Source organism: Bombina bombina, unplaced genomic scaffold (genome assembly GCF_027579735.1).
Source record: "Bombina bombina isolate aBomBom1 unplaced genomic scaffold, aBomBom1.pri scaffold_483, whole genome shotgun sequence".
Lineage (NCBI taxonomy): Eukaryota > Metazoa > Chordata > Amphibia > Anura > Bombinatoridae > Bombina > Bombina bombina.
This window is the reverse complement of record NW_026512625.1, coordinates 119,260-191,348: the sequence shown is the minus strand read 5'-3', so window position 1 is coordinate 191,348 and position 72,089 is coordinate 119,260.

The window sequence follows — 72,089 nt, the reverse complement described above, 5'->3', positions numbered from 1 at the left end:
CTTCATCCAACCCAAGCGGGGGTTGGCGATCCATCATCCGGTGCTGAAGAGGTCCAGAAGAGGCTCCAAAGTCTTCCTCCTATCCGGCAAGAAGAGGACATCCGGACCGGCAAACATCTTCTCCAAGCGGCATCTTCGATCTTCTTCCATCCGGTGCGGAGCGGGTCCATCTTGAAGCAGGCGACGCGGATCCATCCTCTTCTTCCGTTGTCTCCCGACTAATGACGATTCCTTTAAGGGACGTCATCCAAGATGGCGTCCCTCGAATTCCGATTGGCTGATAGGATTCTATCAGCCAATCGGAATTAAGGTAGGAATTTTCTGATTGGCTGATGGAATCAGCCAATCAGAATCAAGTTCAATCCGATTGGCTGATCCAATCAGCCAATCAGATTGAGCTCGCATTCTATTGGCTGTTCCGATCAGCCAATAGAATGCGAGCTCAATCTGATTGGCTGATTGGATCAGCCAATCGGATTGAACTTGATTCTGATTGGCTGATTCCATCAGCCAATCAGAAAATTCCTACCTTAATTCCGATTGGCTGATAGAATCCTATCAGCCAATCGGAATTCGAGGGACGCCATCTTGGATGACGTCCCTTAAAGGAACCGTCATTAGTCGGGAGACAACGGAAGAAGAGGATGGATCCGCGTTGCCTGCTTCAAGATGGACCCGCTCCGCACCGGATGGAAGAAGATCGAAGATGCCGCTTGGAGAAGATGTTTGCCGGTCCGGATGTCCTCTACTTGCCGGATAGGAGGAAGACTTTGGAGCCTCTTCTGGACCTCTTCAGCACCGGATGATGGATCGCCAACCCCCGCTTGGGTTGGATGAAGATGTTGGAGCCAGGACGGATCGGTGATACCTGGATGGTGAAGACAAGGTAGGAAGATCTTCAGGGGCTTAGTGTTAGGTTTATTTAAGGGGGGTTTGGGTTAGATTAGGGGTATGTGGGTGGTGGGTTGTAATGTTGGGGGGGGTATTGTATTTATTCTTTTACAGGCAAAAGAGCTGAAATTCTTGGGGCATGCCCCGCAAAGGGCCCTGTTCAGGGCTGGTAAGGTAAAAGAGCTTGTAACTTTTTTAATTTAGAATAGGGTAGGGAATTTTTTATTTTGGGGGGTTTGTTATTTTATTAGGGGGCTTAGAGTAGGTGTAATTAGTTTAAAATTGTTGTAATATTTTTCTTATGTTTGTAAATATTTTTTTATTTTTTGTAACTTAGTTCTTTTTTATTTTTTGTACTTTAGCTAGTTTATTTAATTGTATTTATTTGTAGGAATTGTGTTTAATTAATTTATTGATAGTGTAGAGTTAGGTTAATTGTAGGTAATTGTAGGTAGTTTATTTAATTATTTTATTGATAGGGTAGTGTTAGGTTTAATTATATCTTAGGTTAGGATTTATTTTACAGGTAAATTTGTTATTATTTTAACTAGGTAACTATTAAATAGTTCTTAACTATTTAATAGCTATTGTACCTAGTTAAAATAAATACCAAGTTGCCTGTAAAATAAATATTAATCCTAAAATAGCTATAATATAATTATAATTTATATTGTAGCTATATTAGGATTTATTTTACAGGTAAGTATTTAGCTTTAAATAGGAATCATTTATTTAATAAGAGTTAATTTATTTCGTTAGATGTAAATTATATTTAAGTTAGGGGGGGTGTTAGTGTTAGGGTTAGACTTAGCTTTAGGGGTTAATCAATTTATTAGAATAGCGGTGAGCTCCGGTCGTCAGATTAGGGGTTAATAATTGAAGTTAGGTGTCGGCGATGTTAGGGAGGGCAGATTAGGGGGTTAATACTATTTATTATAGGGTTAGTGAGGCGGGTTAGGGGTTAATAACTTTATTATAGTAGCGCTCAGGTCCGCTCGGCAGATTAGGGGTTAATAAGTGTAGGCAGGTGTCGGCGACGTTGAGGGGGGCAGATTAGGGGTTAATAAATATAATATAGGGGTCGGCGGTGTTAGGGGTAGCAGATTAGGGGTACATAGGGATAACGTAGGTGGCGGCGCTTTGCGGTCGGAAGATTAGGGGTTAATTATTTTAAGTAGCTGGCGGCGACGTTGTGGGGGGCAGGTTAGGGGTTAATAAATGTAATATAGGGGTCGGCGGGGTTAGGGGCAGCAGATTAGGGGTACATAAGTATAACGTAGGTGGCGGTCGGCAGATTAGGGGTTAAAAATTTTAATCGAGTGTCGGCGATGTGGGGGGAGCTCGGTTTAGGGGTACATAGGTAGTTTATGGGTGTTAGTGTACTTTAGGGTACAGTAGTTAAGAGCTTTATGAACCGGCGCTAGCCAGAAAGCTCTTAACTCCTGCTATTTTCAGGCGGCTGGAGTTTTGTCGTTAGAGCTCTAACGCTCACTTCAGAAACGACTCTAAATACCGGCGTTAGAAAGATCCCATTGAAAACATAGGATACGCAAATGGCGTAGGGGGATCTGCGGTTTGGAAAAGTCGCGGCTGAAAAGTGAGCGTTAGACCCTTTAATCACTGACTCCAAATACCAGCGGGCGGCCAAAACCAGCGTTAGGAGCCTCTAACGCTGGTTTTGACGGCTACCGCCGAACTCCAAATCTAGGCCTCTGTATTTAATAGGCTTCTATGGGACCGGGTCCATGGAGGCAGATTGTTTGCAGAGTGTGTTTTACAAGTGTGTTGAAACAACATCATCACATGCTTGTTGATTAGATTGATTTGTGTTTGTGATGTCCAAACGTGTTCTAATACAAACCAACGACCATTGCAATTATACATGATGGCATATCACTGTGTTGATGCAAACAACATAGCTTAAACAAGAACACACAAGAACATATGCTAACATATACTAATCCATATGGCTTATTGGTATATCTACATGTGCTTCTAAAGCAAATATTGTATTTTTTAAAAAAGCCTGTATGCCATTTTTCTTTCGATGTGTTGACAACATTGAATATGTAAAATAAAGTGTATTTTTGGAAAGCTAGCTTAAAGTGTTTTACTTATTTTGGAAATCTATTTCATTTAAAGGTGCATGAAAGCAGAAAATTCTCTTTCATGATTTTGACAGAGCATAACATTTTAAATAACTTTCAAATTTACTTATATTATTTAATATGCTTCATTATCTTGTTATCCTTTGCTGAAAGGTTTATCTAGGAAAGCTCAGGAGCAGCAAAGAACCTAGCTTCTATCTGCTGATTGGTGGCTGCATCTATATGCCGATTGTCATTGGCTCACCCATGTGTTCACTTAGAAACCAGTAGTGCATTGATGCCCATTCAACAAATTATACCAAAAGAATGAAGCACATTTTATAATAGAAGTAAATTGAAAAGTTGTTTAAATTTGTATGTTCTACATAACTAATGAAATATACTTTTGGGGTTTCATGTCCCTTTAAGAGTTACATTTGAATTTCATGCTCATAGTGCTATATTTGAATAACAACAATGTTGAATCAATATTGACACAATATTAAACATTGAAATAAATAATAAATATTTGGACATAATATCTCTAAAAAGTATACATGATGTATTATATGTTACACAATTAAATGATCCATTATATATCATATGATATAGGTGAATGCATATAAAAAAATGAATTCAAATACAAAATGCACATGTTTCGGAAATTACTATGTATACAATTAAACACAACACATAAATTATTTGTTAATGCGAAAATATTGTTGACAAACATATTAAACAAGATGGAGTATATTCATCGCAGAACATTCATGGATTATCACTTGACTCAAAATATATTCAGGATCAACAACATATTGACTTCATTTATTTCTTCCACGAGACATCCATCAGTCGAAATATTTTAGATCTTTTATCATTGATGTTTCAGCAATGTAAAAGATTGACACAATCTATAAACTCAGAAAATCATGGTTTTTAAACTTGTGTTCTCAGTCGCCAACATGGCGCATCCAATATCGCTGAAAAACGTGATCCAATCAAATTACGGAATTTACACCTTTGCATGTGTGGTCTTACGCAACATAGCGCACACAATATCGCGGAACAACGTGATCCAATCAAATAACAGAATTTATGTTTACCTGATAAATTACTTTCTCCAACGGTGTGTCCGGTCCACGGCGTCATCCTTACTTGTGGGATATTCTCTTCCCCAACAGGAAATGGCAAAGAGCCCAGCAAAGCTGGTCACATGATCCCTCCTAGGCTCCGCCTTCCCCAGTCATTCGACCGACGTAAAGGAGGAATATTTGCATAGGAGAAATCATATGATACCGTGGTGACTGTAGTTAAAGAAAATAAATTATCAGACCTGATTAAAAAACCAGGGCGGGCCGTGGACCGGACACACCGTTGGAGAAAGTAATTTATCAGGTAAACATAAATTCTGTTTTCTCCAACATAGGTGTGTCCGGTCCACGGCGTCATCCTTACTTGTGGGAACCAATACCAAAGCTTTAGGACACGGATGAAGGGAGGGAGCAAATCAGGTCACCTAGATGGAAGGCACCACGGCTTGCAAAACCTTTCTCCCAAAAATAGCCCCAGAAGAAGCAAAAGTATCAAATTTGTAAAATTTAGTAAAAGTGTGCAGTGAAGACCAAGTCGCTGCCTTACATATCTGATCAACAGAAGCCTCGTTCTTGAAGGCCCATGTGGAAGCCACAGCCCTAGTGGAATGAGCTGTGATTCTTTCAGGAGGCTGCCGTCCGGCAGTCTCGTAAGCCAATCTGATGATGCTTTTAAGCCAAAAAGAGAGAGAGGTAGAAGTTGCTTTTTGACCTCTCCTTTTACCAGAATAAACAACAAACAAGGAAGATGTTTGTCTAAAATCCTTTGTAGCATCTAAATAGAATTTTAGAGCACGAACTACATCCAAATTGTGCAACAAACGTTCCTTCTTTGAAACTGGATTCGGACACAAAGAAGGCACGACTATCTCCTGGTTAATGTTTTTGTTAGAAACAACTTTCGGAAGAAAACCAGGTTTAGTACGCAAAACCACCTTATCTGCATGGAACACCAGATAAGGAGGAGAACACTGCAGAGCAGATAATTCTGAAACTCTTCTAGCAGAAGAAATTGCAACCAAAAACAAAACTTTCCAAGATAATAACTTAATATCAACGGAATGTAAGGGTTCAAACGGAACCCCCTGAAGAACTGAAAGAACTAAATTGAGACTCCAAGGAGGAGTCAAAGGTTTGTAAACAGGCTTGATTCTAACCAGAGCCTGAACAAAGGCTTGAACATCTGGCACAGCTGCCAGCTTTTTGTGAAGTAACACAGACAAGGCAGAAATCTGTCCCTTCAGAGAACTTGCAGATAATCCTTTCTCCAAACCTTCTTGAAGAAAGGATAGAATCTTAGGAATTTTTATCTTGTCCCAAGGGAATCCTTTAGATTCACACCAACAGATATATTTTTTCCATATTTTGTGGTAGATTTTTCTAGTTACAGGCTTTCTGGCCTGAACAAGAGTATCAATGACAGAATCTGAGAACCCTCGCTTTGATAAGATCAAGCGTTCAATCTCCAAGCAGTCAGTTGGAGTGAGACCAGATTCGGATGTTCGAACGGACCTTGAACAAGAAGGTCTCGTCTCAAAGGTAGCTTCCATGGTGGAGCCGATGACATATTCACCAGGTCTGCATACCAAGTCCTGCGTGGCCACGCAGGAGCTATCAAGATCACCGATGCCCTCTCCTGATTGATCCTGGCTACCAGCCTGGGGATGAGAGGAAACGGCGGGAATACATAAGCTAGTTTGAAGGTCCAAGGTGCTACTAGTGCATCTACTAGAGTCGCCTTGGGATCCCTGGATCTGGACCCGTAGCAAGGAACCTTAAAAATCTGACGAGAGGCCATCAGATCCATGTCTGGAATGCCCCACAATTGAGTAATTTGGGCAAAGATTTCCGGATGGAGTTCCCACTCCCCCGGATGAAATGTCTGACGACTCAGAAAATCTGCTTCCCAATTTTCCACTCCTGGGATGTGGATTGCAGACAAGTGGCAGGAGTGAGCCTCCGCCCATTGAATGATTTTGGTCACTTCTTCCATCGCCAGGGAACTCCTTGTTCCCCCCTGATGGTTGATGTACGCAACAGTCGTCATGTTGTCTGATTGAAACCGTATGAATTTGGCCTTTGCTAGCTGAGGCCAAGCCTTGAGAGCATTGAATATTGCTCTCAATTCCAGAATATTTATCGGGAGAAGAGATTCTTCCCGAGACCAAAGACCCTGAGCTTTCAGGGGTCCCCAGACCGCGCCCCAGCCCACCAGACTGGCGTCGGTCGTGACAATGACCCACTCTGGTCTGCGGAAGCTCATCCCCTGTGACAGGTTGTCCAGGGACAGCCACCAACGGAGTGAATCTCTGGTCCTCTGATCTACTTGTATCGTCGGAGACAAGTCTGTATAATCCCCATTCCACTGACTGAGCATGCACAGTTGTAATGGTCTTAGATGAATTCGCGCAAAAGGAACTATGTCCATTGCCGCTACCATCAAACCTATTACTTCCATGCACTGCGCTATGGAAGGAAGAGGAACAGAATGAAGTATTTGACAAGAGTTTAGAAGTTTTGATTTTCTGGCCTCTGTCAGAAAGATCCTCATTTCTAAGGAGTCTATTACTGTTCCCAAGAAGGGAACCCTTGTTGATGGAGATAGAGAACTTTTTTCTACGTTCACTTTCCACCCGTGAGATCTGAGAAAGGCCAGGACAATGTCCGTGTGAGCCTTTGCTTGTGGAAGGGACGACGCTTGAATCAGTATGTCGTCCAAGTAAGGTACTACTGCAATGCCCCTTGGTCTTAGCACCGCTAGAAGGGACCCTAGTACCTTTGTGAAAATTCTTGGAGCAGTGGCTAATCCGAACGGAAGTGCCACAAACTGGTAATGCTTGTCCAGAAATGCGAACCTTAGGAACCGATGATGTTCCTTGTGGATAGGAATATGTAGATACGCATCCTTTAAATCCACCGTGGTCATGAATTGACCTTCCTGGATGGAAGGAAGAATTGTTCGAATGGTTTCCATTTTGAACGATGGAACCTTGAGAAACTTGTTTAGGATCTTGAGATCTAAGATTGGTCTGAATGTTCCCTCTTTTTTGGGAACTACGAACAGATTGGAGTAGAACCCCATCCCTTGTTCTCCTAATGGAACAGGATGAATCACTCCCATTTTTAACAGGTCTTCTACACAATGTAAGAATGCCTGTTTTTTTATGTGGTCTGAAGACAATTGAGACCTGTGGAACCTCCCCCTTGGGGGAAGCCCCTTGAATTCCAGAAGATAACCTTGGGAGACTATTTCTAGCGCCCAAGGATCCAGAACATCTCTTGCCCAAGCCTGAGCGAAGAGAGAGAGTCTGCCCCCCACCAGATCCGGTCCCGGATCGGGGGACAACATCTCATGCTGTCTTGGTAGCAGTGGCAGGTTTCTTGGCCTGCTTACCCTTGTTCCAGCCTTGCATCGGCCTCCAGGCTGGCTTGGCTTGAGAAGTATTACCCTCTTGCTTAGAGGACGTAGCACTTGGGGCTGGTTCGTTTCTGCGAAAGGGACGAAAATTAGGTTTATTTTTGGCCTTGAAAGACCTATCCTGAGGAAGGGCGTGGTCCTTGCCCCCAGTGATATCAGAAATAATCTCTTTCAAGTCAGGGCCAAACAGCGTTTTCCCCTTGAAAGGAATGTTAAGCAATTTGTTCTTGGAAGACGCATCCGCTGACCAAGATTTTAGCCAAAGCGCTCTGCGCGCCACAATAGCAAACCCAGAATTTTTCGCCGCTAATCTAGCCAATTGCAAAGTGGCGTCTAGGGTGAAAGAGTTAGCCAATTTGAGAGCATGAATTCTGTCCAAAATCTCCTCATAAGAAGAATCTTTATTGAGCGCCTTTTCTAGTTCATCGAACCAGAAACACGCTGCTGTAGTGACAGGAACAATGCATGAAATTGGTTGTAGAAGGTAACCTTGCTGAACAAACATCTTTTTAAGCAAACCCTCTAATTTTTTATCCATAGGATCTTTGAAAGCACAACTATCTTCTATGGGTATAGTGGTGCGTTTGTTTAGAGTAGAAACCGCCCCCTCGACCTTGGGGACTGTCTGCCATAAGTCCTTTCTGGGGTCGACCATAGGAAACAATTTCTTAAATATAGGGGGAGGGACGAAAGGTATGCCGGGCCTTTCCCATTCTTTATTTACAATGTCCGCCACCCGCTTGGGTATAGGAAAAGCTTCGGGGGGCCCCGGGACCTCTAGGAACTTGTCCATTTTACATAATTTCTCTGGAATGACCAAATTCTCACAATCATCCAGAGTAGATAACACCTCCTTAAGCAGGGCGCGGAGATGTTCCAATTTAAATTTAAATGTAATCACATCAGGTTCAGCTTGTTGAGAAATTTTCCCTGAATCTGAAATTTCTCCCTCAGACAAAACCTCCCTGGCCCCCTCAGACTGGTGTAGGGGCACTTCAGAACCAATATCATCAGCGTCCTCATGCTCTTCAGTATTTTCTAAAACAGAGCAGTCGCGCTTTCGCTGATAAGTGGGCATTTTGGCTAAAATGTTTTTGATAGAATTATCCATTACAGCCGTTAATTGTTGCATAGTAAGGAGTATTGGCGCACTAGATGTACTAGGGGCCTCCTGTGTGGGCAAGACTGGTGTAGACGAAGGAGGGGATGATGCAGTACCATGCTTACTCCCCTCACTTGAGGAATCATCTTGGGCATCATTTTCTCTAAATTTTGTGTCACATAAATCACATCTATTTAAATGAGAAGGAACCTTGGCTTCCCCACATACAGAACACAGTCTATCTGGTAGTTCAGACATGTTAAACAGGCATAAACTTGATAACAAAGTACAAAAAACGTTTTAAAATAAAACCGTTACTGTCACTTTAAATTTTAAACTGAACACACTTTATTACTGCAAATGTGAAAAAGTATGAAGGAATTGTTCAAAATTCACCAAAATTTCACCACAGTGTCTTAAAGCCTTAAAAGTATTGCACACCAAATTTGAAAGCTTTAACTCTTAAAATAACGGAACCGGAGCCGTTTTTATATTTAACCCCTTTACAGTCCCTGGTATCTGCTTTGCTGAGACCCAACCAAGCCCAAAGGGGAATACGATACCAAATGACGCCTTCAGAAAGTCTTTTCTATGTATCAGAGCTCCTCACACATGCATCTGCATGTCATGCTTCCCAAAAACAAGTGCGCAATAGAGGCGCGAAAATGAGGCTCTGCCTATGATTAGGGAAAGCCCCTAGAGAATAAGGTGTCCAATACAGTGCCTGCCGGTTATTTTACATAATTCCCAAGAATAAAATAATTCCTCAAAGCTATGAAGTATAAAATTTGCTTATATATCAATCGTTTCAGCCCAGAAAATGTCTACAGTCTTAAAAGCCCTTGTGAAGCCCTTTTTTTCTTATGTAATAAAAATGGCTTACCGGATCCCATAGGGAAAATGACAGCTTCCAGCATTACATCGTCTTGTTAGAAATGTGTCATACCTCAAGCAGCAAAAGTCTGCTCACTGTTTCCCCCAACTGAAGTTAATTCCTCTCAACAGTCCTGTGTGGAAACAGCCATCGATTTTAGTAACGGTTGCTAAAATCATTTTCCTCTTACAAACAGAAATCTTCATCTCTTTTCTGTTTCAGAGTAAATAGTACATACCAGCACTATTTTAAAATAACAAACTCTTGATTGAATAATAAAAACTACAGTTAAACACCAAAAAACTCTAAGCCATCTCTGTGGAGATGTTGCCTGTACAACGGCAAAGAGAATGACTGGGGAAGGCGGAGCCTAGGAGGGATCATGTGACCAGCTTTGCTGGGCTCTTTGCTATTTCCTGTTGGGGAAGAGAATATCCCACAAGTAAGGATGACGCCGTGGACCGGACACACCTATGTTGGAGAAAATGGAATTTACACCTTTGCATGTGTGATGTCTTATGCAAAATGGCACATCCAATATCGCAGAACAACGTGATGAATAAAATTACGGATTTGACACCTTTGCATGTGACGTCTTAGGCAACATGGAGCATCCAATATCGCGGAATCACGTGATCAATCAAATTACAGAATTTACACTTTTGCATGTGACATATTAGGCAACATGGCGTATCCAATATCGTGGAACAACGTGATCTAAGAAAATTACAGACTTTACACCTTTGCATGTTATGTTTTACGCAACAATGTGCATCCAATATTGCGGAACAAGGTGATCCAATAAAATTACGGAATTTACACCTTTGCATGTGAGCTCTTACGCAATATGGCGCATACAATATCGCAGAACAATGGGATCCAATCAAATTACATAAATGACACCTTTGCATGTCAATAACAATTGTATTTCTATTTCAAAAACTAGCATGTGCTATATTGTTAAATAGCAAGCGTGTTAGATCTATGTAATGCAAATTTTCACATAATGTAACGCTAGATTACATAATAAAGTGATATGTGAAATATAATCCATTGTTGTTAATAAATACATATTTCATTAGAATAGTAAGATTAGGAAATATTTAGGAAGCATCAAGGTTTAACAGAAATAATGCTACTATATACATCATGAAAATGTGTATTGTTTATACATTATATGTTACCTATAGCAATATATCGTTTGATAATTAAATATAATAAAACATTATAGAAAGAGATTATTCATCTAAAATATGTGTGCATTACACACAGTGATTTTGTATGTTCTACTACTACAATAAGATTTCATGAGAATTGGAATATATGTGCTGTCAACATTTAGATTATAGTCTGTTTTAAATATATTATATGTGTATGTTGAGTAAAACAAAAATAGATATTGAAAAGTACCTTATAAATGCATATCCATAAAGAAATAACTTGTCAGCATCACTTAAGAATTATTAGCATAAAATCACTTTTATTAGAAATGACATTAATAAATAAATATAACTTTTTTTTTAATTAAAAGATTAGTTTTATTATGATAAATATGATTTATGAAGGTCATAAAACATAATTAAATAATATAATAGGACAAATAAGTCAGAAGGATAACACAGTCCCCTTTGTAGCCATCTGACAAGGTGACATAGTGCATCACAGTCCTTTCAGGGAGTTGACAAGGGCAAACAAAGGCCAACACAGCCCCTTTGGAGCCATTTGACAAGGTGACATAGTGCATCACAGTCCTTGGAGGGAGTTGACAAGTGTAAACAAAGGCCAACACAGTTCCTTTGGAGCCATGTGACAAGGTGACATAGTGCATCACAGTCCTTTCAGGGAGTTGACAAAGGCAAACAAAGGCCAACACAGCCCCTTTGGAGCCATCTGACAAGGTGACATAGTGCATCACACTCCTTGGAGGGAGTTGACAAGGGTAAACAAAGGCCAACACAGCCCCTTTGGAGCCATCTGACAAGGTGACATAGTGCATCACAGTCCTTTCAGGGAGTTGTCAAGGGCAAACAAAGACCAACAAAGTCCTTTAGGAGCCCTATGACAAGGGCAAACAAAATGCAACAGGCATACAACATAACTAAATATATTAAAAGTAAACAACTAAGCCAACAGACAACAAATAAAACAAAGAATATGGATAGAGGAGTTACTCCTGCTTCCTTGGGTCATCTCCGGATGGTCCACTTACTGGGGCATCCTCCTCACGTTCCTCTGCTTGAGTTTCTGCAGCTTGCAGCCTTTCCTGTATACAGCTTATGTGCATTAGCATAATGCGATTAAGCCGCAGCTGCAGAAACATGGAATCCTGCATCGTTCCCAGCTGCTGATGGCAACTCAGCATGGTTCCCTCCAATCTAGCTAGAGCCTCTAGTGTCAACCATGCGTCACAACCAAAACAAAAAAAATAATTTAAAATTAATATTAATGACAGAACATAATTAAAATATAGCAAAGGGACATTGTACTAAATTTAAATACAAATCATGATTAGAATAAAATAAAATATACTATATAGAAGAAGAATTTCTCATTAAATATGTTCTAGATTATGTATCCAAAATCTAGACCATATAATTTTTTAAAAGAAACATGTTGATGACAATTTAAAAGAATGTGAATATGAAACATTTACATTCATACTGTATCAGAAATATAAGTTTTATAAATAAAGTTTTCAATTCAAAATAAATTTAGGTATAATTAGATCAGTATAATGTCACTTTAAAAATGTATGGTCTAATGTTGATTTATAATGACACTTACATCTGTGGCTGGGAAGGTGAACAGGATACCCAAGCCGAGGAAGGTGAGGATCAGGGAAAATGGGTTGGTGGAGAGGATGGACGGGGCAAGGTGGGGCACGCACAAGTGGGGAATGTGGGGCCTGGGCAGGTGGGGAAGGTGGGGCCTGGGCAGTTGGGACCTGGGCAGGTGGGGCAGGAGCAGGATGGGAAAGACAGGGAGACTGGCAAAGGGCAGGTAGGACAGCTTTGGAAGGGCCAGGACGGGAATGACGGGGAAAGTGGCGAGGGGCGGCCAGGGGGGGAGGTTGGGAAGGGGCAGGATGGGAATGATGGGAAGAGTGGTGAGGAGGGGGCAGGGGGTAGGTTCGGAAGGTGTGGTAGGGTGATGCCCAGAAGTGGAAGGCCCATCTGAAATATATTATAAATAGTTTCAATGCATATATTATATAAAAATATATTATTTACATTTCAAAATAATATTCATCATTATTTGAAATATGTAATTATTTATTTTGCTCACAAATTAGACAAAGTCACACTAATGAATATGTTTAAAGGTCTTAATTGATTTGAAGCAAGTCTAATTTTCAATCTTTTGAAATTGATCCTTGAAACTCTAATGTTTGCTCACTGGTACTTATTCTTGAACGTTTGATCCATACATTAAAAAGCATATGTTGCAAAGTCCCCATTATGTGTTATGATTTTACAATATTACATTTCTCTTTTTGATAATGTATATCAGTACACATGTATGCATTTGATATTGAAAAGCCATAGAGGTCCATCTCTTATGTAATGTACTTGTCATTGGATCACATCTAGTGTGCATTATTAAATGTGAACAACATAGAGTACTTTTACATACATGAACAAGAAAATGTGGATAAAGAAATATCCACAAAAAGTATGCATTTAGCACTCTTATGCCCAGACTAGGAAATAGGCAGTATTCCAGAAAGTTAAAACATGACTTTTATTCAAATCGTTAAAATGATTCCTGTGAATCTCCACAAAACTAACACATATAAATTAAAATCGAAACTCTGTGAGGCTAATAGTATAGTGTATGTGAGGTGGTGGTATATATCGGATAATAATGGGCCTTATCCTAATAGTTATTCACCACATCTTTATCAACCTAATAGTGTAGGTCTAGTTAGCTAATACATATTAATATCTATATTGAGCAACTAGTTGATCTAATTACACATGGGATACACACTGGTAGGATGTAATGTATTTGGATACTTTAGATTTGTAACCGTTTCCTAATCTTATAGACTGGGTATTTACTGTGAGGTTAGCTGTCACTTGTGACGTTTATAATGAGAATGTCAGTATCCAAATACGCGGAATAAAACTTGTATTGTGCAATAATCGCATATTATAAATGTCTACCCGGTATTGCACTTTATATAGGTCTGCGCATGTGTGTTCCGTTGAAGTCAAATCTACTTGCAAAGGGGGGGGGCAGTGTAAGTCCATCAATGTGAAAGTTACTAATTCGTTGATATCCTTATGTCTTTCTACTGGAACAGTGTAATAATTCTACTGGGATGTTTTCAGGGAGATAGAGGTATACTTTATTATCCTTTATTATTCTTTGCACACTGAGTGGGGGTATTCAATTGGGCACATCCGTGTCCCTTTAATGAAATAATCTTGTATTGTATGTTGTGTTGAGACTCGTGTTATTATCCATATCGTGACACATATAGGGTCATGATATACATCATCTTGTCACTTAGTAAAAGTCCAATAATCTATCGTGCTGCTATAATACAGTACGATAATCCTTAATAGAGCTGTTTGGCCGTGTGTTAGGCAGTCTTTCTATCTCAGATAGGGCTGCATGTGGACATAGCTGCTCAGTGTGATGATGTACATACATTATTAGGGACTCATAAAATGGACAGTAGAAAGACATAAGGATATCAACAAATTAGTAACTTTCATTAAAGAACATAAGCTTCACATTGATGGACTTACACTGCCCCCCCTTTGCAAGTAGATTTGATTTCAACGGAACACACATGCACAGACCTATATAAATATTCTCATTATAAACATCACAAGTGACAGCTAACCTCACAGTAGATACCCAGTCTATAAGATTAAGAAACGGTTACAAATCTAAAGTATCCAAATACATTAGATCCTACCAGTGTGTATCCCATGTGTAATTAGATCAACTAGTTGCTCGATATAGATATTAATATGTATTAGCTAACTAGACCTACACTATTAGGTTGATAAAGATGTGGTGAATAACTATTAGGATAAGGCCCATTACTATCCGATATATACCACCACCTCATATACACTATACTATTAGCCTCACAGAGTTTCGATTTTAATTTATGTGTGTTAGTTTTGTGTAGATTCACAGGAATCATTTTAACGATTTGAATAAAAGTCATGTTTTAACTTTCTGGAATACTGCCTATTTCCTAGTCTGGGCATAAGAGTGCTAAATGCATACTTTTTGTGGATATTTCTTTATCCAGATTTTCTTGTTCACGTTTAGCTTAATGCAGAGCACCAACCCACACACTAGATAACGTATGTAATATTGCACAAATCATACCGGATTGATATAATGCCAACATTTTCACCTAGTAACAAGTGGGGACTGCCATTTTTAGTGCCATTGTTGTTTCTTTGTTCTTTTACTTTTAGATACATGGCCATGGATTAATTTATGAGAGTCCACTAATTGGACAATATGGAAGTGTGTCATATGAGCAAATATAAATGACCACTCCACATAGGCTTCGAAACAAGGTAATCACTGATGGCAGAATATATTAAGATAATTGCCTTGATAATGTTATTTTTTTTTTTAAAACCTTGATTGTTCAATCAATTACTATTCTAAACATTTACACAGTAGACAGTACCTTTCCTATTAACTTTTAAGAATGGAATGCTATCTGACATTACATTTCCATAGTATGTTTTTTGAATATATCTTTTACATTATGATTAAATGTATGTCATCCCAATATTAATAGACACATTCAAACGAACATTTTTGGTTAGAGAAATATTAATGTTTGTCGTAGTGAAATGGACAGTCTACACATAAATCATGTAAAAATCAAAGCTTAGATGAATATGCCAACATACTCGTGCACCCTTTACAGATCATGCATCATTAAATTAAATCAAGGAATTTCCACATGATTATGTTTTATGTATACTTAGAAATGGCTGAGAAACTCAGAACACTAATGACACAACGAGCTGGTGTGCATCTAGGCACTCAGATGAATAGCAATGACAGTCTGTACAATTATAAGATTATTATTGTGGGATTGAATTAAATATGCATGTGACATCATGATGTCATTCATGTCAATTTATACCTAAATAAAAAACAAATTCTTAATTTCTATGTTCCTGCTGCATGATATAGAAAGGGGGGCAGTAGTGTATTTGAAAATTAATGTGATAATATTTTTTAACAGGACCAATGTGTAGACTTTATTTTTATCAAAAAATATAATTTCTACAAAATACACGCTATATACATGTTGTTATATACATATATATATTTGACATACCATCAGACACCAAGGGAACCACATTCTCCTCTGTCACACATACACCATCCATATCTGTAAAACAATGTGTACACGTTAAAATCCAATATTTCAAACGTGTCACTGGTGCTCAAGTACACACATCAAATGTTGCTTTAAAGAGATACTGAGCAAAATTAATGATTTTCATTATTTAGATGGAGCATGCAATTTTAAGTAAATATATAATTTTATCGGATTAATATTTAAATGTACTTATCTGTATTTTGTACATCAGGAACAAAAACACAGTACACGGAACATTTAATGTTTATCATGTGTGTATCACTTAATGATTGTTGTCTAAATTTGTGTTGTGCAATCCATGTTCTGAAGCACAAAAGTGTAGACTAAGAAGCTTTGATATTTTACAATTAAACTACTAAAATAAATATATATTATTAGAAGAGTACATTATAAGGTTTATTCAAATTGAATGCTCCGTCATAATCATGCTCATCAAATCTTTGAGTAATATACCTTTCTTTCATGTAATTGGCAAGAGTCCATGAGTTAGTGACGTATGGGATATACATTCCTACCAGGAGGGGCAAAGTTTCCCAAACCTCAAAATACCTATAAATACACCCCCCACCACACCCACAATTCAGTTTTACAAACTTTGCCTCCTATGAAGTTGGTGAAGTTTGTGCTAGATTTCTACGTTGATATGCGCTTTGCAGCATGCTGAAGCCTGGTTTTCCTCTCAGAGTGCAGTGAATTATAGAGGGATGTGAAGGGAGTATTGCCTATTGAATGCTATGGTCATCCTATCGGGGATCTATTTCATAGGTTCTCTGTTATCGGTCGTAGAGATCTCTTCTCCTACCTCCCTTTTCAGATCGACAATATACTCTTATATACCATTACCTCTACTGATTCTCGTTTCAGTACTGGTTTGGCTATCTACTATATGTAGATGAGTGTCTTTTGGTAAGTATGTCTTATTTTATTTCTGACACTCTCAGCTATGGTTTGGCACTTTATATGTAAAGTTCTAAATATATGTTTTATACTTATATTTGCCATGATTCAGGTTAATCAGTATATTTCCTTCATTCAGACTGTCAGTTTCATTTTTTGGGAAATGCATATGAATAAAAAAAAATTTTCTTACCTGAAAATTTGACTTTCAAATTGACTTTTCTTTCTAAATTGCGGGCTGTTAGGCTCGCGGGTGCAAAAAATGCTAGAATTTATTGCGTCATTTTTGGCGCGAGACTTTTTTGGCGCGAAAATTACGTTTGTTGACGTTTATGACGTCATTTCCGGCGTCGTAGTTGACACAGAGTTTTCACGCAGTTGCGTCATCTATGACGCTCATGTTTGTTGCAGACATTTTTGGCGCCAAAAAAATTGTCAATTGTGGGCGTCATACATGGCGCCGTTTTTTTTGACATTATTTAAGTCTCAGTTTCTTTTTGCTTCTGGTTCCTAGAGGCTTGTTCTGTTTACATTTTTTCCCATTCCTGAAACTGTCATTTAAGGAATTTGATAATTTTGCTTTATATGTTGTTTTTTTCTATTACATATTGCAAGATGTCGCAATCTGACCCTGTATCAGAATCTACTTCTGGAAAGCTGCTGCCTGATGTCGGTTCTACCAAAGCTAAGTGCATTTGTTGTAAACTTGTGGTAACTGTTCCTCCGGCTGTAGTTTGTGTTAGTTGTCATGATAAACTTTCAAAAGCTGATAATATTTCCATTAGTAGTAGTCCATTACCTGTTGTTGTTCCTTCAACATCTAATGTTCAAGATATTCCCGTTAATGTAAGAGAATTTGTTTCTAATTCTATTCAGAAGGCTCTGTCTGTTATACCACGTTCTAATAAACATAAAAGGTCTTTTAAAACTTCTCATAAATCAGATGAATTTTTAAATGACCGCCAACATTCTAATTTATCTATCTCTGATGAGGATCTATCTGTTCAGAAGATTCTGCCTCAGATATTGACACTGACAAATCTTCATATTTATTTAAGATGGAGTTTATTTGTTCTTTACTTAAAGAGGTGTTGATTGCATTAGATATGGAGGAGTCTAGTCCTCTTTATATTAAAAACAGTAAACATTTAAATTCGGTTTTTAAACCTCATGTAGTTATTCCAGAGGTTTTTCCAGTTCCTGATGCTATTTCAGATATAATTTCTAGGGAATGGAATAGTTTGGGTACTTCATTTACTCCTTCTTTAAGGTTTAAGAGACTGTACCCTTTGCCGGCTGATAGAGTTTTGGGAAAAAATCCCCAAAGTTGATGGGGCTATCTCTACTCTTGCTAAACGTACTACTATTCCTACGGCAGATAGTACTTCTTTTAGAGATCCTTTAGATAGGAAGCTTGAATCTTTTCTAAGGAAGGCTTATTTATGTTCAGGTAATCTTCTTAGGCCTGCTATTTCTTTGGCTGTTGTTGCTGCAGCGTCAACTTTTTGGTTGGAGGCGTTAGCGCAACAAGTACCAGATCATAATGTGTATAGCATTGTTAAGCTTCTTCAACATGCTAATAATTTCATTTGTGATGCCATTTTTGATGTTATTAGAATTGATGTCAGGTATATGTCTTTAGCTATTTTAGCTAGAAGAGCTTTATGGCTTAAATCTTGGAATGCTGATATGACTTCTAAGTCAACATTGCTATCTCTTTCTTTCCAAGGTAATAAATTATTTGGTTCTCAGTTGGATTCTATTATTTCAACTGTCACTGGGGGGAAGGGAGCTTTTTTGCCTCAGGATAAAAAATCTAAGGGTAAATTTAGGGCTTCTAACCATTTTCGTTCCTTTCGTCAGAATAAGGAACAGAAGCCTGACCCTTCCCCTAAAGGAACGGTTTCCAATTGGAAGCCTTCTGCAGTCTGGAATAAATCCAAGCCTTTTAGAAAATTAAAACCAGCCCCAAAGTCCGCATGAAGGTGCGGCCCTCATTCCAGCACAGCTGGTAGGGGGCAGATTACGATTTTTCAAAGATGTTTGGATCAGTTCAATTCAAAATCATTGGATTCAGAACATTGCTTCTCAAGGGTACAGAATAGGTTTCAAGGTAAGACCGCCTGTGAGCAGGTTCTTTCTCTCACGCATGCCAATAAACCCAGTAAAGGCTCAGGCTTTTCTGAAATGTGTTTCAGACCTGGAGTCATCTGGGGTAATTGTGCCAGTTCCATATCTGGAACGGGGTCTGGGGTTTTATTCAAATCTGTTCATTGTACCAAAGAAAGAGAATTCTTTCAGACCAGTTCTGGATCTAAAAATTTTGAATCGTTATGTAAGGATACCAACATTCAAATGGTGACTATAAGGACTATTCTGCCTTTTGTTCAGCAAGGGCATTATATGTCCACAATAGACTTACAGAATGCATATCTTCATATTCCAATTCATCCAGATCACTATCAGTTCCTGAGATTCTCTTTTCTAGACAAGCATTACCAGTTTGTTGCTCTTCCTTTTGGCCTAGCAACAGCTCCAAGGATCTTCTCAAAGGTTCTCGGTGCCCTTCTCTCTGTAATCAGAGAGTGTGGTATTGCAGTGTTTCCTTATTTGGACGATATCTTGGTACTTGCTCAGTCTTTACATTCTGCAGAATCTCACACAAATCAACTCGTGTTGTTTCTTCAAGAACATGGTTGGAGGATCAATTTACCAAAAAGTTCCTTGATTCCTCTGACAAGGGTAACCTTTTTGGGATTCCAAATAGATTCAGTATCAATGACTTTGTCTCTAACAGACAAAAGACGTCTGAAATTGGTTTCAGCTTGTCGGAACCTTCAGTCTCGGTCATTCCCTTCAGTAGCTATGTGCATGGAAGTTTTAGGTCTCATGACTGCAGCATCGGACGCGATCCCCTTTGCTCGTTTTCACATGAGACCTCTTCAGCTTTGTATGCTGAACCTTTGGTGGAGGGATTATACAAAGATATCACAATTGATATCCTTAACCTCTTAAGGACATATGACAGAATTTTTCCGTCATAAAACAATTGAGCAAACTGAAAGCTGTGTCCTTAAAGGGTTAAATCCCAATACTCGACTATCTCTGACTTGGTGGTTAAATTACCACCGTTTAGTTCAAGGGGCCTCTTTTGTTCGTCCAACCTGGACTGTGATTTCAACAGATGCGAGTCTTTCAGGTTGGGGAGCTGTCTGGGGATCTCTGACAGCGCAGAGGGTTTGGAAATCTCAATGGGCGAGATTACCAATCAATATTTTGGAACTCTGTGCGATTTTCAGAGCTCTTCAGTTCTGGCCTCTTCTGAAGAGAGAATCGTTTATTTGTTTTCAGACAGACAATGTCACAACCGTGGCATATGTCAATCATCAAGGCGGGACTCACAGTCCTCAGGCTATGAAAGAAGTATCTCGGGTACTTGCATGGGCGGAATCCAGCTCCTGTCTAATCTCTGCAGTTCATATCCCAGGTATAGACAATTGGGAAGCTGATGATCTCGGTCACCAGACTTTACATCCGGGAGAATGGTCTCTTCACCCAGAGGTGTTTCTTCAGATTGTTCAGATATGGGGGCTTCCAGAAATAGATCTGATGGCTTCTCATCTAAACAGGAAACTTCCCAGGTATCTGTCCAGATCCAGGGATCCTCAGGAAGAAGCAGTGGATGCGTTGTCACTTCCTTGGAATTATCAACCTGCTTATATCTTTCCGCCTCTAGTTCTTCTTCCAAGAGTGATTTCCAAAATCATAATGGAACGTTTGTTTGTTTTGCTGGTGGCTCCAGCATGGCCACACAGGTTTTGGTATGCGGATCTTGTTTGGATGTCCAGTTGCCAAACTTGGCCACTTCTGTTAAGGTCAGACCTTCTATCTCAAGGTCCGTTTTTCCATCATGATCTCAAATCATTAAATTTGAAGGTATGAAGATTGAACGCTTAGTGCTTAGTCATAGAGGTTTATCTGACTCAGTGATTAATACTATGTTGCAGGCTTGTAAATCTGTGTCTAGAAAGATTTATTACCGAGTTTGGAAGACTTACATTTAATTTTGTTCCTCTCATAAGTTCTCTTGCCATTCTTTTAGAATTCCTAGAATTTTACAATTTCTTCAGGATGGTTTGGATAAGGGTTTGTCCGCAGGTTCCTTGAAAGGACAAATCTCTGCTCTTTCTGTTCTGTTTTACAGAAAAATTGCTAATCTTTCTGACATTCGTTGTTTTGTACAGGCTTTGGTTCGTATCAAGCCTGTCATTAAGTCAATCTCTCCTCCTTGGAGTCTTAATTTGGTTTTGAGAGCTTTACAAGCTCCTCCGTTTGAGCCTATGCATTCTCTGGATATTAAGTTAATTTCTTGGAAAGTATTGTTTCTTTTGGCCATCTCTTCTGCTAGAAGAGTTTCTGAATTATCTGCTCTTTCTTGTGAATCTCCTTTTCTGATTTTTCATCAGGATAAGGCAGTTTTGCGGACTTCATTTAAATTTTTACCTAAGGTTGTGAATTTCAACAACATTAGTAGAGAAATTGTTGTCCCTTCGTTGTGTCCTAATCCTAAGAATTCTTTGGAAAGATCTTTGCATTCTTTGGATGTGGTAAGAGCTTTGAAATATTATGTTGAAGCTACTAAAGATTTCAGAAAGACTTCTAGTCTATGTGTTATCTTTTCTGGTCCTAAGAAAGGTCAGAAAGCTTCTGCTATTTCGTTGGCTTCTTGGTTAAAACTTTTCATTCATCATGCTTATGTGGAGTTGGGTAAATCCCCGCCTCAGAGGATTATGGCTCATTCTACTAGGTCAGTTTCTACTTCCTGGGCTTTTAAGAATGAAGCTTCTGTTGATCAGATTTGCAAAGCAGCAACTTGGTCTTCTTTGCATACTTTTACTAATTTCTACCATTTTGATGTTTTCTCTTCTTCAGAAGCAGTTTTTGGTAGAAAAGTTCTTCAGGCAGCAGTTTCAGTTTGATTCTTCTGCTTATAATTTCAGTTTTTTTCATTATAAGAATAAAACTTTTTAATTTGGGTTGTGGATTCTTTTTTCAGCGGAATTGGCTGTGTTTGTCCACATCTTGGGTATTTGCTATCCCATACGTCACTAGCTCATGGACTCTTGCCAATTACATGAAAGAAAACATAATTTATGTAAGAACTTACCTGATAAATTCATTTCTTTCATATTGGCAAGAGTCCATGAGGCCCACCCTTTTTATGGTGGTTATGATTTTTTTGTATAAAGCACAATTATTCCAATTCCTTGTTGATGCTTTCGCTCCTTTCTTATCACCCCACTTCTTGGCTATTCATTAAACTGAATTGTGGGTGTGGTGGGGGGTGTATTTATAGGCATTTTGAGGTTTGGGAAACTTTGCCCCTCCTGGTAGGAATGTATATCCCATACATCACTAGCTCATGGACTCTTGCCAATATGAAAGAAATGAATTTATCAGGTAAGTTCTTACATAAATTATGTTTTTAATGATGTATGAATGAGTAAATGGACATACAATCATCCTGTTCATGCAGGGCTGGAATGGTGCCGGATCCCTCAGGGATTGTCAAAGTGACTTCAACTATTAATGATATCAATATAAAATGATGTAACACAATTTATACGTATGGTTGAAAAATACATATTTTGCATGAATAAAAACTTATTGTAAACAAGTAAAAATAATATATAACGAAATGTGAAGACTAGACCACTAATATGAAAATTAAATTTATTAGTTCATTAAGGTTCATTAAAAGAAAATGATGTCTTTCACAGATGTACTATTTGTTCAAATATTAGACATCCGATTCTTATCATATTCATCTGTCGAACATTTCAAAATATAGATTTGTCCCTGTTTCCAAATCAATCTAGACAGACAATTAACACTTTGAATAACAACTAGTGACAACTATAGTATAATACATGTGGGACATATAGATAACTTGTTGATGACACAACACATATTGATCACAATGCAAGACATAAGATATATTTAAAACTATGTCATCATGGTGCTGTTAGAATATTCCTATATATAAAGGTAATACTAGAGGGAAATAGGTTATTTAAATCACAGTATTGTTTCAGCAAAACAGTGTAATGGCTAATAAAGATATTTTGTATCTTTATATAAATACAATATCAATATTTGAGACTGTCCCTCTAAATGAATAGTCTATTCCATATGTTAATGAATCAAATAAAGCATGCAATTTAAATCTAATATATAATTTACTCATATCATCATGAATATTTAATTTTCTTGCTATCTTAATTATAAGAATAAAGAATCTAAGCATATGAGATGTGTCTTTTTATATTCAGTATCTGTGTACCAATTTATTATTGTTGTCTAAATGTAGCCACCAGCTGTCAATTACTACCCAGGTTCTAAATCCAAAATGGCACAGCCCCTAAGATTACATTCAACTAAAGATAGCAAGATTATGAAGAATATCTTAGAATACTAATAAATTCTGATTTTGCTTACAATGGAATTTTATATCAGAATCATGATTTTTAATTTTCAATACACTTTACATTTAATTAGAGAATCCATGTTTATTTAGATCAATGTGAATGTATTAGGCAATGTTATGTACAAATTTGTAAGCCAACAGTGAAGTATAATGAGACATACCAGACTGGGACAAACCCGAGGTTGAGGGTCCAGGACCAACATCCATATCTGTAAAAAAATAAATCAAGATTTGATATCATTAGTAAAAATCATAACTTTTACACGAATAATCAGACATATTTTTTTATTTTGACAAGGTAAAACATATTCTTAAATATGCATGTGAGTTCATTGTTTTGTAAAATGTATGTATAAATGAGCAGAGATGATTTCCTAGTTTATATTTGCCATTAAGTGATAACTTAATCACAACTATTATGAAAATGGTATATATATTTATGAATGATTGATATTTACGATTTCATTCAATGTTTTAAATCTCTGTTTCAAGGCACTATCAAACTAGAAAATGGAATCAATGACCCCATGTGTTAAATTGACAGTGAATCAAATAAAACAATATTTTTATTAAAATCCTTAGTTTGATTTCTATATTTTACTTCAAATAGAATTTGATTACAAATATTTTTGTATTTATGTTGCTATCATAAATTTTATCATAATCCTAGGTAGTCTCACGTTATTTTTTAATAATTTAAAGTGTGCCTCTTATGTTAAAGGGACAGTTTATTCTGAATCAAACCTTTATTAATTACATAGGGAACGCAATTGCAACATATTTTTTAAGTTCACTTGTAACATCAAATTGTGTTTGATCTCTTGTTATTCTTTGTTGAAAGCGGAAACAAATTCTGATCATATGCTATTATCAATATCATTGAAATGGAAATATTATTTCAATGAATTTTGCACTTTTCAACAGCTAGAGGGCGTAAGTTAAGGTGTGCCATTCAGATAACATTGCGACCACGAATGTTGCAAACAAGAAACAGAGCCTTACTCTTGTTAATACATAATAGGGAAAATTCAGTATGGCATATTAATATGTGGTTCATACATACTAGATAACTTTATTAAGTAATTAATCAAAAGCAGGCAGACTATGTACACCCGCACACACAAGTTAAAATTAGCTTGAAGCCAGGATGGTCTGTATGAGGTTAATTTCCAAACTCAGATAACAATAATGTGACTGGTGTAATGGTTAGACATTGCTGGTGCTTACAAGTACCAAGATATCCAAAAGTTACTTTTGCAAAGCACGCTCAAACACACACACACCACTGTCTCTAAAACTCTACTTCTATAGCGGGAGTTTCAATTACTTTTAATCTGACTGTAACCATTCATGAGAATAATGCCATCCTTTAATCGCTTTCCAGGATGGCATTATTCTCATTATTCTCAGTCACATTATTATCTGATTTTGGAGATTAATCTCATACAGATCGTCCTGGCTTCAAGCTAATTTTAACTTGTGCGTGTGTACATAGTCTGCCTGGTTTTGATTAATTACTTAATATACGGCTAGATTACGAGTTTTGCGTTATGAGTAAAAAAGCAGCGTTATGGGTTATAACGCTGCTTTTTCACTACCGCTGCTATTACGAGTCTTGTAGGTACAGATGTCCCGCACACTTTTTTGGCCGTACTGCAAATTAACTTAGGCAATTTTCGTAAAGTCTTTTTTTAAATGGGACTTCCATTGCGCCGTTATTACAAGCTTTTTCTGGGAGGCCAAAAAGTGAGCGGTACAGCCTATCCCGCAAGATTCGTAACGCATTCTGAAGTCAGTAGTTATGAATTTTATGCTACAACGCCGTAGCATAAAACTCATAACTAAAGTGTTAAAAAGTACACTAACACCCATAAACTTCCTATTAACCCCTAAACCGAGGCCCTCCCGCATCGCAAACACTAAAATAAAATTATTAACCCCTAATCTACCGCTCCCGACATCGCTGCCACTAGAACATATTAACCCCTAAACCGCCGCACTCCCTCCTCACAAACACTAGTTAAATATTATTAAACCCTAATCTGCTGTCCCTAACATTGCCGCAACCTACATTACAGTTATTAACCCCTAATCTGCCGCCCCCAATGTCGCCGCCACTATACTAAAGTTATTAACCCCTAAACCTAAGTCTAATCCTAACCCTAACACCCCCTAACTTAAATATAATTAAAATAAATCTAAATAAAAATTCCTATCATTAACTAAATAATTCCTATTTAAACTAAATACTTACCTGTAAAATAAACCCTAAGCTAGCTACAATATAAATAATAGTTACATTGTATCTATCTTAGGGTTTATTTTTATTTTACAGGCTAGTTTGTATTTATTTTAACTAGGTAGAATAATTAGTAAATAGTTATTAACTATTTACTAACGACCTAGCTAAAATAAATACAAATTTACCTGTAAAATAAAACCTAACCTGAGTTACACTAACATCTAACCTTACACTACAATTGAATTAATTACATTAATTAAATACAATTACCTAAATTACAAAAAAAACAAACACTAAATTACACAAAATAAAAAAAGAAATTATCAGATATATAAACTAATTACACCTTATCTAATAGCCCTATCAAAATAAAAAAGCCCCCCCCAAATAAAAAAAACCCCTAGCCTAAACTAAACTACCAATAGCCCTTAAAAGGGCCTTTTGCGGGGCATTGCCCCAAAGAAATCAGCTCTTTTACCTGTAAAAAAAAATACAAACAACCCCCCAATAGTAAAACCCACCTCCCACACAACCAACCCCCCAAATAAAATCCTATATAAAAAAAACTAAGCTCCCCATTGCTCTGAAAAGGGCATTTGGATGGGCATTGTCCTTAAAAGGGCATTTAGCTCTATTGCTGCCCAAACCCTAACCTAAAAATAAAACCCACCCAATAAACCCTTAAAAAAGCCTAACACTAACCCCTGAAGACCCACTTACAGTTTTGAAGACCAGACATCCATCCTAAACTAAGCCGGGGGAAGTCCTCAGCGAAGCGGCAAAAAGTCCTCAACGAAGCCGGGAGAAGTCTTCAAGCCGGCAGAAGTGGTCCTCAAGACGGGAGGAAGTCTTCATCCAGACGGCATCTTCTATCTTCATTCGGCGCGGAGCGGGTCCATCTTCAAGATGAGAAGCATCCTCTTCAAACAAAGTCTTCTTCCCGAATAAATGTTCCTTTAAGTGACGTCATCCAAGATGGCGTCCCTTTAATTTCAATTGGCTGATAGAATTCTATCAGCCAATCGGAATTAAAGGTGAAAAAATCCTATTGGCTGATTTAATCAGCCAATAGGATTGAGCTTCAATCCTATTGGCTGATGCAATCAGCCAATAGGATTGAGCTTGCATTCTATTGGCTGATTGGAAAAGCCAATAGGATTTTTTCACCTTTAATTCCGATTGGCTGATAGAATTCTATCAGCCAATCGGAATTAAAGGGACGCCAGATATCCTCAGAGAAGGAGGGGCAGTCAGGTCAGGAAATACATTTAGCCCCTAGTTTGGATAATAAGGTTAAAATTTGTATTAACTTATCCAAACAGATACTGACTGAACATCAGGTACATGTCCTTTCACTGGGCCTTAATTTTGTTCCTACTGTACATATTGATCTGTTCAATACTATCATTGACCTGAACAGATTTGTTTGTACTTTAGTCTTAAAAAAACATTTTTTAGGTGCCAGTGATATGGGCACTGATCAACCTGTTGTTTCAGTGGTTATGGACATTCCTGCATCTGGAGATTTTAATGACAAATGTGCAGAACTTGATTTACAGTCTCTAGCTAATGATAATTTGCAAGAAGGAGATAGGGCTCAGGCTATTAAAGTTGACATTGGCAATTTGAAATCTAAATCTGATTTTTACCCTGTCAATACTAGGTCTAGTGCCATAGATATTTTTCAAAAGACAGTGGAACTTAAACTTAAAGATCTTCATGCCATTGTCAACTTTAATTTCCACAAGGGTGACAATTTGACTAAATATGAATACCAGGCCTTACACTCATTGCAGAAAATTGATGATATAGTCATTCGTGGATCGGATAAAGGAGGGAAGGTTGTTGTTTTGGATAAGAAGGATTATCTATTGGAAGCAGGTAGACAGCTTTCTGATGAAGAGGTATACATTAAATTGTCCCATAATCCCACCTGTCAATATCAAAGAGAATTGGATTCCATAATTGATTGGGCGACTTACAGTGGTGTGATAACCCCAAAAAAATGCAGAATTTTTGGCAGTTATCCCAGAGTGGCAATTTTCTATTACTTGCCAAAGATCCATAAAGATCTTTGCAATCCACCTGGGCGCCCTATAGTGGCAGGCATTGGCTCTTTAACCGAACCCTTATCTGAAATGATCGATGCCCATTTACAACCTCTAGTTATGAATTTAATGAGTTATGTAAAGGATACTACTGATGTGATTAAACAGATAGAGGCTCTGGAATGGAAAACAGGTTTTTCTTCTCTATCAGTAGATGTCGTTTCAATCTACACCTGTATCCCTCATGACAAGGGTATTAAGGCTGTAGAGTATTTTTCGGATAATTACTCAGGCTACAGTAATGAGCTAAAGGAGTTTATTTTGAAGTCAATTAATTTTCTTCTTACACATATTTTTTTTCTGTTTGAGGGGGAGTACTATCTCCAGAGACACGGAACAGCTATGGGGGCCAAATTTGCGCCCTCATATGCCAACTATACTAACCCGTTCAAGGAGTAAATTGCATACTTTGGTTGCTATATAGACGACCTGCTCTTTATTTGGAGGGGTCCTAAAGAGATGGTTACCCAATTTGTGATGTACTTACAAGACAATTATATGAATTAAAAATTTACATTTGAGAACAGCGAGGAGAAAATATTCTATCTTGACATTGAGCTTTATCCTAACTTTGAGAAACAAAAAATAGATACTCAGCTGTATCGTAAAGAAATCTCTGGTAATACTATATTGAATGCTAATTCTTGCCACCCCAGACACACCATCTCCGCAATACCCAAAGGTCAATATATGAGGGTTAAACCTAATTGTACTGAGCCTGAGAAATATGAGTTACATATTAAAGAGCTGACAGACCGTTTCTTAGAAAGGGGTTACAATACGAGGATGTTGCAAGATGCTAAAACAAAAGTGGATGATCTAGAAAGAGATTCTCTTTTTGTTCATAGGAGTAAGTCAAACACTTTTGAGAACAAGCCTAAGTTCATAACCACTTATAGCAAGGAGTACCACAAAATTTGTAACATTGTGAGGAGCTCATTACCCATTCTAGAAGCAGATGAGGCTTTTAGAGATTTTGTGCACGAGGGTGTAACTTTATTTCACGCAAAAATAAAACCTTGGGTAATATGTTATCACCATCTATGTTGCCTTCAAACAAGAACAAAAATTGTCTGTCATAAAAGTCCGTTTTTTTCAGATGTAGCAGCATTAGGTGTAAATCTTGTTCATTTGCCAATTTTGGCTTAGAGTTTACTTCTCAGTCAACTGGTAAGACATATCAGATTAGACAGCATTCAACATGTAATTCGTCATTTGTAATATATCTTCTGACCTGTAGGGGGTGCAATAAGCAATAGGTTCGGCTTACTACACGCCCCCTGAAGGATCGTTTTTTTACATCATGTCAGGTCAATTGAAGATCCTGAGTCCTCCACTCCTGTTTCGCTGCATTTTAAAAGGGAACATAATTCAGATGCTTCCCTCCTGACATTTCAATGTATCCAAGTTATTCCCAGCCACCCCAGAGGGGGCAATAGAGAAGAGATTCTCAGAAAAAGAGAAGTTTTCTTGATATTTCAGTTGGATACTAGAGTGCCAATAGGGTTAAACTCTGAATGGGATGTCAAATTGTTCACCAAATAAAAGGTTATGTCATAGCTTTTATGTTTTGACATTTCATATTTTGTTATTATGTGTTCTTATCTGTTTTTTTTAATTGACAAGTACTATGCGTAAAGGATATTCCCCCAATACATAAATAAATAATGATTCACATGTGTTTAAAATCAGTTTGATTAATAGAGGAGGAGTTTTCCCTTAGGTGTATATAAGGGCCATCATAGCCATGTTATAACTAATGGTCACTGAGGAAGTACTATATATGAATTATACGAAACGTGTTTGACCTGATCTTATGTGTGAATTGTTATATGAAGCCGATTTTTATGAAGAAATTATGTTTCAATAATTCATCATTAATCAGACTATTTTTGTTTTTATGCTGGAGAGTTAAGTTTTTTGGATTTCTTAGATTGCATAACTTTCAGGATAGCTAATATTAAGTGCTGTGTAGCTGTTTGAATTGATGTCTGGAGACCGGGTGCCTTATTTTTGTTGTTGAAGTGTATATATATATATATATATATATATATATATATATATATATATATATGTAGTATCTGATTTTAAAAGATGCATTTAAATAAATTAAAAAAATATATACGGCTAGATTTAGAGTTTTGTCGGTAAAGACCCGTGTAGCTAACGCTGCTTTTTTTTCCCAATGCACCCTTCCAACAACGTTGGTATTTAGAGTTGTCTGAGGGTCTGCGTTAGGCTCAAAAAAGGGTGCGTTGAGCCTAATGTAGCTCCACTTCAACCCTCAACACCAGCGTTGCTTACGGTAGCGGTAAGCTGGAAAAACGTGCTTGTGCACGATTTCCCCATAGGAAACAATGGGGATTTTGGGCTGAAAAAAACCCTAACACCTGCAAAAAAGCAGTGTCCAGCTCCTAACGCAGCCCCATTGTTTCCTATGGGGAAACACTCTCTAAGTCTGCACCTAACACCCTAACATGTACCCCGAGTCTAAACACCCCTAACCTTACACTTATTAACCCCTAATCTGATGTCCCCGCTATCGCTGACACCTGCATTATATTATTAACCCCTAATCTGCCGCTCCGGACACCGCCGCAACCTACATTATCCCTATGAACTCCTAATCTGCTGCCCCTATTACTGCCGACACCTATATTATATTTATTAACCCCTAATCTGCCCTCCCCCACGTTGCTGCCACCTTACCTACACTTATTAACCCCTAATCTGCCGATCGGACCTCTCCACCACTATAATAAATGTATTAACCTCTAGACCGCCGCACTCCCGCCTCGCAAACACTAGAATAAATTGTATTAACCCCTAATCTGCCCTCCCTAACATCGCCGCCACCTACCTACAATTATTAACCCCTAATCTCCCACCCGCACCGTCGCCGCTACTATAATAAAATTATTAACACCTAAACCTAACTCTAACCCTAACCCCCCCTAACATAAATATAATTTAAAAATAACTAAATTATTCCTTATTTAAAAAAAAATACTTACCTATAAAATAAACCCTAATATAGCTACAATATAACTAATAATTACATTGTAGCTATTTTAGGATTTATATTTATTTTACAGGCAACTTTGTATTTATTTTAACTAGGTACAATAGCTATTAAATAGTTAATAACTATTTAATAGCTACCTAGTTAAAATAATTACAAAATTACCTGTAAAATAAATCCTAACCTAAGTTACAAATACACCTAACACTACACTATCAATAAATTAATTAAATAAATTAACTACAATTACCTAAAATAAAATACAATAAAATAAACTATTCTATAATACAAAAAACCCCACTAAATTACAAAAAATAAAAAAGAATTACAAAAGTTTAAACTAATTACACCTAATCTATGCCCCCTAATAAAATAAAAAAGCCCCCCAAAATAAAAAAATCCCTACCCTATTCTAAACTACCAAAGTAATCAGCTCTTTTACCAGCCCTTAAAAGGGCTTTTTGAGGGGCATTGCCCCAAAGTAATCAGCTATTTTACCTGAAAATAAAAATACAATACTCCCCCCAAGATTATAACCCACCACCCACATAACCCTACTCTAACCCACCCAACCCCCCCTTAAAAAAACCTATCGCTAACCCCCTGAAGATCTCCCTAACTTGAGTCGTCTTCACCCAGCCGAGCCAAATTCTTCATCCAAGGTGCGCAGAGGAGGTCCTTGATCCGGTAGAAGTCGTCATCCAAGCGGCAAAGAAGAGGTCCTCCATCTGGTAGAAGTGTTCATCCAGGCGGTGTCTTCAATCTTTATCCATCCGGAGCGGAGCGGAGCCATCTTCAACGGAGCCGATGCGGAGCCATCCTCTTCAACCAATGACTTCCCGACGAATGAAGGTTCCTTTAAGGGACGTCATCCAAGATGGCGTCCCTTCAATTCCGATTGGCTGATAGATCAGCCAATCGGAATTAAGGTAGAAAAAATCTGATTGGCTGATGCAATCAGCCAATCAGATTGAAGTTCAATCCGATTGGCTGATCCAATCAGCCAATCGTATTGAACTCGCATTTTATTGGCTGTTCCGATCAGCCAATAGAATGCGAGTTCAATACGATTGGCTGATCACACAATCATTCTATGTATGGCAATGTAACGAACACCAATAGTTACAAGGTACATAAATAAGCCAAAGTCACACAAACATTCTATATATGGCAATGTAACAGATACTAGCAGTTACAAGATATAGAAAAAAGCTACAGACACACAATCATTTGTTATATATGGTAGTGTAACGAACATAAGTGTGCCAAGAATCACACACATACCCAGTGTACTAATCACAAAATTGCGCTAAAGGGGTAGTTAAGTAGTCTGACAATTGGTAGCATACTCTGTATAAACAATAATACAGCATATATTACTAAGAATCAAAATAATAATATAATAATATGATTTCTTGAGCGCTCGATAATATTCAAGTAAACAGACTACCCAAATACACTAGTAATTAATACTCATAACTACAATAGAGTGAAACCCCGATACAAACTCGAAATATTGTCAATCAGTGATTGGTTAAGAACTTATACTAATAATGTCATACACCTGGATTACATTTCCAGGCTACAAGTGCTAGGAGATATAGGTTTACATAACCATATAGTAATGATATAAAGGAGGCAACAGTATATACCCATTCTAGGAATAATTATATATTCCTGTTGATATCCACCAAAATAAAGGTACCGCTGGCATAGGAAAAAAACTATATTTTAATGCTATTCTAATCAATGAGACACACTAGTATAGAACAATAAAGGCATCTACCTAATATTAGTGTTCTCTATTAGTGATGTATCGAACCTAAAATTTTTGGTTCGCGAACGGCGGACTCAAACTTCCGGTATTGAATTCAATAGGCAGGCGAACTTTAAAACCTACAAGGACTCTTTCTGGCCACAATAGTGATGGAAAAGTTGTTTCAAGGGTACTAACACCTGGACTGTCGCATGCTGGAGGGGGATCCCTGGCAAAACTCCCATGGAAAATTACATAGTTTATGCAAAGTCTGCTTTTAAGCCATAATGGGCCTAATCAACTATCATTCCCAAAGTGGCTGTCTCAAAACATCCCGGACAGAAGATAGATTGATAGATATGATAGATAGATATACATAGATTGATAGTTAGATAGAATCGATAGAAGAGAAATAAATAGATTTGTTAGATATATAAAATAATTAAACATGCGTTCTTGGACCCAACTAGCTTGTGTTAATTAGTACTTTTCTTAGCACTTTAATCCCTGTTCCCCCCCCTATCGGGGGTGTTCTATATGGCCTGCCTGTTTACCCTGAAAAAATATAATAATAAGACATGCGGTCTGGTACCAATTTTAACTAGGTTGTGTTTTAAGTACTACCATTCTTAGCACTTTAATCTCTGTAACTCCCCCTATTTGGTGAGGTCTATACTGGATGATTACCCATACCAAATATAATAATAAGACATCTGCTCTTGGTCTGCGACCCATGGTAACTATGTTGTGTTAATTAGTAATGTCCTTCGCATTTTAATAGCTGTTACTCATACTCACCCTATCGGCGGAGGTCTATATGGCCTGCATGATTACCCTTACAAAATATAATAACCAAACATATGCTCTGGGACCCATGGTAAGTAGGTTGTGTTAAGTAGTACTGTTCTTTGTAGTTTAATACCTGTTAAAACACCAAATGGTGGCAGGTCTATCTGGCCTTCATGATTAGCTGCACCCAAACCCAAAAAAAAAGCCGAGTGGTCTTAGACTAACACCCATGGCTAAATCGGTTGTTTCAATTAGTACTATTCTTAGCACTTTCATCCCTGTTACGGGTGGTCTACATGGCCATCATGATTAGCCGAACAAAATACTACAATCCAACCTTTGCTCAGTCTTCATAGGCCCTTCATTGTCTATATTTTGATAGTACAGTTTTTATTATTTTTATAGCTGATACAACACCGAATGGTGGCAGCTCTATATGACCTGCATGATTAGCCGCACCCAAAACAAAAATAAATCTAAGCGGTCTTGGATTAACACCCATGGCTAACTCTGTTGTTTCAAGTAGTACTATTCTTAGCACTTTCATCTCATCATCCCTGTTACTTCCAGGACTCTCAGTGGTGGTGGTCTACATGGCCATCATGATTAGCCTAACCAAATACTACAATCCAACCTTGGCTCAGTCTTCCTAAGGCCCTTCATTGGCTGTATTTTGGTAGTACTGTTCTTATTAGTTTAATAGCTGATACGACACCGAATGGTGGCAGCTCTATATGGCCTGCATGAATAGCCGCACCCAAAGCCAAAAAAAAGCCAAGGGGTTTTGCACTAACACCCATGGCTAACTCTGTTGTTTCAAGTTCTACTATTCTTAGCTCTTTTATCTCATCCCTGTTACTTCCAGGACTCTCAGTGGTGGTGGTCTACATGGCCATCATGATTAGCCTAACCAAATACTACAATCCAACCTTGGCTCAGTCTTCCTAAGGCCCTTCATTGGCTGTATTTTGGTAGTACTTTTCTTATTAGTTTAATAGCTGATACGACACCGAATGGTGGCAGCTCTATATGGCCTGCATGAATAGCCGCACCCAAAGCCAAAAAAAAGCCAAGCGTTTTTGCACTAACACCCATGGCTAACTCTGTTGTTTCAAGTTCTACTATTCTTAGCTCTTTCATCTCATCCCTGTTACTTCCAGGACTCTCAGTGGTGGTGGTCTACATGGCCATCATGATTAGCCTAACCAAATACTACAATCCAACCTTGGCTCAGTCTTCCTAAGGCCCTTCATTGGCTGTATTTTGGTAGTACTGTTCTTATTAGTTTAATAGCTGATACGACACCGAATGGTGGCAGCTCTATATGGCCTGCATGAATAGCCACACCCAAAGCCAAGCGGTTTTGCACTAACACCCATGGCTAACTCTGTTGTTTCAAGTTCTACTATTCTTAGCTCTTTTATCTCATCCCTGTTACTTCCAGGACTCTCAGTGGTGGTGGTCTACATGGCCATCATGATTAGCCTAACCAAATACTACAATCCAACCTTGGCTCAGTCTTCCTAAGGCCCTTCATTGGCTGTTTTTTGGTAGTACTGTTCTTATTAGTTTAATAGCTGATACGACACCGAATGGTGGCAGCTCTATATGGCCTGCATGAATAGCCGCACCCAAAGCCAAAAAAAAGCCAAGTGGTTTTGCACTAACACTCATGGCTAACTCTGTTGTTTCAAGTTCTACTATTCTTAGCTCTTTCATCTCATCCCTGTTACTTCCAGGACTCTCAGTGGTGGTGGTCTACATGGCCATCATGATTACCCTCACGAAAATATAACAACAATACGTGCGTGCAGGGAACCATGGTAAGCTTACTTCCTTTCGCAAAATCGAGTATAACAGTTGCAGGCAGAGGTTCTTACCCTGCATTATGGCTGCACCTCTCCCTAAAAGAGGCATGCATTACAGAGTCTGTGGGCATGTATGCAAAGAACTGGCCTGCCTAAAAAGAGGAGCAAGGCTGTACAGGTTGTTCTCCTTCAGCCGTTTTATACGCTGTCCCACGGCCACGACCCTCAACAACCACAACAGAATGAAACACCACATATGCCATCCTTTTGAACCACCGAGTACAGGTATGGCATTGATTTTAGTTACACAGCGATATTTATTATGAACCGTGAAATTGAAAACAAAAACATGATTGGACACCCAGTACAGTACAGGTCATTCTCCTTCGGCCTTTTTAGAATAGTGTTCCAGACCCCCAACAAAAACAACAGCAGGAAAGAGGACATATGGCATCCTTTTGAACAATAGATGACAGGTAAGGCATAGATTTTACAAAGCCATAGATAATTTTTTTGCAACTGTGAAATAAAAAAAAACATTGATTGGACACCCAGAACACTTCTTTATCCTTAGGCCTTTTTATAAGAGGCTCCCGGAGCCTCAACTGAAACAACAGCATGAAAGAGGACATATGGCATCCTTGTGAACAATTGATTACAGTTAAGGCATTGATTTTAGAATCCCAGAGATCATTTATATGACCCGGGAAATAGAAAAAAACATTGATTAGACACCCGTTACACTTATTTATCCTCAGGCCTTTTTAATAAGAGGGTCCCGGAGCCTCAACCGAAACAACAGCATGAAAGAGGACATATGTCATCCTTTTGAATAATAGATTACAGGAAAGGCATTGATTTTAGAATCCCAGAGATCATTTATATGACCCGGGAAATAGAAAAAAACATTGATTAGACACCCAGTACACTTATTTATTCTTAGGCCTTTTTAATAAGAGGGTCCCGGAGCCTCAACCGAAACAACAGCATGAAAGAGGAGATATGTCATCCTTTTGAATAATAGATTACAGGAAAGGCATTGATTTTGGAATCCCAGAGATCATTTATATGACCCGGGAAATAGAAAAAAACATTGATTAGACACCCGTTACACTTATTTATCCTCAGGCCTCTTTAATAAGAGGGTCCCGGAGCCTCAACCGAAACAACAGCATGAAAGAGGAGATATGTCATCCTTTTGAATAATAGATTACAGGAAAGGCATTGATTTTAGAATCACAGAGATCATTTATATGACCCGGGAAATAGAAAAAATCATTGATTAGACACCCAGTACACTTATTTATTCTCAGGCCTTTTTAATAAGAGGGTCCCGGAGCCTCAACCGAAACAACAGCATGAAAGAGGACATATGTCATCCTTTTGAATAATAGATTACAGGAAAGGCATTGATTTTAGAAACCCACAGATCATTATTTGCAACCGGGAAATAGAAAAAAACATTGATTAGACACCCAGTACACTTATTTATCCTCAGGCCTTTTTAATAAAAGGGTCCCGGAGCCTCAACAGAAACAACAGCATGAAAGAGGAGATATGTCATCCTTTGGAATAATAGATTACAGGAAAGGCATTGATTTTAGAAACACAGAGATAATTAGTTGCAACCGGGAAATCTAAAAAAACATCGAACAGACACCCAGTACACTTCTTTATCCATAGGCCTTTTTAGCAGAGGCTCCAGGACCCTCAACAAAAACAAGAGCAGGGAGCTGGGCATAGGAGTACAATGGAGTGTGACAATAATAATGTGAAGATTGCGTAGTTGTGGCATTTTAATTTTGTTATCGTGGGAACTTAGTACTTGCAATGACCTTGCTCTGGTGAATCCATATCGCAAATGTGTCATTTAAGGCACTGTTTGTCTATTTTTTTGAATATCAGCATTTGGTAAATGAAGCTCAACTTAAGGCTGGTGAGAACCAACCTTTCTTTTGGCTGTTTGCAAATGTTGTGGCTCTGGACAAACATGTCAATAAGGGGCCATCAGCCATATTCTGCTTGCAACCCCTTTGATGATTGACGATAAACATGTGTCACCTGCAAGCAGAGCTCGTTATTTCTGTCTAAATCATCTTCCTGTTATGGACAGGCCACTGTTTCCCACAGCAAGTCGGAAGCTTGAACTACAAGATTGTCTTGAGTATGGTAGGAAACCAAAGTTTATATAATTCTGTACTATCACCACAAAAGCTGAACTTCTTGAAGCAACAAAAATGCCAGCAATTTCATGTGCTTATGGATGACAAGGACGTCCTGTCCTGTGGTGCACAGAGATGGAGAGGATTTTGGGCCTCCCTGTACACTACCCAGATGTCTCAAACATCACCAGAAACACAAGACAGCGACTCTTGTGAAGTTCCTGGAGTGTTCCGGTAGCCATCTCTTTGCGCCCCGAAAGGAATACTTTATCAGTGGGTTTTTTTATACATCCGACAACAGCTTCGGAGACTGTGGTGACGCACATGTTATTTACTGTTGTTCCAGCTGTGGCAATATCAATTGTCATTAAAAAGGTAAGATTTGTGGGTGGCGGAGCCTATAGCTGTTGCGGTAGGACGTGTGTTTGAGGAGCTCCAGGTCTTACAAGTTACTTTGGAGTTAGTTTTCAACCTTAATTTAATTTTCTTTTTGGGATTCATAGTCACACTTTCTGGGGCTATCCAAGAGGAGCCTGGAGATACCTTACTCATATCGGCTTACCTATGTTCCTAAGCTGACTGCGTTACAGCTAGCCGCGACACTGAGAGGCCTCTCTAGCCTGATAGTGCTGTCATTGTCAAAGCTGACGCCAATATACCCCCCCAGGACCCCGGGTTATCAAACCAGTTCTATAGTAACTGGACAACTCGTTAATCACAACTATTGACAAAGAGAAGGAAAAGCACTAGTCTCCCCTTATATCAACGGGTACGGCGACCTGTATTTTGCATTTCCAATATGGCGTTGGTCACCAAAATAATCCAGAATGAAAAAAAAAGGTAAGATTTGGAGAGTGACTAGTGACGCACATTTTAGGCACGCTGTGGCAATTGCAATTTGCATTAAAAAGAATCGGTTAACAACCACTACCTACGACCACACCTGACTCCTGAAGTCATGCTTCAGTTATTAAGTCAAGTAAAATTATTATTTTTTTTTTTATTATGCTCAGCAGAGGCTCCAGGACCCTCAACAAAACCAGCAGCAGGAAAGAGGACATATGGCATCCTTTTGAAAATTCGATTACAGGAAAGGCATTGATTTTAGAAACACAGAGATCATTAGTTGCAACCGTGAAATCTAAAAAAACATAGATTATACACCCAGTACACTTCTTTATCCTTAGGCCTTTTTAGCAGAGGCTCCAGGACCCTCCACAAAACCAGCAGCATGAAAGAGGACATATGGCATCCTTTTGAAAATTAGATTACATGAAAGGCATTGATTTTAGAAACACAGAGATCATTAGTTGCAACCGTGAAATCTAAAAAAACATAGATTATACACCCAGTACACTTCTTTATCCTTAGGCCTTTTTAGCAGAGGCTCCAGGACCCTCCACAAAACCAGCAGCATGAAAGAGGACATATGGCATCCTTTTGAAAATTAGATTACATGAAAGGCATTGATTTTAGAAACACAGAGATCATTAGTTGCAACCGTGAAATCTAAAAAAACATAGATTATACACCCAGTACAATTCTTTATCCTTAGGCCTTTTTATAAGAGGCTCCTGGAGCCTCAACAGAAACAACAGCATGAAAGAGGAGATATGGCATCCTTGTGACTAATAGATTACAGGAAAGGCATTGATTTTAGAAACCCTGGGATAATTTGTTGCAACCGTGAAATCTAAAAAATGATTGATTAGACACCCAGTACACTTCTTTATCCTTAGGCCTTTTTAGCAGAGGCTCCAGGACCCTCCAAAAAACCAGCAGCAGGAAAGAGGACATATGGCATCCTTTTGAAAATTAGATTACAGGAAAGGCATTGATTTTAGAAACACAGAGATCATTTATATGACCCGGGATATAGAAAAAAAATTGATTGGACACCCAGTACACTTCTTTATCCTTAGGCCTTTTTCTAAGAGGGTCCCGGAGCCTCAACAGAAACAACAGCATGAAAGAGGACATATGGCATCCTTTTGAAAAATAGATTACAGGAAAGGCATTGATTTTAGAAACACAGAGATAATTTGTTCCAACCGGGAAATCTAAAAAAACTTCGATTATACACCAAGTACACTTATTTATCCTTAGGCCTTTTTAGCAGAGGCTCCAGGACCCTCAACAAAACCAGCAGCAGGAAAGAGGACATATGGCATACTTTTCAAAATTAGATTACAGGAAAGGCATTGATTTTAGAAACACAGAGATCATTTATATGACCCGGGAAATAGAAAAAAAAATTGATTGGACACCCAGTACACTTCTTTATCCTTAGACCTTTTTATAAGAGGGTCCCGGAGCCTCAACAGAAACAACAGCATGAAAGAGGACATATGGCATCCTTTTGAAAAATAGATTACAGGAAAGGCATTGATTTTAGAAACACAGACAGAGATAATTGGTTACAACTGGGAAATCTAAAAAAAACATTGAATAGACACCCAGTACACTTATTTATCATTAAGCCTTTTTAGCAGAGGCTCCAGGACACTCAACAAAACCAGCTGAAGGAAAGAGGACATATGGCATACTTTTGAAAAAAAGATTATAGGAAAGGCATTGATTTTAGAAACACAGAGATAATTGTTTGCAACCGGGATTTTGAATTAAAAAAATGATTCGATGGACACCCAGTACAATTCTTTATCCTTAGGCTTTTTTATAAGAGGGTCCAGGACCCTCAAACAAAACACTAGCAGGAAAGAGGACATATGGCATCCTTTTGAACAATAGAGTACTGGAAAGGCATTGATTTTAGAAACCCTGAGATAATTTTTTGCAAATGGAAATTTGAATCAAAAAAATGATTCGATGGACACCCAGTGCACTTCTTTCTCCTTAGGCCTTTTTATAAGAGGCTCCTGGACCCTCAAAAAAAAAACACCAGCAGGAAAGAGGACGTATGGCATCCTTTTGAACAATAGATTACAGGTAAAGCTTTGATTTTACAAACCCAGAGATCATTTTGGTCAATTGTTAAATAGAAAAAATAATTGATTAGACACCCAGTACACTTATTTATCCTTAGGCCTTTTTAGCAGAGGCTCCAGGACCCTCAACAAAACCAGCAGCAGGAAAGAGGACATATGGCATCCTTTTGAAAATTAGATTACAGGAAAGGCATTGATTTTAGAAACCCGGAGATAATTTGTTGCAACCGGGAATTTGAATCAAGCAAATGATTAGATGGACACCCAGTACACTTCTTTCTCCTTAGGCCTTTTTATAAGAGGGTCCAGGACCCTCAAACAAAACACCAGCAGGAAAGAGGACATATGGCATCCTTTTGAACAATAGAGTACTGGAAAGGCATTGATTTTAGAAACCCAGAGATAATTTTTTGCAAATGGAAATTTGAATAAAAAAATGATTCGATGGACACCCAGTGCACTTCTTTCTCCTTAGGCCTTTTTATAAGAGGCTCCTGGACCCTCAAAAAAAACACCAGTAGGAAAGAGGACTATGGCATCCTTTTGAACAATAGAATACAGGTAAAGCATTGATTTTACAAACCCAGAGATCATTTTGGTCAATTGTTAAATAGAAAAAAAAATGAGTGGACACCCAGTACAGCTCTTTCTCCTTAGGCCTTTTTAGCAGAGGCTCCAGGACCCTCAACAAAACCAGCAGCAGGAAAGAGGACATATGGCATCCTTTTGAAATTTAGATTACAGGAAAGGCATTAATTTTAGAAACCCGGAGATAATTTGTTGCAACCGGGAATTTGAATCAAGTAAATGATTCGATGGACACCCAGTATACTTCTTTCTCCTTAGGCCTTTTTATAAGAGGGTCCAGGACCCTAAAAAAACACACCATCAGGAAAGAGGACGTATGGCATCCTTTTGAACAATAGAGTACAGGTACAGCATTAATTTTACAAACCCAGAGATAATTTTGGTCAAATGTGAAATAGAAAAAACAAATGAGTGGACACCCAGTACACCTCTTTCTCCTTAGGCCTTTTTATAAGAGGGTCCAGGACCCTCAAACAAAATACCAGCAGGAAAGAGAACATATGGCATACTTTTGAACAATAGAGTACTGGTACGGCATTGATTTTAGAAACCCACAGATAATTGTTTGGAAAAGTGAAATAGCCCCAAAAACCATGCTTGGACTCCCACTCCAGGTCATTCTCCTTCAGCTTTTTTATAAGAGGGTCCAGCACCCTCAACAGAAACAACTGCAGGAAACACCACTACATATGCCATCCTTTTGCACAAGCGAGTACAGGTATGGCATCGATAATTGAGAGGAACCAGGAACATTTTTCTAAAAATTTGATGGGGCACCCATTACAGGTCGTTCTCCTTCAGCCTTTTTATACCATGGGCCACGACCCACAACAGGCACAACAGCATGAAACACCACATATGCCACCCTTTTGCACAATAGAGTACAGGTATGGCATAGATGGAACATGGAGATAATTTAGAGCAACCAAGAGACGGATAAAGATGCTTGGTCGGTCCTACTCTTTCAAATTTGTGGCATTTTGCGTTCAATTTAATGGTCCACCAGATATGAGTGGTGTGCTAAGTTGTACAATTCGTAACAGTTTAATCACTAGTGTTATGTGCCTTATTTTTTTTATTTGAGTTTTGTACCCACAGAGCTGCAGCAGAGGCCAGAAAAATTCGGAATGTACAAATGACTGAAAAATTGGGGTATTGTTGTAGCAACTGCTGTAGCAGCGGCCAGAAAAATTGATGTTTGTAAAACATTTATAAAGTCCCCTAAAAGCTTGTGGCTTGAACACTAGTTGTTGGCAGATAAGTCAAGCAAGTCCTCCGGATTTATAAAAAAAAAAAAAAGGCCAGCCTGTCTACCAGTTGTAGCCCAAGCCAGCTCATCTTGTCATCAGGCCTTTTTTATTCAAATGTATCGCCCAATGTCAGTCCCTTCGGGATCCAGCCCTCATTCATTTTTATAAAAGTGAGATAGTCAAGGCTTTTTTGACCTAGGCGACTTCTCTTCTCAGTGACAAAACCTCCTGCTGCACTGAAAGTCCTTTCGGACAGGACACTTGAAGCGGGGCAGGCCAGAAGTTCCATTGCAAATTGGGATAGCTCAGGCCACAAGTCCAGCCTGCACACCCAGTAGTCAAGGGGTCCATCGCTCCTGAGAGTGTCGAGATCCGCAGTTAAAGCTAGGTAGTCTGCTACCTGTCGGTTGAGTCTTTCTCTGAGGCTGGATCCCGAAAGGCTCTTATGGTGCATGGGAGTTAAAAAGGTACGCATGTCCTCCATCAACAAGACGTCAGGAAGGCGTCCAGTCCTTGCCGCCGTGGTCGTGGGAGGAGGATTCATTTCATCTCTTCCCCTGTTACAATCCCGTGGTGCTGTGACATCACCCTTATACGCTGTGTAAAGCATATTTTTTAATTTATTATGAAAATGCTCCATCCTTTCCGACTTGCGGGAATTTGGTAACATTTCAGGCACTTTATGCTTATACCGGGGGTCGAGGAGCGTGGACACCCAGTACAGGTCGTTCTCCTTCAGCTTTTTTATACGAGGGTCCCTCAACAGGCACAACAGCATGAAAGAACCCATTTGAACAAGGTTGGATGCCGAGCTAATCATGTCCCGTTCCTCCTCCTCACTGATCTCACTGATGGTATCTTCTTCCCCCCAGCCACGTACAACACCACGGGTACCAGAGAGGTGACAACAACGAGCACCCTGGGATGCCTGTTGTGCTTGGTCTTCCTCCTCCTCCTCCTCCTCCTCAAAGCCACATTCCTCCTCTGACTCCTCTTCCTCACAATCCTCTTCCTGCGTTGCCGCAGGTCCAGCAAGCGATGCTGATTCGGCTGTTTGTGGGGGTGATGGACACCACAACTCTCCCGCTTCCTCCTCACGCTCATCTACTGCCTGATCCAGCACTCTTCGCAGGGCACGCTCCAGGAAGAAAACAAATGGTATGATGTCGCTGATGGTGCCTTCGGTGCGACTGACAAGGTTTGTCACCTCCTCAAAAGGACGCATGAGCCTACAGGCATTGCGCATGAGCGTCCAGTAATTTGGCAAAAATATCCCCAGCTCCCCAGAGGCTGTCCTAGCACCCCGGTCATACAAATATTCATTAACAGCTTTTTCTTGTTGGAGCAGGCGGTCAAACATTAGGAGTGTTGAATTCCACTGTGTCGGGCTGTCGCAAATCAAGCGCCTCACTGGCAGGTTGTTTTGACGCTGGATATCGGACAAGTGCGCCATGGCCGTGTAGGAACGCCTGAAATGGCCACACACCTTCCTGGTCTGCTTCAGGACGTCCTGTAAGCCTGGGTACTTATGGACAAATCGTTGTACAATTAGATTACACACATGTGCCATGCACGGCACATGGGTCAACTTGCCCAATTTCAATGCCGCCACCAAATTACTTCCATTGTCAGAAACAACCTTGCCAATCTCCAGTTGGTGCGGAGTCAGCCACTGATCCACCTGTGCGTTCAGGGCGGTCAGGAGTGCTGGTGCGGTGTGACTCTCCGCTTTCAGGCAAGTCAACCCCAAGACGGCATGACACTGCCGTACCCGGGATGTAGCATAGTACCTGGGGAGCTGGGGGGGGTGCCATAGATGTGGAGCAAGACGCAGAAGTTGAAGAGGACTCAGCTGAGGAAGAGGTTATGGAAGAGGATGGAGTAGGAGGAGTAGAGGAAGTAGCAGCAGGCCTGCCTGCAAGTCGTGGCGGTGTCACCAACTCTTCTGCAGAGCCACGCATTCCATGCTTGTCAGAAGTCAGCAGGTTTACCTAATGCGCAGTGTAGGTGATATACCTGCCCTGACCATGCTTTGCAGACCAGCTATCCGTGGTCATATGGACCCTTTCCCCAACGCTGTGTGCCAGACATGCCATAACTTCCTTTCGAACAACAGAGTACAGGTTTGGGATTGCCTTTTGTGAAAAGAAATTTCTGCCAGGTACCTTCCACTGCGGTGTCCCAATAGATACAAATTTTTTGAAAGCATCAGACTCCACCAGCTTGTATGGTAAAAGCTGGCGGGCTAAGAGTTCAGACAAGCCAGCTGTCAGACGCCGGGCAAAGGGGTGACTTTGAGAAATTGGCTTCTTACACTCAAACATGTCCTTGACAGACACCTGACTGTGGGCAGATGACCAGGAACTGCTACGTAAGAGAGACTGAGTGGAGGATGGTTTAGAGGGGGCAAGGAGGACAGCACTGGTTGACGTGGCTGAAGATGATGGAGCTGGAGGAGGAGGGCGGCTTTCACTTTGTGTGCTGCTTCTACTCATGTGTTCTTCCCATCGGCCTTTGTGATGGGAGACCATGTGCCTTCGCAAAGCAGTTGTACCTATGTGGCTGTTGGACTTCCCATGACTCAGTTTCTTTTGGCACAGGTTGCAAATGGCATCGCTGTTGTCAGAGGCAGACACACAAAAAAATGCCACACTGCTGAGCTCTGCGATGACGGCATTTTGGTGGTGGCAACAGCATGCGTTGATGGGCGTCGGCGTGCTGTCTGGCTGACCCCTGGTGACGATGCATGCTGTCTGACTGTGCCACTAGCTCCTTGAGACGACTTCCCCGTGCTTCCAAATCGTCTCCTCCTCCTCCTCCTCTCTGTCTCCCCATCTGAACTTTCCCCCTCTTCTTCTCTTCTAGCAGGCACCCACGTGACATCCACCGACACATCATCATCAACCGCTTCACTTGTATCTGAAACATTAAGAAAGGAAGCAGCAGCAGGTACAACATCATCATCATCATCATCATCATCACACCGTACCTCCATGTCGGTAATGCTGCCTGACTGAGACTGATCACTATTATCTACATCCTCTGTCAATGATGGTTGCGCATCATTCATTTCTTCAAAATGATGTGTCAATAACTCCTGTGACAGATCAAGTGAAGCGGCTGTGGTGCTAGTGTTGGTGGTGGCGACAGGCGGGGGAGTGGCACTGGTCACTTGAGACCTGCCCAAAGCACAGCTGGATGTAGATGGTGCGTCAAGGTTAGGAGGACTAGCAGCGGAAGCTGAAGAAGATTGGGTGTCCTGTGTTAGCCATTCAACTAGGTCCTCCTCAGAAGTTTTTGCGTCCCCCCTGGCACCCGGCATCTGAACAATGTGCATATTTGTAGGGTCTAAAGGAATCACAGCACCACGACCACGGAACCTGCGGGTGGCCTGCCTCTGCCTGTCATTTTTTTTAAAATGGACACTAACAATACTATTACACCAATTGAGTGGTGGCACTGTGAAAGTGGGCACAGTATACACTGTGAGACTGACAAAAACAAAAAAGACAGATGTTTTAAAAATCACAAATATTACAAGTACTGTGGCAACAAATATGATTGTTTGGCACTAGTTGGCAAATGGGCCTGTCTGGCACACACGCTGGGAGAAAGGAAACTGCAATTCAATGGCACTAGGAGACTGAAGAATCACAGTCAAAACAGTTATGATTAACAAAAATTCAAATCCTGTTACAATAAATATGAGTGGTGGCACTAATTGGCTAGTTGGGACTGGCACACAGGCAGACTGGCAGGAGGAAAATGCAATTCAAGGGCACTAGTAGACTGCAGATTGACAGTCAAAACAGTGATGATTGACAAATTTTGCAATACTGTTAAAAGAAATATGATTGCTGGCACTAATTGGATAGTTGGGCCTGGCACACAGGCTGGCAGGCAGTAGAAAAGTGCAATTCAATGGCACGAGCAAACTGAGGATTAAGATCAACAATCACATTTTTTTTAATTTTAATTAGTAACTATACTGTAGACAACAATTATGATTGGTGTAAATAGTTGGCAAGATGGCCTGGCTGGCTGGCAGGAGGTAAATGCAATTCAAGGACACTAGGAGACTGATTACTGACAGTCAAAACAGTGATGATTGACAATTTTTGCAATACTGTTAAAAGAAATATGATTGCTGGCAATAATTGGCTAGGTGGGCCGGGCACACAGCAGGCTGCAAGGCAGGAGGAAAGTGCTATTCACTGGCACCAGCAAACTGAGGATTCACAACAACTATTAACAAAAATTTTAATTTTTAATTACTAAGAATACTGTCACAACAAATATGATTGGTGTAAATATTTTTCAAGTAGGCCTGGCACACAGGCTTGGAATGCAGTAGAAAAGTACAATTCTAGGGCACGAGCAAACTGAGGATTAAGATCATCAACAATCAAGAATTTTTTAATTTTAATTAGTAACTATACTGTGACCAAAAATTATGATTGGTGTAAATAGTTGGCAAGACGGCCTGGCACAAAAGGATGGCAGGCAGGAGGTAGATGCAATTCAAGGACACTAGGAGACTGATTACTGACAGTCAAAACAGTGATGATTTACAATTTTTGCAATACTGTTAAAAGAAATATGATTGCTGGCAACAATTGGCTAGGTGGGCCGGGCACACAGCAGGCTGCAAGGCAGGAGGAAAGTGCTATTCACTGGCACGAGCAAACTGAGGATTAAGATCATCAACAATCAAGAATTTTTTAATTTTAATTAGTAACTATACTGTGACCAAAAATTATGATTGGTGTAAATAGTTGGCAAGACGGCCTGGCACAAAAGGATGGCAGGCAGGAGGTAGATGCAATTCAAGGACACTAGGAGACTGATTACTGACAGTCAAAACAGTGATGATTTACAATTTTTGCAATACTTTTAAAAGAAATATGATTGCTGGCAACAATTGGCTAGGTGGGCCTGGCTCACAGCAGTCTGCAAGGCAGGAGGAAAGTGCTATTCAATGGCACCAGCAAACTGAGGATTCACAACAACTATTAACAAAAATTGTAATTTTTAATTATTAAGAATACTGTCACAACAAATATGATTGGTGTAAATATTTTTTAAGTAGGCCTGGCACACAGGCTTGGAAGGCAGTAGAAAAGTGCAATTCTAGGGCACGAGCAAACTGAGGATTAAGATCATCAACAATCAAGATTTTTTAAATTTTAAATAGTAACTATACTGTGACCAATAATTATGATTGGTGTAAATAGTTGGCAAGACGGCCTGGCACAAAAGGCTGGCAGGCAGGAGGAATATGCAATTCAAGGACACTAGGAGACTGATTACTGACAGTCAAAACAGTGATGATTGACAATTTTTGCAATACTGTTAAAAGAAATATGATTGCTGGCAACAAATGGCTAGGTGGGCCTGGCTCACAGTAGGCTGCAAGGCAGGAGGAAAATGCTATTCAATGGCACCAGCAAACTGAGGATTCACAACAACTATTAACAAAAATTTTAATTTTTAATTATTAAGAATACTGTCACAACAAATATGATTGGTGTAAATATTTTTCAAGTAGGCCTGGCACACAGGCTTGGAAGGCTGTAGAAAAGTGCAATTCTAGGGCACGAGCAAACTGAGGATTAAGATCATCAACAATCAAGAATTTTTTAATTTTAATTAGTAACTATACTGTGACCAAAAATTATGATTGGTGTAAATAGTTGGCAAGACGGCCTGGCACAAAAGGATGGCAGGCAGGAGGTAGATGCAATTCAAGGACACTAGGAGACTGATTACTGACAGTCAAAACAGTGATGATTGACAATTTTTGCAATACTGTTAAAAGAAATATGATTGCTGGCAACAAATGGCTAGGTGGGCCTGGCTCACAGCAGGCTGCAAGGCAGGAGGAAAGTGCTATTCAATGGCACCAGCAAACTGAGGATTCACAACAACTATTAACAAAAATTTTAATTTTTAATTATTAAGAATACTGTCACAACAAATATGATTGGTGTAAATATTTTTCAAGTAGGCCTGGCACACAGTCTTGCAAGGAAGTAAAAAAGTGCAATTCTAGGGCACGAGCAAACTGAGGATTAAGATCATCAACAATCAAGAATTTTTTTATTTTAATTAGTAACTATACTGTGACAACAATTATGATTGGTGTAAATAGTTGGCAAGACGGCCTGGCACAAAAGGCTGGCAGGCAGGAGGTAAATGCAATTCAAGGACACTAGGAGACTGATTACTGACAGTCAAAACAGTGATGATTGACAATTTTTGCAATACTGTTAAAAGAAATATGATTGCTGGCAATAACTGGCTAGGTGGGCCGGGCACACAGCAGGCTGCAAGGCAGGAGGAAAGTGCTATTCACTGGCACCAGCAAACTGAGGATTCACAACTATTAACAAAAATTTTAATTTTTAACTACTAAGAATACTGTCACAACAAATATGATTGGTGTAAATATTTTTCAAGTAGGCCTGGCACACAGGCTTGGAAGGCAGTAGAAAAGTGCAATTCTAGGGCACGAGCAAACTGAGGATTAAGATCATCAACAATCAAGATTTTTTTAATTTTAATTAGTAACTATACTGTGACAACAATTATGATTGGTGTAAATAGTTGGCAAGACGGCCTGGCACAAAAGGCTGGCAGGCAGGAGGTAAATGCAATTCAAGGACACTAGGAGACTGATTACTGACAGTCAAAACAGTGATGATTGACAATTTTTGCAATACTGTTAAAAGAAATATGATTGCTGGCAACAATTGGCTAGGTGGGCCTGGCTCACAGCAGGCTGCAAGGCAGCAGGAAAGTGCTATTCAATGGCACCAGCAAACTGAGGATTCTCAACTATTAACAACAATTTTAATTTTTAATTATTAAGAATACTGTCACAACAAATATGATTGGTGTAAATATTTTTTAAGTAGGCCTGGCACACAGGCTTGGAAGGCTGTAGAAAAGTGCAATTCTAGGGCACGAGCAAACTGAGGATTAAGATCATCAACAATCAAGATTTTTTAAATTTTAATTAGTAACTATACTGTGACCAATAATTATGATTGGTGTAAATAGTTGGCAAGACGGCCTGGCACAAAAGGCTGGCAGGCAGGAGGTATATGCAATTCAAGGACACTAGGAGACTGATTACTGACAGTCAAAACAGTGATGATTGACAATTTTTGCAATACTGTTAAAAGAAATATGATTGCTGGCAACAAATGGCTAGGTGGGCCTGGCTCACAGCAGGCTGCAAGGCAGGAGGAAAATGCTATTCAATGGCACCAGCAAACTGAGGATTCACAACAACTATTAACAAAAATTTTAATTTTTAATTATTAAGAATACTGTCACAACAAATATGATTGGTGTAAATATTTTTCAAGTAGGCCTGGCACACAGGCTTGGAAGGCTGTAGAAAAGTGCAATTCTAGGGCACGAGCAAACTGAGGATTAAGATCATCAACAATCAAGAATTTTTTAATTTTAATTAGTAACTATACTGTGACAACAATTATGATTGGTGTAAATAGTTGGCAAGACGGCCTGGCACAAAAGGCTGGCAGGCAGGAGGTAAATGCAATTCAAGGACACTAGGAGACTGATTACTGACAGTCAAAACAGTGATGATTGACAATTTTTGCAATACTGTTAAAAGAAATATGATTGCTGGCAATAACTGGCTAGGTGGGCCGGGCACACAGCAGGCTGCAAGGCAGGAGGAAAGGGCTATTCACTGGCACCAGCAAACTGAGGATTCACAACTATTAAGAAAAATTTTAATTTTTAATTATTAAGAATACTGTCACAACAAATATGATTGGTGTAAATATTTTTCAAGTAGGCCTGGCACACAGGCTTGGAAGGCTGTAGAAAAGTGCAATTCTAGGGCACGAGCAAACTGAGGATTAAGATCATCAACAATCAAGAATTTTTTAATTTTAATTAGTAACTATACTGTGACCAAAAATTATGATTGGTGTAAATAGTTGGCAAGACGGCCTGGCACAAAAGGATGGCAGGCAGGAGGTAGATGCAATTCAAGGACACTAGGAGACTGATTACTGACAGTCAAAACAGTGATGATTGACAATTTTTGCAATACTGTTAAAAGAAATATGATTGCTGGCAACAAATGGCTAGGTGGGCCTGGCTCACAGCAGGCTGCAAGGCAGGAGGAAAGTGCTATTCAATGGCACCAGCAAACTGAGGATTCACAACAACTATTAACAAAAATTTTAATTTTTAATTATTAAGAATACTGTCACAACAAATATGATTGGTGTAAATATTTTTCAAGTAGGCCTGGCACACAGTCTTGCAAGGAAGTAAAAAAGTGCAATTCTAGGGCACGAGCAAACTGAGGATTAAGATCATCAACAATCAAGAATTTTTTAATTTTAATTAGTAACTATACTGTGACAACAATTATGATTGGTGTAAATAGTTGGCAAGACGGCCTGGCACAAAAGGCTGGCAGGCAGGAGGTAAATGCAATTCAAGGACACTAGGAGACTGATTACTGACAGTCAAAACAGTGATGATTGACAATTTTTGCAATACTGTTAAAAGAAATATGATTGCTGGCAATAACTGGCTAGGTGGGCCGGGCACACAGCAGGCTGCAAGGCAGGAGGAAAGTGCTATTCACTGGCACCAGCAAACTGAGGATTCACAACTATTAACAAAAATTTTAATTTTTAACTACTAAGAATACTGTCACAACAAATATGATTGGTGTAAATATTTTTCAAGTAGGCCTGTCACACAGGCTTGGAAGGCAGTAGAAAAGTGCAATTCTAGGGCACGAGCAAACTGAGGATTAAGATCATCAACAATCAAGATTTTTTTAATTTTAATTAGTAACTATACTGTAACAACAATTATGATTGGTGTAAATAGTTGGCAAGATGGCCTGGCACAAAAGGCTGGCAGGCAGGAGGTAAATGCAATTCAAGGACAATAGGAGACTGATTACTGACAGTCAAAACAGTGATGATTGACAATTTTTGCAATACTGTTAAAAGAAATATGATTGCTGGCAACAAATGGCTAGGTGGGCCTGGCTCACAGCAGGCTGCAAGGCAGCAGGAAAGTGCTATTCAATGGCACCAGCAAACTGAGGATTCTCAACTATTAACAACAATTTTAATTTTTAATTATTAAGAATACTGTCACAACAAATATGATTGGTGTAAATATTTTTTAAGTAGGCCTGGCACACAGGCTTGGAAGGCTGTAGAAAAGTGCAATTCTAGGGCACGAGCAAACTGAGGATTAAGATCATCAACAATCAAGATTTTTTAAATTTTAATTAGTAACTATACTGTGACCAACAATTATGATTGGTGTAAATAGTTGGCAAGACGGCCTGGCACAAAAGGCTGGCAGGCAGGAGGAATATGCAATTCAAGGACACTAGGAGACTGATTACTGACAGTCAAAACAGTGATGATTGACAATTTTTGCAATACTGTTAAAAGAAATATGATTGCTGGCAACAAATGGCTAGGTGGGCCTGGCTCACAGCAGGCTGCAAGGCAGGAGGAAAATGCTATTCAATGGCACCAGCAAACTGAGGATTCACAACAACTATTAACAAAAATTTTAATTTTTAATTATTAAGAATACTGTCACAACAAATATGATTGGTGTAAATATTTTTCAAGTAGGCCTGGCACACAGTCTTGCAAGGAAGTAAAAAAGTGCAATTCTAGGGCACGAGCAAACTGAGGATTAAGATCATCAACAATCAAGAATTTTTTAATTTTAATTAGTAACTATACTGTGACAACAATTATGATTGGTGTAAATAGTTGGCAAGACGGCCTGGCACAAAAGGCTGGCAGGCAGGAGGTAAATGCAATTCAAGGACACTAGGAGACTGATTACTGACAGTCAAAACAGTGATGATTGACAATTTTTGCAATACTGTTAAAAGAAATATGATTGCTGGCAATAACTGGCTAGGTGGGCCGGGCACACAGCAGGCTGGAAGGCAGGAGGAAAGTGCTATTCACTGGCACCAGCAAACTGAGGATTCACAACTATTAACAAAAATTTTAATTTTTAACTACTAAGAATACTGTCACAACAAATATGATTGGTGTAAATATTTTTCAAGTAGACCTGGCACACAGGCTTGGAAGGCAGTAGAAAAGTGCAATTCTAGGGCACGAGCAAACTGAGGATTAAGATCATCAACAATCAAGATTTTTTTAATTTTAATTAGTAACTATACTGTGACAACAATTATGATTGGTGTAAATAGTTGGCAAGACGGCCTGGCACAAAAGGCTGGCAGGCAGGAGGTAAATGCAATTCAAGGACACTAGGAGACTGATTACTGACAGTCAAAACAGTGATGATTGACAATTTTTGCAATACTGTTAAAAGAAATATGATTGCTGGCAACAATTGGCTAGGTGGGCCTGGCTCACAGCAGGCTGCAAGGCAGCAGGAAAGTGCTATTCAATGGCACCAGCAAACTGAGGATTCTCAACTATTAACAACAATTTTAATTTTTAATTATTAAGAATACTGTCACAACAAATATGATTGGTGTAAATATTTTTTAAGTAGGCCTGGCACACAGGCTTGGAAGGCTGTAGAAAAGTGCAATTCTAGGGCACGAGCAAACTGAGGATTAAGATCATCAACAATCAAGATTTTTTAAATTTTAATTAGTAACTATACTGTGACCAATAATTATGATTGGTGTAAATAGTTGGCAAGACGGCCTGGCACAAAAGGCTGGCAGGCAGGAGGAATATGCAATTCAAGGACACTAGGAGACTGATTACTGACAGTCAAAACAGTGATGATTGACAATTTTTGCAATACTGTTAAAAGAAATATGATTGCTGGCAACAAATGGCTAGGTGGGCCTGGCTCACAGTAGGCTGCAAGGCAGGAGGAAAATGCTATTCAATGGCACCAGCAAACTGAGGATTCACAACAACTATTAACAAAAATTTTAATTTTTAATTATTAAGAATACTGTCACAACAAATATGATTGGTGTAAATATTTTTCAAGTAGGCCTGGCACACAGGCTTGGAAGGCTGTAGAAAAGTGCAATTCTAGGGCACGAGCAAACTGAGGATTAAGATCATCAACAATCAAGAATTTTTTAATTTTAATTAGTAACTATACTGTGACCAAAAATTATGATTGGTGTAAATAGTTGGCAAGACGGCCTGGCACAAAAGGATGGCAGGCAGGAGGTAGAAGCAATTCAAGGACACTAGGAGACTGATTACTGACAGTCAAAACAGTGATGATTGACAATTTTTGCAATACTGTTAAAAGAAATATGATTGCTGGCAACAAATGGCTAGGTGGGCCTGGCTCACAGCAGGCTGCAAGGCAGGAGGAAAGTGCTATTCAATGGCACCAGCAAACTGAGGATTCACAACAACTATTAACAAAAATTTTAATTTTTAATTATTAAGAATACTGTCACAACAAATATGATTGGTGTAAATATTTTTCAAGTAGGCCTGGCACACAGTCTTGCAAGGAAGTAAAAAAGTGCAATTCTAGGGCACGAGCAAACTGAGGATTAAGATCATCAACAATCAAGATTTTTTAATTTTAATTAGTAACTATACTGTGACAACAATTATGATTGGTGTAAATAGTTGGCAAGACGGCCTGGCACAAAAGGCTGGCAGGCAGGAGGTAAATGCAATTCAAGGACACTAGGAGACTGATTACTGACAGTCAAAACAGTGATGATTGACAATTTTTGCAATACTGTTAAAAGAAATATGATTGCTGGCAATAACTGGCTAGGTGGGCCGGGCACACAGCAGGCTGCAAGGCAGGAGGAAAGTGCTATTCACTGGCACCAGCAAACTGAGGATTCACAACTATTAACAAAAATTTTATTTTTTAACTACTAAGAATACTGTCACAACAAATATGATTGGTGTAAATATTTTTCAAGTAGGCCTGGCACACAGGCTTGGAAGGCAGTAGAAAAGTGCAATTCTAGGGCACGAGCAAACTGAGGATTAAGATCATCAACAATCAAGATTTTTTTAATTTTAATTAGTAACTATACTGTGACAACAATTATGATTGGTGTAAATAGTTGGCAAGACGGCCTGGCACAAAAGGCTGGCAGGCAGGAGGTAAATGCAATTCAAGGACACTAGGAGACTGATTACTGACAGTCAAAACAGTGATGATTGACAATTTTTGCAATACTGTTAAAAGAAATATGATTGCTGGCAACAATTGGCTAGGTGGGCCTGGCTCACAGCAGGCTGCAAGGCAGCAGGAAAGTGCTATTCAATGGCACCAGCAAACGGAGGATTCTCAACTATTAACAACAATTTTAATTTTTAATTATTAAGAATACTGTCACAACAAATATGATTGGTGTAAATATTTTTCAAGTAGGCCTGGCACACAGGCTTGGAAGGCAGTAGAAAAGTGCAATTCTAGGGCACGAGCAAACTGAGGATTAAGATCATCAACAATCAAGAATTTTTTAATTTTAATTAGTAACTATACTGTGACCAAAAATTATGATTGGTGTAAATAGTTGGCAAGACGGCCTGGCACAAAAGGCTGGCAGGCAGGAGGTAGATGCAATTCAAGGACACTAGGAGACTGATTACTGACAGTCAAAACAGTGATGATTGACAATTTTTGCAATACTGTTAAAAGAAATATGATTGCTGGCAACAATTGGCTAGGTGGGCCTGGCTCACAGCAGGCTGCAAGGCAGCAGGAAAGTGCTATTCAATGGCAACAGCAAACTGAGGATTCTCAACAACTATTAACAACAATTTTAATTTTTAATTATTAAGAATACTGTCACAACAAATATGATTGGTGTAAATATTTTTCAAGTAGGCCTGGCACACAGGCTTGGAAGGCAGTAGAAAAGTGCAATTCTAGGGCACGAGCAAACTGAGGATTAAGATCAACAATCAAATTTTTTTTAATTTTAATTAGTAACTATACTGTCTGTGACAACAATTATGATTGGTGTAAATAGTTGGCTAGACGGCCTGGCACAAAAGGCTGGCAGTGGCAGGCAGGAGGTAAATGCAATTCAATGGCACTAGGAGACTGAATATTTGCAGTCCAAAAAATGATGATTTTTATTTTTTTATATACTGTTACAAGAATTGTGATTGGTGCCACTAATTGGCTAGTTGGGCCTGGCACACAGGCTGGCAGATATGAGTCGTGGATGGTAGGGCAGCGATTTAACACAGTATGCTGTGTAAGTGACAAAAACACAGGCCTGATAGAAAATTAAGTTAGATTACACTAGCAAAATATTTTAAAATTTTAGATTTTAATATTAAAATTATGTTAAGAAGTGCAATGCACATATGACTCTATGAGTGGTCGCACTGGCAGGCTGCTACGTAGGGCAGCAATTAACAACAGTATGCTGTGTAAGTCAGATAGACAGTTAGACACAGGCCTGATAGAAAATACAATTACATTACACTAGCATAATGATTTAAAGACTTTTTTTTGGAAATTTAAAGAAAAAGGTTAAGCACATACATATGAGTCGTGGCTGATAGCCTTGGAAGGGCAGCTATTAAAAACAGTAGGCTCTGTAAGTCGGATACACACACGCCTGATAGAAAATACTATTAGATTACACTAGAAAAATGATTGAAATTATTTTTTTGGGGGGGAAATTAAAAATAGGTTAAACACATATGAGTCGTGGCTCATAGACTAGGGAGGGCAGCAAGTAAACACAGTAGGCTCTGTATGTCAGCAAAACACACAGGCCGGATAGAAAATTATATTAGATTACACTAGCAAACACATTTAAACTTTTTTTTTTTATATTAAAATTAAGGTGAAGAAGAATAGATATGAGTGCTGGGTGGCTGCCTGACACAGACCAATTAACCAAAAGACTGAAAAAAATGAGGTACATTAATGCTGAGTGAGCCTGACAGACACAGGCCTGATAGTAAATGTAATTGGATTACACTAGAAAAATATATATATATATATATATATATATATTTTTTTTTTTAAATTAAAAATAATGTTATAAACGGATATTAACACTGGTGGCTGCTGGCTGGCACAGAGCAATGAACCAGAGTATATGCTGTGTGACACTGGCCTGATAGAAAATTAAAAAAAATTACACTAGAAAAATAATTACATTTTTTGGTTAGTTAAATTTAAACTAATGTTGTTAGGGAGATATCAGTGGTGGCAGTAATCACAGCATATGCTGTGAGCCTTAAACACACAGACTGAAAGCCAGGCTAATGCTAATAAAAAAAACAACAAAAACAACAAAAAAAACGACACGAAATATAGCCCTAAAAAGGGCTTTTTGGGGTGCTGTGCTTGCAGCAGAGATGAGTGGAGTCCTTCTGGACTGTAAATACACTAGCCTAGCTATGTTTTTCCTATTAATGTCAGGAGCAAAAACACAACACGTCCTCTCATTAAGAAAGCAAGGTCGTTATGAGTCTAAAATGGCGGATTCCGAGTAGCTGGGAGGGTCTGTGAGGGAATGTCTGATGTTGATTGGCTCTAATGTGTCAGGCGGCTGTGACATAAAGGGTCAAAGTTTCCACAATGATGACACATAGGGGCGGATCGAACATCGCCATGTGTTCGCCCACAAACGCGAACGCGAACAAGCTATGTTCGCTGTGAACCGTTCGCGGGCGAACAGTTCGGGACATCACTATTCTCTATATTTAGCATTTAATAAACACAGCTTACTTTAAGGTTTTTAATACCTTATGTGTTGTATGTAATGTGTCCACAGTTTTTAATCAATTAGAATAAAAGTTATATTTTAATTACTTTCTCATACCTAGTACCACTCCCAAGTCGGGGCGTAGAGTGCTAGAAGTGCATACTGTATCGTGGTAAGTATATATACTGCCACAACTCTAGTCTGAATTCTATTTTATGCACAGCACCAATCCACTTAAAATACTTCCATTCTAGAAGTATAAACAACTATAGAATACACTTAGGAAAAATTATCACTGTGGGGATCGCCTAAATAGTGCCATAGTTTTAAATTGTCTTGTAGTCTTCATTTCATCTGGTTATACCAGATTTTCCAAGCAACAGAGGACACAGACTTAATTATAATCATGGACTCAATATGGGACAAAGATAGACAAGCTAGACAGCTGAAAAGAACAGCTGATCTAAATGAAATATTTGAGGGTAGTTACACTGCAAGCACCAATACTACGCCAACTTCAATGGAGGGACTATTAAGGGATGCTCACAAAACCATGTTCAAACAGGATAAAAGCTGGTGGAATCGTCACTTTTTTGAAAAGTATATTAAAAAAAAGCTGATACCAAGAGGCTTACGAATTCAATTATTTCCGGCATTCGAATTTAAAGATGAGTCACTCACTATGGAATGGGAAGATGCCTTAACAGAATGTTCAAACAAACTAATGAAAATATTAATGAAACACGATCAAGCGGAATACAATCTATTAGAGAATAAAATTAGGGAATAAAATGAAGCCCTAAAAAAATTTGAAAGTAACAGTGAATTTGAACAACTATATAAGACATTCCAGAAAGAGTTAGAGAAATATGAAGACGAATTAAAAACTACAAAACAAAACAAACTGAGCAGAGACATCCAAGATTTTAGGGACAACAAAGTTTACAAATGGAGAAATAGAGGTTTCTTCAAGAACCCAACCAAAAATCCCAAAGTAACGTTGGTACAAAGTGATGTCTCGGACACAGATGGCGAAGAAGGTAACACCAGTGAAGCATCCAACTCAGTTAGAACCCCAGTAACATTAGCCCCGAGATCCTCTAGTCGCAATAAGAGGAAAGATTTTTTTAGACTCAGGCGACAAAGAAGAGGGACCAGAAGAGGAAAGGGGAAGAAACAAAAAACCAGCAAGAGGTTGTGGACGGACACAAACAGCACATCAAGGGAATTGGAGACAAATGAGAAGACCCCCGAGCCCGTTCTCCCAGATAAGACTGAACAACTAAATGTTATTAACCTATCAGAAACAACAACATTAACAGATGATCATATCTCAGTGCTTTCAAAAGGTTTATCTTTCTGTCCTACAAATAAGATTGATAAATTTGAAATAGTAAAAGTCATCCAATTGTATTTAAGAAAATTGGCTCATCAAAAACTTTTTTGCAACTAAAAAGAAAAATGAGGAATGAGTACAGAAGAATTAGAAAGTATTCAGGCCTTAGATACTTTATTAGAAGAATCTAATCCTAAAACCAACTACAATTGGAGAAACAATATTAAGAACAAGTCCACTTTCATTCCAAGTAACATCAATTTACCTCAACTAGAAGTCTTCAATAAACTTGTTTGTGAAGAGATCATGGATCTACAAATAACAGCTACTCAAAATAATCTAACTTTCAGGGAACGCAAGGCACTAGAGGAACTACAATAAAAGGACAAAATTATCATACGCAATGCTGATAAAGGAGGGAATATAGTTATTTGGCCCATGGATATGTACCTCAAAGAAGTCAATAAACAACTAAGAAACACGACTTGTTATACCAAACTACTATGCAACCCAACGGTGGGATATAAGAAAATTTATGACCACATAATAAATCAAGCATTCGGCCAGGGGATAATTTCAGACAAAGAAAAGAAATAATTATCGGTGTCTGACCCTAAAATAACAACTTTTTATCTGATACCGAAGATCCATAAAGATAAAAAAACCCTCCCGGAAGACCCATAGTATCTGGCATCGGATGCCTCACTGAAAAAGCAAGTCAGTATATAGACTTCCATTTGAGAGAATATGTATGGGAATTACCCTCATACATACAGGATACGATGCAATTACTTCAAAAACTGGAAAACATCAATCTCAATGAAAATACTTGGCTGGTAACCACAGATGTGGAGTCACTATATACTTCAATAAATCACAAGGATGGAATGGCAGCAGTCCAATACTTCCTAGATCAAAAATCAGAGGAAGATGAAGAACATAATGAATTAATAATCAAACTGTTGAAGTATATATTAAATTACAACTTCTTCATATTCGATGGAAAATTTTACCTTCAAACCAGGGGAACCGCTATGGGGACAGCATGCGCCCCCACGTATGCAAACCTATTCTTAGGGTGGTGGGAGGCTGAGTGTGTATTCATAGATACGAACACAGAATATACTAATATGATTCCTCTATTGCTCCGCTTCATAGATGACATCTTTTTCATCTGGGAAGGCAATTATGGAGATCTACTCAAATTTTTAAAAATACTTAACACAAACAACCTAAACATCAAATTAACACATGAAGCAAACCAGAGGAAAATAAACTTCCTAGACGTCACCATCTATAAAGACCAACAGGGCAATATTGAAACAGATTTATATAGAAAGAAAACCGCTACAAACAGCCTACTTTATAGTACCAGCTCTCATGCACCAGGAACTATTAAAAGCCTACCGGTAAGCAAATTTTTAAGAATTAGACGAAATTGTTCAAACGATGAGATCTTCAAGATAAGAGCCAAAGAATTATCAGAGAGATTGATAAACTGAGGTTACAGTAAAACCAGTATCAAAAAAGCAAGATATAGAGCCTTACATACCAATAGGAGAGAATTACTATATAAGAAACCTAAAAAAGACACGCAAGTTCCAAGACTCATTCTCACATATAATCATCAAACATCAGAAGTGGTTAAAATCATAAACAAACATTGGAACATACTCATGTCAGATGCTAATTTAAAACAACAAATAGGAGACAGGCCAATGATTGGATATAGAAGAACCAAGAACTTAAAATACCGGGTGAGTAGTAGTCACTTTCAAACCAAAAAGACTACAATGGCTTTTAGACCAGGATCTCATAGATGTGAAAATTGTAGCACTTGTAAATACATGATTCCAACTACAGAAATAACCGACAGATTTGGAACAAAATATATGATCAAGAGATATATCAGCTGTAATACGGAGGGAGTAATCTACGCTCTAAGATGCAGTTGTAATCTACTATATATAGGTATGACCTCACGTAAACTCCACACACGACTAATGGAACATCTAAGGAATATAAAAAATGTGGCAACAGACAGAGAAAAAGGTAAAACACTTACAAGTGTAGCAGCCCATTTTTTAAATTACCATCAATCCAACAAACAAGATCTCTGTTGCTGGGGGATTGAGAAAATAAGTTTGGGAATTAGAGGAGGTGACCTGGAAACGGCACTCCTTAAGGCTGAAACTAAATGGATATATCGGTTAAATACAGTGGTCCCGAAGGGAATGAATGAACAGAACAACTACTACATATTCTTATAAAATACCTACGTAGTAATAAGAGTTGTGCAATTACTTAACGCTTGCATGCATTCCACAATAAAGTCGATGAAAACTTCTAGTCGTGGAAGATATGTATCTCCCAACATTACCATTAAATATTCTAAAGTATGCACGTCTTAAATCACTAAGACACTGGTCTAAGAAATGGACCAACTCACCAATTTATAAGTAATGTAAAAATCACCCTACACATATTCATTTTTATAATAAAAAATTCCTTGTCTACTTAAAAATATATTTTTGTAAAAACACTGTTTGTTTTTTTTGTTTGTTTTTTTGTTCACTCAAATAACACATAATATAATTAATACACAATATAATTTGTCACACTTAATTTTAGCTTATTCAAAATAAAACCTTGTCACCAGCAATAACACAGGTGACATCATCAAGCACCAAAATACATAAGTATGCCCAGAGAGATGCTATCACTAGTTATTATAATTCACACTGTAGTCTGTTCACTAGTCATTGTAATTCACATTATAATCGGTTCTTTAGATTATTTTAAGCACGGTTAGGGGAGAAAAAAACACAGCAACACATTCACACCCACAGAAAATCATAACGCAGCTCAACATAAGACTCATAATATAATAGCCAGATATTAATATGTAGAGGCACAATATAAGCATTTCAAGCGGAACATCAGATTTTAAGAATACATATAACAAATAAGCAGGAATTAAATCCCATGACAAGACCACTGCATAAATATGTTAGGGATCGTATTCTCACATTACAAGATACACATGTATAATAGTACTTTATCCTCATTAAATAGCAAATAAAGGTAAAAAAGTAACATGCATAATAGAAGCAACTAGTAATCTTTTAAATGAAGAATTACATAGAATTTCTAATGTCACTATTCAATATATACAAAAAAATAAAAACAAAAACATCATACTACAAGGAATAGATATAGAACCAGGTTTATAAATGATTCTTGAAATTTACAAATTAAAGACAATAACTTCGAAATGACAATAAACCTGGAATATTTAAACTTATCTCTTGTAAAGCACTATACTAATACAGAGACATTATAAAAATCATAGGGAAAAAGGACAACAAATAGGTTCCACATATATAAAAACACAGGATAAGAAATATAAATCAACGATACATGATACCCTAACTAGATATCAATTAGTTCAGCATTTATAAACAATAATAATAGCCCATTGGAGTAAAATAGAGCATCTATTACTACAAACGAGTACAATAGGTATATACCACCCTTACAAAATGAGATAACACCTACTGAGCCCTCAACCAATCAGGAACCAAAAGGGGTGGGACTACAAGAGAAACAAACACATAAATATCCTGAAAATTGGCGGCTCGCTGCCTTTGAAAAAGCCCTCTACGGGCGAAACGCGTCAGTAGTGTTAGACGCCTTTTAATATGTTAAAGTAAAAGCTTTGTGTTAACAAATATATTCTCCTATGCCAATATAAAATTAACCGCCATACAGGGATTGTATAGATAATACCGTTAAGTAATTAAGATGCAATACTTATTTACTAGTTGTATGGGTAATCTAACTCCAATTATGCTTTAGCATAGTGATGTGGATCTAACGAAAATCTATAAGCACTAAAGTTGTGGGCATTACGCTCATAGTTGAATATCATCCGGGTACTTTTTACCGGCTCATGAGACCTTTAAAACCGATGATGTGGATCTAACGATAATCTATAAGCACTAAAGGCTTTTGTGTAGTTAATTGAGAGACTAAGACTAAGTATATAATCGAGAGTACACAGATACCAGTAATAACAAGGTGCATTTAAAAGCCACAATCATTCTATATATGGCAATGTAACGAACACCAATAGTTACAAGGTACATAAATAAGCCACAGTCACACAAATATTCTATATATGGCAATGTAACAGATACTAGCAGTTACAAGATATAGAAAAAAGCTACAGACACACAATCATTTGTTATATATGGTAGTGTAACGAACATAAGTGTGTCAAGGATCACACACATACCCAGTATACTAATCACAAAATTACTGAGAGTGGTTGCACTAAAGGGGTAGTTAAGTAGTCTGACAATTGGTAGCATGCTCTGTATAAACAATAATACAGCATATATTACTAAGAATCAAAATAATAATATAATATTATGATTTCTTGAGTGCTCGATAATATTCAAGTAAACAGACTACCCAAATACACTAGTAATTAATACTCATAACTACAATAGTGTGAAACCCCGATACAAACTCGAAATATCGTCAATCAGTGATTGGTTAAGAACTTATACTAATAATTTCATACGCCTCGATTACATTTCCAGGCTACAAGTGCTAGGAGATATAGGTTTACATAACCATATTGTAATTATAAAAAGGAGGCAACAGTATATACCCATTCTAGGAATAATTATATATTCCTGTTGATATCCACCTAAATAAAGGTACCGCTGGCATAGGAAAAAAAATGAGACACACCAGTATAGAACAATAAAGGCATCTACCTAATATTAGTGTTCTCTACTATATTTAGCATTTAATAAACACAGATTTTTTTCTTTTTTTTTCTTTATATAGGCAGTAGTGTACAGAACAATCAAGAAAATGGCATAACCACAAGCAACAATACATTTCTTGTTTTGCGCCACGCAGCGCCATTAATACCATTTTAAGGAAGAAAACAAAATATACAAAACAAAATAATTTCTTAAATGCGCCACGCAGGGCCATTAATACAGTTTCAAACAAAATAAGATACATAAAAAAAGAAACAAATTAAGTTATTAAATGATCTTATACTTCTTGATCGTTCCTCAGAGCCCTTCATTCTTTATAAACACTACTGCTTTTATACTATTTTTTAAGAAGAAAGAACTATGCAATATCTATTCCCCAATTTTAAGAAAAGGAAAAAAGTAAAAAATAAACAATCTAGTCTTGATTCATATATTTTCCTTTATTCTTATATTGTTGAGTCTCAGAACCACTCCAATTTAAGCATTCTGAAATTTTCCCAACTGAGTAGGGGGAAAGAAAACCTCACTATACAAACTATACGGAACCTCCTAACTGACAAACAAAACACAACACGATACGACACGACAAAAGGAAAAAAAGAAGAAAAAAAACAAAAAGGAAAAAACACAACTAAAAAGTTTCCTCTCCTCCACCTCTCCACCGTCAAACTGTTGACAATTGTTTTACCCAGGTATATGGGAAAACATTCAATAAGGTCAATTCCACAAAGCTAACTGACGAAAAAAATGGGGAAAGAATCAATTTTTGGCTAACCGCAGGGTAATTTAAAATAACTGGGGACCATCTCCATAGGAACTTCTTAATTCTTTTCTCCGAGGCATCAGATAACTGAAAAGATTCAAAGACTAATTGATCTTGAAGAGTTTTAAATATCATATCTAATCCTGGAGGAGCCTTACTTTTCCAATTTCTAAGTATGCAATATCTTACCACCAATATAATTGTGTTAAAACTATTTACAGTATTACTATTAAGGCCATTATTGTGCATCAATAAGAAAATAACATCCTCCGCCGCTAACGCAATTACAACTTTGTATAGTTTATTAAACCAAATAATGATTTTCAACCATAGTTGTTTAACTTTAGGGCATGACCAGAACATGTGGAGCATATCAGCTTTATGATGTGAACATCGTGGGCACAAGTTGACCATGGAGGGGTAATACTTATTCATCTTCAACGGAGAAACATAAAAATTATTTATCACCTTCATATGTGATTCTTTCCATATTACTGGGACTTTGCATCTATAGAGAGACTCAAAACTCTGAGAAATCCTTTCATGATGTATCGACGGAATCACCGAAATCCATGACTTACATATATTATCCCTAATAAATAGGCTCTGCTTGTTTAACAGAATATCATACATCAGCGAAATTGATGCATCCCCCATGTTAAATTTTTGTATACATAGTTTAATACCGGCCCAATCCGCTATTGCACTACTCTGCCATTTTTGATCTCTGATAAAATGGCGAATTTGGAAAAACACAAATAAGTTATATCTAGGTAGAGCATACTTGCTAAACAGAGTCTCCGCTGATATTACTTGACAGTTCTCATCAAGAAGTTGATATATATAATTTAGCCCTTTATCCCCCCACTCTTTGAACACTTTTTGATATAATCCCGGGAGAAAACTAGGATTGCTAATAATCGGTAAAAATTCTGAGAAAGAATAATCCAGCTCCAAAATTGAACAACATTTATGCCAAGCATGTACTATATTTTTAATGGAAATGAGACAACTAACATTCTGGGGAAGTTTCTGAATTTGGGTATGTAGGATTGCCTTCAAAGAAAATGGTGAAACTAAAAAAGATTCTATCTCATCGGATGAAATGATATTGGATCCAGCTAGCCAATCTACTGCTACTTTAGCCATTGCGGCCAGATTATAGAGTTTTATATTAGGGAGAGCTAAACCAGCTACACCAATTTTTTGCATAAGTCTCTCCAACGACATCCGAGGTTTTCTATTATTCCATATAAATTTAGAAAATGCGGTGTGGATTATTTTTACATCTTTATTTAATAAAAATAAAGGAAGATTCTGGAGTGGATATAGTAAACGAGGAAAAATAATGGTTTTGATTAAATTAACGCGTGCTATCATAGGTAACGGAAAGGTGGCCCATAGTTGTAGATCAGTACAAATCTTATAAAACAAAGGTTCGAAATTGGCTTTATACCAATAACTAGGATTTCTATGTAAGACTAAACCGAGGTATTTAATCGCTTCGACTTGTTTGAAGGGGGAGTTAATTAATATTGACGATATCTTATTGAGATACATTAATTCACTCTTTTCTAAATTAACCTTATATCCTGAAAAGGAACTAAACATTTTCAGAATTTGAGAGATTATCATTATGGATTGCTGAACATCATTCAAAAATAGTAAAACATCATCCGCATATAGTAGAATTTTTAACGAGAATGACCCTAACTGAATTCCAGATAGAGCTTCCCTGAAACTTATTGCCAAAGGTTCCAATGCAATGTTAAACAAAAGAGGGGACAATGGGCAACCTTGCCTTGTGCCCCTCTGAAGCGTAATTTTTGACGATAGAATCCCGTTAATAAGAAGATAAGATATTGGACTATGATATACCCTATATATGAAATAAAGGAATTTCCCTTCAAATCCAAACTGCTCCAATGATATAAATAAATGTTGCCAGACTATTGAATCGAACGCTTTGACGGCATCCAATGATAAAATAGCTGTATCTTGTCTCAAAGATTTCTTCCTGCCCAAATCCGCATTCCATGCGTAGTCCAAAACATTAATTACTTTACGTATATTTTTTGTTGGATTTCTACCAAGCATAAAACCAGTTTGATCTGGGTGGATGATCTTATGTAAACACTTAGAGACTCTCACAGCTATAATTGCCATTAATATTTTATAATCTATATTCAATACTGATATAGGTCTATAAGAAGCCGGATCTTCTGGATCCTTATCTTTCTTTAGAATAAGAGAAATGTTTGCTGCAGAAAAGTAATTTGAAATAGGGTGTCCTGTACTATAATACCAATTGAGAAGTTTTTCTAGCATTGGAAGTATATCGTTGCCTACACATTTATAGAATTCAGCAGGGAACCCGTCGGGACCCGCAGCTTTGTTCATTTTTAAGTTATCTATCGCCTTCCTAATTTCTTGTATTGAGATCGGAGCATTGATCAGCAGTAAATCCTCTTTAGCTATCTTAGGAACCTTAATCATATCCCAAAACAGATCCTGATTAATATTATCTATTGCAGATTCAGCATAGAGCTGCTGATAATAAGAATGAAAAGTTTCTAAGGTCCCTTTAGTTTCTGTTACTCTCCCTTTATCTGAATTGATAGTTAAAATCAGATTTTTCTTTTTTCTACTTTTAACCAATTTGGCTAAGAATTTAGCCGAACAGCCATGGACACCTCTGTAATAAAGATTTATTCTTGCTTCCTCCTCTACTAATTTTTGTTTTAAAAAAAGATCTCTTAGTTTTCTGTTTTCCTTATATTTGTCCCAATTTCCTACTGAGGGATTCTGGCGATATTTTGTGTAAGAGTTCCTAACTTGACTTATAATTTGATTTTCCCGCGCACGGCTCTTCTTTTTTCCAATACTTACATACGCTTGAATTTCTCCTCGTAAAACTGTTTTGAAAGCTTCCCAACATATTTTGGGTTTATCAATATAATTCAGATTCTCTTTATTATACCGCTGCCATAATGTTTTCAGAAAGTTAACAAATTTCGGATTGGTATATAGATATCTGGGGAAACTAAATCTAGGAATTTTAAGTTTGGCTTTATTAGCGGATAACAAAGCTACTGAAATAATGGCGTGATCTGACACACAAAACTCTCCTATCTCGCATTCTACTCTCTGCGTCGACAGAGTTTCCGAAATTAAAAACAGGTCTATTCTGGAAAAAGTCCCATGAGTTTTAGATTCACATGAATAGGCCAACTTATCTGGGTTTTTTAAACGCCAGATATCAACTAGCTTCAACCTGCTACAGAGTTGTTTTAAAACTTTCGCATTGCTATTGTGTAACGAAACATTTTTTTTTGAAAATCTGTCCAGGATAGGGCAAAGTGTTGCGTTAAAATCACCCCCTATAATTAAATTTTCCAAAAGGAATGGAAATAATTTTATTTTTATATTTTCCCAAAATGCTTTAGAAAATTTGTTAGGGGCATATACGTTACAAATTACCAATTTTACATTATTTAACTGAATTTGTAGAATGATATATCTAGCTTCCTCATCTAACTCTATTTTAAGTAGCTTGTAATCCAAATCCTTATGTAAAAGAATAGCTACACCACATTTCCTGGCTCCCCCAGCTGTAGATATAACTTCCCCTACCCATTTTATCTTTAGTTTGGCTGTCTCTAGTTTGTTTAGATGTGTCTCCTGTAGAAGGACTATATCAGGTTTATACATAGATAATCTTTTAATAACCAGTTTACGCTTAATGGGGGAGGTTATTCCCCCAATGTTCCATGATAATATCTTAATTTGTTCACCCATCAAGTCTAGCTAATCCACTGGGAGGGGAGCGGAGGAGAGAAAGAAAAAAAAAAAAGGGGAGGGGAGAAAACCCACAAACACCCCCACATCACAAGTAACACGAATAACACAGAAGCAACTTCGCTGACCATAGTTGGGACCATCAATTCTATCCTAAAAAAGCAATCAGACTAACTTACACTCCGAAGCCAGCTCTACGACTATGTACTCTCAAGTGAGTCTATAAATTCTTTTACTTCTGAGACCTCGTCAAAGGAATGTCTCGTGCCTCGATCTTCTACTAAAATTCGAGCGGGATAAATCATCCGTGCTTTTAACCCTTTGTTGATAAGATGGGTACAATGCGGAGCCATAGCTCTCCTCCTAGAGGAGGTCTCAGAGGAAAAATCTTGGAACATTAGTACCCTAGAATTTCCAAATGTTGGAGGTTCAGCTGTTTTAAATAGTCTCAGCATTTCAATCTTATCTTGATATTTTAAAAGTTTAAATAAACATGCTCTATTTTTCATGGCTCCATCAGGAAAAATTTTCTTGGGGCCTAGCCTATGCGCCCGTTCAATCATGAGTGGTAATACATGAGCGGGCATCCCTAGAGCAAGGGGAAGCGTAGTGGAAGTGAATTTTAATAAATCGTCAAATTCTGGAGATTCTGGTAGCCCAACCAGTCTGATATTGTTGCGCCTGGAGCGATCCTCCAGATCCTCCAGGCGCAACTGCATATTTCTAATTTTGGTGTCTTGTTTCTGAATTAACTCTGTAGATATATGGGTCTGATCTTCTAGATCAGAGATCCTATTCTCTGCCTCTGTTAATCTGGTAGAAAACTGTCTCACCTCAACTGCTAATGTAACAATTTCATTAGAGATAGAACTTAAATCCTTTTTAATAGCATCAAATTGAGGGGAAAATACTTCAGACAGTTTAGCAGAGAGCTCTTGCATATCACATGACATTTTACTGGTCTCCATAGTACTATCTAAGCTGGCATCAATTGTTTTATTTCTCTTATCTTTCACCTTAGCAGGCATTATGGGTGAAAAAGATTTCACCTGAGTGATATATCTTTCCATTCAAGGATAGTGTATATAAAGAAACACACACCACACCGAACCAGGAACCCCTGGTACAACACACTATATATAATTCTGTGAATCTGTGCACACAATTGTGAAGACCCCCCCCTTTTCTAAACCCCTTGTTCCCTTACTTTATCTCTCTCCCCTAATTCCCCTTCTTATATCTTCTCCACTTTTCCTTCTATCCCTCCCTCCCTTCTATCTGAAGAGAAGGGATCAAGGGAAAAAAGAGAAAATATGGGAAAACACACACAAAAAAAGAAATGAATACATTCTGTGAAAACGTGAATCAACAAAATAAAGAAGAGCCTGCTGTGTCTCATTCAATTGCAACCAGACAACACTTACCACCACTAAACTTTATAATTTAATACTTTTTGATATAATGATGCTGGCCAGATATTACTGTTTCAAATTAACTAGCTTGAAAACTTATTCTCTGGATATGTTGACCAAATTAAGCAATGGATTTCTTACTTAATCTAAATGCATCTACTCTATTCTTGGAGTCTTATATAAACAGTTGCGTAGCTATCTATTTGCCTCCTGACTCCTTATATATACCTCCTAGGAGGAAGACACTTGATATAAAAACAGTCAGAATATAGATTAAGACATTGGGATTAAAATGAAAGAAAAACAATGAGACTCTAAACTGTTAATCATATTAGCATGAAATAATTCTCCTAAGTTTTTTCTCTTTTATTTTTTTTTCCTTTTGTGCCCCTCTTCCACTTTCCCTTATTCCCCTTAAACTAAATCAGCAGTACCTCACCTAACCAACAATAAGGAATACTAAGTAGTTCAATTGACAGTAGTTATGAGAGTTCAGTAAAAAGTCTTTTCCATGCCACAAAGGCTTTGCTGGATTTACTATGAATAGACCCAGATTTCTCTACATAGTTCCCAACTCATCTCATAGAAGTAGTGACTATAACATTCACGTCTGTGGCAACGGATCCCCGACACTCTGCTCCACACAAATTGACCTGTAGATACCAGGTATGCTATAATGGAGTCTTAACCAACTCCCTTTGTCATATTCAGCACATCCTAGGATTCCACAAGCTCAGCGGCTTTCGACAAAGTTACAATAACCCCAGTCTCAGTTGAATCCTATTGCGCCTTCCGCTCCTATTGGCTGCAATAGTGGGATTGTTACCAGCTCGCTCTCCAATTGGCCAGCATACTCTGTCTGCCTCCGCTCCGCTCACCATTCACGGCGCCCCATCGGGTCTACTCCTTCCCGACCGGGGCAATGGAACATCAGATCAGTGTCCTAGGAGGCCGCTATCCTGGCCCCACAGCGGGCACTAAAAGTCTTCAGTCATGGGATGGTACACAGGGGCCCACGATCAACAGCGTAAAACCAACCAGCCCCTCCAGGGTGGTCCGGGGCTGTAACAGCAATACAGTGAGACAGTTGCCTTTTCCTTGTCTGCGTGCCTGGAAATCTTTGGCCCCTTGTGAGGGTGCTGTGTATCTGATCCCTTTCTTATCCTTCGGCTACGGTTTGTAGCGAGAGTTGAGGCTCTTACCAGAGAGCCCAAAAGTGGTATCTGCGGGTTTTCCTGCTGGGGTTAAGGTGTTGTAACCCAGCTCCCTAGGGCGTAGAACTCGCCAACAGCGGGAGCATCTGCCGGGAATGATGGCCGTTTGTAGGTGCCTGAGAGCCACACTCCTCTCAGCACGCCGAACTCGGAGTGTGCACAGGACAGCTCCTCCCACCGGAAAACCAGCAAACACAGCTTACTTTAAGGTTTTTAATACCTTATGTGTTGTATGTAATGTGTCCACAGTTTTTAATCAATTAGAATAAAAGTTATATTTTAATTACTTTCTCATACCTAGTACCACTCCCAAGTCTGGGCGTAGAGTGCTAGAAGTGCATACTGTCTCATGGTAAGTGTCTATACTGCCACAACTCTAGTCTGAATTCTATTTTATGCACAGCACCAACCCACTTAAAATACTTCCATTCTAGAATTGTAAACAACTATAGAATACACTTAGGAAAAATATCACTGTGGGGATCGCCTAAATAGTGCCATTGTTTTAAATTGTCTTGTAGACTATTTATTCTAGTGTTTGCGAGGCGGGAGTGCGGCGGTTTAGGGTTTAATACATTTATTATAGTGGTGGCGAGGTCCGGTCGGCAGATAAGGGGTTAATAAGTGTAGGTAAGGTAGCGGTGACGTTGGGGGGCAGATTAGGGGTTAATAAATATAATATAGGGGTCGGCGATGTTAGGGGCAGCAGATTAGGGGTTCATAGGTATAATGTAGGTGGCGGCGGTGTCCGGTCGGCAGATTAGGGGTTACATTTTTTTATTATAGTGGCGGCGATGTGGGGGGGGCCTCGGTTTAGGGGTACATAGGTAGTTTATGGGTGTTAGTGTACTTTGTAGCACAGTAGTTAAGAGCTTTATATTCTGGCGTTAGCCCATAAAGCTCTTAACTACTGACTTTTTTTGGCGGTAGGAGTCTTGTCAGTAGAGGGTCTACCGCTCAATTCTCCCAAGACTCCAAATACCAGCATTAGGCAGATCCCATTGAAAAGATAGGATACGCAATTGGCGTAAGGGGATCTGCAGTAGCCTGGAATCACGGTAGGGAAGTGAGCGTTAGACCCTTTCCTGCCTGACTCTAAATACCAGCGGGCGGCCAAAAGCAGCGTTAGGACCCCTTAACGCTGCTTTTGACGGCCAACGCCAAACTCTAAATCTAGGTGATAGTATGTAAAGATATTTATTTTAAAAATAAAATACACTAACAATAACTACAAAATATTTTGTGAATTCAGCAAACTTGAAAATCTGTAAGAATAAAGAATACAAATAATTAGAATATAAAAGCGAGTATGTTATTTCATAACACATTAAAAAAACATTAATCTGTAAGTATAATAATTCTAAAATCATCTTCTGTCTATGCTATAAACTTTAGTGTTTGTTCTGATATTAAAGCCAGGTTCAGACTGGATATCTATATATACATAATTTGAATAAATCACATTAAATTGGCTAATCAAGAGTTGACTTACATATTTAGACAAATTAATGTCTAATATCCTAATTTGGGCAAATATTAATTAATTATTCAATTATTCAATTGTATGAGGGACATAATTTCATGTCCCTTCAAAAACTAAAATACGTAAATGTCACCTATGAAATTATTTCAGATGAAATGTATCTCTTAATTTGTATGATCGGTCACAATCTGAGTCCTCTATAGCAGGGTTCTTCAAACTTTTATTCCCAAGACCCAGTTTCATGATACTACATACATTCACGACTCTATTTTTATGCTTGGTCTAAATATTTCTGAAGTAATATACAACAAGATAGCTGCAATTATTGGCAAAGTAACTAAAATGTGTGTGTACTTTTTTCCTGATTGTAGTCAAACTTGAAAGTGTGGTAAAAGGTAATATTACAGACCACACACACAATAATGGGTCCTGACCCGTGGTTTGAAGAACCCTGCTCTATAGCACAAAGTAGGGGGAATGTTTACTATACAGATATTAACACATAAGTATATATGTACATATATATTTACTGAGAACACACCGTCCCTATAGACCGCAATGTAAAGGCACTTTTCAGTGCCGTTTGTTTTCTAACATCTCACACCCACCAAATTTAGCCCCCAAAAACTGCTTAGTGCAGTTTTATTTTATTTGAAAAAAATGCTACTTTAAGGGCCACTAAACCCA